This window comes from Contarinia nasturtii, unplaced genomic scaffold, assembly GCF_009176525.2.
Source record: "Contarinia nasturtii isolate CC-2019 unplaced genomic scaffold, AAFC_CNas_1.1 Cnas_scaffold_1240, whole genome shotgun sequence".
Taxonomy (NCBI): domain Eukaryota; kingdom Metazoa; phylum Arthropoda; class Insecta; order Diptera; family Cecidomyiidae; genus Contarinia; species Contarinia nasturtii.
The window spans coordinates 3,447,790-3,516,283 of record NW_022198581.1 but is presented as its reverse complement, the minus strand read 5'-3'; the positions used below and the strand labels follow the sequence as shown (position 1 = coordinate 3,516,283).

Sequence of the window (68,494 nt, the reverse complement as noted above, 5' to 3'; positions counted from 1 at the left end):
TGTCATTGATAACGCTCAGTCAGCTCCCAAAAACGTTTCCACACACACACAAACACATGAATATTGGTTAAAATGTAAACGTCGGTCAAATTGTACGCACGAGATAGAAATTTTAGCTTTGATTCTCTTTTGTGATTTCGAATTATTTAGAGCACAAACTGGTCGACAACCACATTTAATAACCATCGTCATTCCAATTGTTGTTGTTATCATAGAAAATATTTTGTCATTTCGTTGTCCAAGCACAAAAAAAAAAAGAATTACAGGAAAAAATGGCTCATCATTGGGATCAGAGAAAAAATATTACATATGTATGTATAAATGCGTGTATGCGCGGTCATTTAAATGCGTTTAGCTAACCAAATTGCATGACATACAAATTCAGATATGACATAGTTTCTCTCTTGCTCTTTTTCTTCTCTCATTTTATCTCTTTTACAATAATCATTCACTACCCCATTATTACCAATTGCAAATTGTTGTTTTGTTTTCGCCGTCATTTTTCGGTTCAATAAATCCTAAAATATAACAATTTAGCGAAATCCAATGCGAAAGAGATCCAAAGAACAGTCGGATTGTTGTGTTTTCGCTTTTTCATTAATTTCATTGCCGTGTAAAATCACGGTAGTCGATGGATGTATTTCAATTGATATGTGTTAATTAAATTAAATAGACAAAATGTGAGCACGAAAGTTTTAATTTCGTTTGAAAGAAAATAATTGAAAGAGAAAAAAAAAACAGAAGATTAATCGAAACTAAACCATTGATGCTGATCAAATCCAAATAGCTGCATTCGTTTTCTTCGCTTTTTGTTTCCAATCATAGCTGACTATAATATGCGCGCGAATCTAGATCAATGGATAAGAAAGTGTAAATGCGAAAATAAAAGCGCAATATTAAGCTTACAGCGGCATATAAAAAGCAGCCAATTGTTTCTTTTTCTTTCTTTCATTCATAAAAAATGAATTTTTGTTGTTAACATGGCTCACTCTTGATAGTTAAGCACAAATTACTGTGTATATTTTTTTATAGATTTACATTGAACATACCGAATTGCTTGAACACAATAGTTTTTAACAAATAGGGCCAATCAAATAAACTTGCACAATTTCGGAAATTAATTGATCGACACTGTCTGATAACTTCTTTCGGTACAAATTCAATAATAAAACCATCGTCATGCAAATGAATTTTTTCCGCGGAGAAAATTTCGATTTGGCAAAAACGACTTGAAATCACTCTCTTTTGTGTTAAATCACTATATTAGAGTGTCTAATTTAGAGATGTGTAAAATGAAGCTGAAAGGTCAGACATTTTTTTATGATCTATCTAATGGTAAGATGAATTGTTTTTTAATCATTCACACGAAATGCGTCATTGCGCCTTTGGAATTTTATCTATTGACAGTTAGGTCGTATATTGTGTGCGGTCATAAAAGGTTAAAATTTACCGTAATTTCATTTTTCTCCAAATTCTTTTATTTGAATTTTCCAAATGTTTTCAATAATTAAGAAAACGATATCAAACGTAGTTGTAAATCGGTCGATTAGTTTTTTTTTTGTAAAGAAAATACTCAATTTTTATGGATTAACCAGAAAATTTGTGTCTGGAAACCACAAATGTGAAAATCTAAAGCATTGCGTCTTCACTACCGTAGACTCACAACAGAGCTAGGTAGGCAATAACGTTTTTGCATCACAGAATATTGCTCAAAACAATGATTCGATGTTTTACATTACTTTTTTATATGAAATAATGATGAGCGGCTGAATTTTGTGGAAAAAAAGAACCGACTGAAGCGTTTCCATTATCGAAAAGGTGAATCGGGACAGCTGTATTTTTATCGTTTTCGATTTCGTTGCGTCGTTCGCTTCCGGTTTTAAGCCATTTCATTCCGTTTCATTTTATTTTGAAACCAAAAAAAAAAACTTGAAATGTTGTAAACCACAACCAAGTGCAATACCGTTATGCCATTGAGCATCGATATACACAACGTTTTGTACTGCATTTCAATTTATATTATGTTGACGACGTTTGTATCGTTGTGTTTTTGTTTGGCTCGACTCAACGGTACTCTTCTTTATGATAATGATGATAACGATATTCAAATGATCAATTTTTTTATACTTAATGTGGCTTTTTTTGACACACTTAATGCAATAAATTCCATACGTCTATAATTTCTACATTTATCGATATTATAAATGGCATTTTACTTTCCTCTCGAATATTTAATTTTAATCTTTTCGTGTTAAAAAAAAACTAATTATAAATCTGTGCAAATCTCCAAACGATCACGGAACATACAATTCAATATAAATATTTTATGAAAAAAAGAAGAAACATATATGTATATAGGTTCGACAAGGAAATAAAAGAAAACAAATGAGTGGAAACATCTCGTGTTTTAGCGGAAAAATATGTCAAACAGCATGTATATTCATTTCAAAGCGAAAATCGAAAGTCGAAACATTATTCATTTGTACAATTTCAGCGTCGTTTTTCTCGATATTTTACCTATGTAGTTGCATCATATGTTGAGAGATCACTCCGATGTTTATATCTATAATATAAAACAAAAGTATACACATCGTTTTTTTATCTTATGGATTTGGTCTTAGTATTATTTCGTTGTCGTCATCGTTTACCATCCATTTCAAATTCATTCCGTTTCACAATTATCTTGGTTGTAATCAATGAGATCAAAACTTAAAATTTAAAAAAAAATGTTCGCTCGTTGGTATTTGCATAAATGTATGTGTTATCGACTATAACAATGTGGCCAACAACCAGCGCACAAGCATACTTTGCAATAGTCTGCTAGTCGATAAAAGAAGATTTATAATGGTAGCCAATGCCCGAAACGACCGATTTCAATGGGTTTCGATTTGATGATGAAGAAGAAAATGAAGAAGAAGAAGAAAAACAACAACAACGACAAATGTAACATCGCCCAGTACATTGTGTTTGTATTGAATAGTCTTCGATGCTCTCTTTCAAGTTTCTTTTGTTAACTACTTAGATTTGTAATTTTAATGGCATGTACGAGTATCGCATACGCTAATGCATAAGTTAATTGAGCTCCAGAAATAGCGCTATGTATACGTGTTTGGCTCTATTTGAATCTGATTCAACATTGTCTACCTTAACTAGTTGGTTAAATCTATTCTTTGGATCTTGTTGTGCCTTTTTTTCTTCTTGTTCGTCTATTTATATGTTTGTGGCCAACACAAAATGTTGTGATTCTTTTTTTCTTTTACTACGGTCATTGACATCGGCTCTTGATCTTCGAAGACAGTTGATGAATTTTCCATACAAATCAAGCGACCATTTGTAAGCGGTTTATGCTTTATTTCATCAGAATTTTAATTCTATTGGACAACATCAAATGAGTTAAAATTGTTTCGAACCGTTTTGCTAACACAACTTGAGCTTATGATGTAAGATCTAGTGAGAGTGTATGCTATAGGTGCAAGTGTAAGTAAATAATGAAGAAGAAAAAAACGCACATTATGTGAAATCAGTTGAATTGCATTGTATTATTATCAAAGGCAAGCTTCTGAATGGGAAACATACAATATATATATTGTATATAAAAAAAAGAAACAAGAAAAGAGAACTGATTATCATTTTCTGATATCATTATTTCATTGGAATAAACCATGAGAGATGTCATAATAAGCCAATTATCGTTGTGCACATGTAGAATATCTGAGCGTGGTGACAAAACGCTTATTTCATCAATCACCTGTATATTACATAGAATTAAATTAACATCTAATGAGTTTAATTCATTGAAGTGAAATCAGTTTATTACCACCTCATTTCACTCTTAATGGTAGCAAGCAAACAACAAAAACGATTCTCCTGCATTTAATTTGGATTTTTTTTATTATGCTCATTGTGTTGAATGGTTACAAAAACTCAATTCTGGCTGGAAAAATCTTTCGGTAAGCGCACACGAAATAAACACACAACAAAACAGTGTTTTATACCATATTGAGACTATTAGTAAATTTGAAATACCGTGTGATTCTGTCACATAACAAGCACAAAAATGGCAATATTTCAAAGAATAACAGCACTAGTTTTTGTGCGCATTACTGATAAAAGATGCGTACAAATATGTATCGTCACAGTTACAGTATTGGTCCAGTAAATTAACTGAAACCACTCGGTTATTTAAGAGCCCAAAGAAAGTGTGAAACGTAAAACCCATCCGAATCCATTAGAAAACCACCAAATGAGCCAAATTAATTGAATCACAATTTGTTTGTCTTTTAAATAGATAAATCATGTTAATTTGTTCATTTGGTATGGTATATTATTATACAGTTTGTGCTCTCATTTCAGCATAAATCAAGAAAAATAATTGCTGAATTACCCTGGATGAAAGCATGCATTCAATTATTGTTACATAGACGATTAATCTCTCTCGACTATACATCATGTGGCTCATTTATCGAATTTTCATACCTTTCCAAACACAACAAATTCTGTTGATCATAGATAGATCAATGTTGGACACATTTTTGTTTCTAATATATGTTGATGTAAGTGAACAACTGTGTGTTAAAGTATATTAACATTGAACAGCATTTGCCGCGTCAAAATTGGCCACACTTTCAACTTTTCGAGCATTTGTTAATTTTTTCAAGAAAAAAAAAACGCATGCACACACACCGTGTACCTTTCTTCCGGAGCATTCATTAGGTTTCTCCGGAATGGTATATATGACATAAGACAAAGGCGTATACGAAACAATCACTTCGAACATGATGAGATGAGTGATGCTTAAATGTGTTATGACAGCCAAGATTGAAATTGATATAATGCTTTGCAGCTGTGTGTATCGTGTATGCTGTTGTTGTTTGTTTTTTTTTTTCTTCATCGTCTTGCACTTTCTTATCATATTGTAAAATGTGCAATGAGTACACAATGAACACACAATGCATAAACATCATCCATCATAATAGTAACACCGTGTGCACAAAAAAATATAAATATCGTTACGAAATGTGAGCAATGAACACGCACAGTAGGTGGAAAACTGTGAAGAAGAAGAAGAAAACACATTTTTGAGAGAAAACTTACACAAATATGCATATTATAGTTGTGCCGCTGTTTCAATCCGAAAATTTTGTTTTCAGCATCAATAAAGCGTGAGAGTCTTCAATTTCATAAGCATAACCAAATGATGTGTATGAACACGGCGGGTGGCTTGCACAATTTTTTTTCCTCACATTTGCCTTCATCATAATCATCATCAACGTACTTGTGGTTGTGAAATGTAGATTCATCTAGTACAAATCGTTTTTTTTTTTTATTCGATGGAAAAAATCGTGTCTCAAATGCATTGCGCTTATATCTAAAAACGTTTACGTATTGCAAAACTTAAATAAAAAATTAAATCGAAAAAAAGGTGAAGTAAAATCAAATTAAAATCAATTCTTTTGGATTTAACCACACATTAAAACCAACGAAGTTGAACGATTAAAACACATTTGGAACTAATACAAGTTCAATTCATCGAAAAATAATGATTGATTCAGTGGTGTTCTTTCAAGGGCACAGCGGTTCGACACTCTATTTTGTGTGAGAAACTATTCACAGCTAAGAGACAAAGAGAGATACATAAAAGCGTCACTTATTTGTTTATAAACTAACCGGCCTTAATATGAAATTGGCTTCTTGTTCACATTGTAGATGTTTTATCATGTGTTACACATGTTTAAGCGTTTTCTTCAAAGTTTATTCTCCTTCATTTATTTTAAAATGACCTTGACTTTAAATTGATCGTATTATTGCTTTTTGTCTTCTTGCTTATGTGCAGAAAGAGAAAAATAATCTTCTCGTAAACGATTGTAATTTGTGAAAGAGTATTTTGAAATTATATGAAAACAAACATAAACATCCACCATACAATGTCAGATAATGTATTTAATTGAAATAAAACATCATTCGTTTCATTTTTTTCTTCTCGTAATACACAGGAAAATCAATCTTTTTATGTTTTTCTTTATAAAAAAAATTGTACTTTTTTCACGCGTCAGTAATCTATTAGTGAGAGGAGGAAGAGAGTTGGTTGATTTTAAATAAAAAAAAAATAAATGAAGAAAAAAGAGTATATTCGGCTTAAATTTTCTTATTTCCAATAAAAATTAAAATGTAGTCAGCAATGTTATGTAGCTCGCAAAATTTTAATAACTTCTCTGAAAACATTTATGTGATGTATTTCGCAACTGTAATGCACCGAATGATCTTACTATTTTTTTTGTTCATTTCATACTTCGCTTCCATATTCATCATAGAATTGGTCAACGGGATATTTTGTTCAATGAAATATGTATGATTTGCGTGTTCAATGACCTTACGCAATTTCCGATAAAAATTGCATATTATAAAATACTTTTTGTGTCCAAGTACAAATTTGCATCCGTTCGCTTGAGATGGTGTCAATGTTGTTGTTTTGCTTTGTATCGTTTTGAATTGCGTCGAAAGCAATTTTCGAGAAAACTTTTATGATGGCGATTTCGATTTTAAACCAATAATAATATTCAAATTGAAAAATCATTGCGTTGCGACTTCATCTATCATAATATCCATATTTTTCATGTTATTTTGAATAATTACAAACAAAATAAAACCGGAAATGTTCGGCGTACACTTTGAATTCGATATAAATGTGTGGATGCATATTTTTTTTCTGCATCGCTAACTTAATCATATATTCTTCACTTTAAACAATACAAACAAATTCGTTCTTTGTTGTATAAGTTTCCGCATCTATTCTATCATGACATTAAATAGTAGATCTTCTCGACAATCCATTTGCTCGTTATGCTTGTGAAATTAAACCGATTTTATTCATAATGAAATATTATAATCTTTAGTTGAACATCCGTCAAGGTTTGGATTCATATGTCATCCACTGGAAAATATAATATAATATTAATAAAAAGAACCATTTTTGCATTTGCTCAAGTTGTAAATTAATTAAAATCTCTTCGATGTGAATAAAAAAAAATCAATGTTTTTTTTGTCCCGCAAAACTTTCTTTCTTTTTTTTGGGGCGAAAATGATTTGATATTCCATTAATTTGATTTTGTGTCCACACGATTCTACGATTTGAAAGAGCAAAAAACCAAGCGCTGCCGTTGGATTTGTGTAAATATGAATCATTGATCATTCATTCACTTTTATTTTAACGGTTCTTAATGATTTCGTTGGTGAAAGCATTGGCAAGCTCAAAGAGTCGGACACAAAACCAAATACAATTTATTATTTGGCATAAATGATAGAAAGTAATGTAAATGGAAATGTCAATGTTGACTCAACACAGCGATAAAATTTTCAGATTTATTTTTAAACGTTTTGATATTGAACAACTATATGAGACGATTACAAATGATGTGGAAATAAGTAAAACTGATTACGCTTTAATGTTATGCATACATTTTTGCGCAACCGTATGGTTATCTTCAGGCGAAAAACTGCAAAAATCAAAGATATGTCCAAATAATATTGAAGAATTTCAGCCGATGTCATGATGGGCTGTGCGTCATAATGTCATATCGAAAATATCAACTGTTTTTTTTTTTAATCCGATGGAAATTCACGCAAAGTTGATTGAACTTGTTTTATATGTTCGTTTAAATTGTTGAACATTTCGAAAACAAAAAATTGAGACGCTTACTTCAAAACATATGCCCACGACTTGCTGAAATGCTTCAACAATATTTTTCTTTTTGATCAGAGAAATTCAGTTTCATTGGAAGCCTGGAGATGAGCGTACGATTGCTCGAATGTTAAACAAATAATAAAGTATAATTGTTTTCACAACAGAATAAGAAGTGTCACTCGATGCATATCATTTGGTTTTGTGTTTTTCTTGCAATTCAATGTAATTAGTTGTTGAAAAAATTGTTTTCACAGCGTCGTGTTTCTTTAATTTGAGAGCAAGAGAGACACAACAGAGATGTGAAGTAAAATTTAATGAATACGTAAATGTGATGAATTCATGTTCAGAATAAAACGCAGCCAATAGTAAACCATTAAATATAATCATCACAGCTAACAACTAAATGTAAGCAGTGATTAAACATCAATTACGTTCTGTTTGGTGATTATATGCATTCAGATGACTTGATACGGTGGCTGCGTACATACTTTCGCCTCAATTTACCATCATGTAATCATTTCTATAGACTCTGTAACATTCTATTCTGACAACTACTTTGGAAAAAAAATATGAATGTTGATTTCGCATCATTTTTAATCAAATTCGTACTTGAACGAAATGTTAAAAATATTATATGACAAAAATATGATATTTGAATAATGTATATTTTGTTACACAAGGTCAGTCTTGATTTTACCGGTTTAATGACGGTTTGACATTTCAAATATAATAGTCGAGCATTGTGCCGCCAGACCGCATAGCTAATGTACCCATCATTTTCGTCTTATATTCCTTTGCATTGTGGCCAAAAATCAAAAGCTCAGATTTAAGCCAAATTGAATTCAATAGATTCAATTTATTGATGTAGAGATTTCTTTTTTATCTTTATTACGAGTGAAATGATAATGAACTTAAGTTCCTCGAAAAATGCAAAAAAAAGAACTTGGTTCTGCGCATATTTAGACATAAATGCATCAATCTTGTTTTTGCATTAAATTTAGTGTTTAGTGCTATAGTATTTGGTAAGACCTGTTCACCGTGTATGCTTCGTCATTCTAAGCAAATATGAGCTGGTTGAAACAGGTTTCGCTCATCCACTATATTCTTTGCCACATCAAATGTATTCAATAAAAAAATATTAAATTCCTCTAGCATTCGTTGCATTTCAATACATTCAAAAGCGATTTGAAGCGTCGTCTAATTAATTTTTTGAAGAAGATGTAAGTTTCGCATCAAAAAATGTCTTTTCAAGGAATAGAATATGTGAAATTAAGTTGAGTGTATTATCATGTTTTTGAGGTATAAAAGCAATGCAATCAAATAAAAAAAGACATGACGAAATCACAGTTTAAGTGTTCATGGTATATGGAATGCAAAGATTCAATGAAAAACTTATAATTGGCATGTTGGAGTTGTGTTCATTGAAATGCATGTTATTTGGTTCTTGAGAAAGATTACTTTGATTCCACCTTCACGCATCACTTTTATCTGTTATGCACTTTTCCACACATCGCCAATTTGAAGAAAAAAATCAATAGAATAGCATACGTAAGTGCCGAAGCGAACATGCAACGGTGAAGGTGTGGCTTTTAAATCTAGTAATTCAATCAACTGATGCTATTTAATAATATTGAATCGAAATGTTGTACGAGGCTCGTGACTAATGTCTGATATATTACACATTCTTCAAAATTATGAATAATTTATGAAGCATTTCGGATTCATGTTGTTGTTTACTTTGCAATGGTGGGCTTAATTAGGCGATAATCATTGAGTTTTCTGCTCATAGCTTAAATGTTGATGCCTTTTCATCACACAAGAACGTTTCATTGCGAGCAACAATCGCGTTTCGAAGCATGAAACTGAATGGAATGCAATTTTGCTGGTTTGACGCCAGAGATAAAAAAAAATCAATCAAATGAACTTTACGGGAAACTTGAACAAACAACAACTAAGCGATATAGTGATTTCAATTTGGTAAAGAGACAGTCAATTTTATTTGGAGAAAATATTCATCGGCTTTGAATAGAGCGATCCGTATATGGGTATCTATATTTTCGATGTTTAATTGGCAAAAAAAAATTGTTGCTACATTTTATGTCTCTTGCTTTTGATTGAAAGCCTACTGAATGACTGGGTTGATTATTTATGCACAATATTCATTATTTTTGTTTTATACCAGAAAATGGTGGAATCAAATATTAACAATTTCAATTAATTTTTTTACTTATTTGTTTATTTTCAGACTATTTGTTGTATATTGTTCGGGATATTACACCCACGCTGAATTCTAGAAATAGAATTGAATTCTGCTTGCACTAAGATTACATTGTTTTGTGAATTTAAAAAAAAAGTTACTTCAAAAGTGTGAGAAAAGTCTTCGTCGATCGATTAAATGTGACGGCAAAATTGAAAATGTTTGACAAACTGTAGTCAGAAAAATCAAGCTTTTGGTGTGATCACTTTAAATTCATATGTGAAATAGTTTTATTTTTTCAATTTCAGGAAAGAGATCGACATATCAAAAGAATAATTGGCACATACACACTCGGCACATACAAAACTGTGTTATCAGAGTAAAAAAATCACAATAGTAGGCCAAAGGAGCAATATCAATTTGATAGGAAAATGCTGTTTGAAAAGAATCTATTAAAATTTTGAAACAATTTTTTTTTTCTGCAACTACCATATCACATGACACGATCACAAGATTTGGGTGAATCAACAAAAATTTCATTATTCATAGCGGCATTCATTGCTTGTTCCATAAAGTAACTCGCGAATTCCGAATGTGGTCGATGAAACACTGTTTCGTGTTTATAGCTTTCAACATGCACATTATTCCATAGATTTGACAAACCAAATTTGTGTCCAAGATGCAACATGAAGAGATAAAACAGCATAAATTAAAATCATAAATTCAAATAAACATACATAAATTGTACAAAACATAGAACAACTTTGGATAATAAGCTGGGATAACAAAAAAAAAAACATCATCACACAGAATCGAAGCATCGAATGGATAATTTCTTGAACATATCTTCGTTTAAAACGAAAAATTGGATTCATTCAAACAGGGAAAATAATTCAAACATTCAATTTAGTTTAAAGTTCCGAACACACTGCAATTGCATACACAAATAAAACCGAGCACCATACAATCAAAAAATCAGAATTTAAACAAAAAAAAACACAACTACAAACTAATAGGAAATAAAAGAGGCACTGACAAAGATGGGTTTCTTATGGCGACGCCGATCATCATTGGTCAAAATCGTAATTTTGCTCTCGGCTGTATGGTTTACTATTGCATTTTTAATTTATTCGGAGGATCGAAGAACGTCAACAATGGTCGCATCGGGGCCACAAAGTTTGGAACTGAAATACAACAATGAGTTTGACGATGTTGAAGATAACGAAAATAGCATAGACAATATCAATGAAAATGTCGATACATTTTTTAACAATGAACTGAATTTTAACAAAATTTCGATGCATAACGAACATTCGAAAAATAATTCAGCAAATAATGTGATTTTAAGCAATTTAAATAATAATGACAATGTAAATAGTAATAATGATAACGACGACAGCAATATTTTTGGCAAACCTAAAAGACTTAATGCACGTCAAAGAATAGACATCAAGAAATCGGCTTCGGATGATAATGGTGAGTATGAATCATTGATTGATTTTTTTTTCTTCAAAGTGTCTCGTTCCAAATTGTTGACATCACTCAACAATTCAGTACGCTATAGCGAATGGTTTATTTAGAAATAAAAAATGTACGTTATTGTACATAATTTATAACGATTGGAATTGACAACAATGATAAATCAATTTCTGTAATAGGTTTTATTGTATTGATGTTATGCGGTGATTATCACCCAATTATACAATAGATACATATTTTATTGGCTCACGTTAAAGATTATCACGATATTTGTTATGAGTGAATTTTTTTGGTGAGTTAAAAATCGATGAGAAGTATTTTCAAGTGATGAAAGAACATCAATTATTAGTATTAAATATAAAAGTTGGGCAGTAAAGTTGTTTTAAATGTCATTGCGCTGAATATTTCAATTTCTAAGTACAGCTCATTTTCCGATGGCACCTTCCAATGTTTAGAATTTTGGAATATCTGCATCTAGATTTATAGGAATTCTACTTCAACGCCAACCTTAAAGCCGCTTGGCTTACCACCTGAAATCAATGTAATATTTTTGAAATTGGCATTGAAAATGTGTTGTATTTCATAGAATCCGACCTATTTTTTGCTACTAATTTTTAATAAAATGCAGCGAACCGCCGATTTTTGTTTTACCATTGGCACCATAGTCACTGAAATGTTTTGAATAGCGTGCAGACACATCCAAACGGGTGTTTTCAGTTTTGATTATATTGAAATTTAAAGTGGCGGCCAAATCTGTACCCATGCCTTCTTCATGATCTGCGTCAAGATTAAATTCGACTTCTCGCTTCACGCGTTCTTTCCCAGAAACACTTTTCTCAAACACTTTTGGTATGAGATCATTTGTAAAGTCATTCTTGTTATTCACAACTAAATGATTTGATTTTGAGCGAATATAATTTGTATGGTCAATTGACGTCTTTGTTTCGCATATACACAACAAAAATAAAATCAATGATATCAATTTGTAATGCATATTTAACAATTTGTTTTTAAAGAAAATTTTTGCGCTTAAGATGAAATCGAATCAAACTTTGAATAATTAAATGTCAAATAAGAAATTTTCTTATCAAACAATGCTGTAAACATTAGCATGTATACAATTTCGTCTATCAAGGCAATGACAAGTAATTCCCAATGAACACTTTTTACTTACAATCAAGTCTACATTGATAAGAAGATGTACATGGTGCCGGAAAATTTATGCGTATCTTTTTCTTAAAATTTAGATAAAGGTGTTTTAATACCACCTGCAATGAGTTCACCCGATGCTCCCGGCGAAATGGGTCGGCCCGTAATATTGCCAACCAATATGTCAGCTGAAATGAAAAAGTCCGTTGACGATGGCTGGACTAAAAACGCATTCAATCAATATGCGTCAGACTTAATTTCAATTCATCGAAGTCTTCCCGACCCAAGAGATCCATGGTAAATATCAACTTTAATTCAATTAAATCGTTTGAATTGAACAAAGTGCACAATTAAAAGTAATGAATTTTGGAAATGGGCTTTGAATTTGGATGTCGTTGAGTTTTTGTTGATTCATTTTGGAAATTGATGTAATTTCATGTGTTACAGGTGCAAAGAGAAAGGCCGTTACCTAGACGATCTTCCACCGACTGATATTATAATTTGTTTCCATAATGAGGCGTGGTCGGTACTGTTGCGAACAGTTCATTCAGTACTTGATCGATCACCAGCCCCCTTGATCGGTCACGTTATACTAGTTGATGATTACTCCGATATGCGTAAGTAGCATTGCTAATTCGACACAAGGCCAAAAAGTGTATTAAGATATTTTCAGCCACATGAGATCATCTAGCTTAGATCAACTACTATTGGAGTGAGAGTGAAAGATAGGATTATGATTCATATTTAGAAGGTGAATCAAAGTCATCTTTTTCACTCTTGTACAAATAGCAGCCAACCTCAGCTACATGAGTCAAGTATTTAAGTTAGGCTGAAAATGTTGAAAATTGTCGGCAATTATTTGCCGTTAATAATCAAAAGTCCAATAATAAAATTTCGCGCAAATACAACAAGATTATAATTTCGATAATTTCTTATTTGCGATACCGTCTTGAACGATGGTTATAATAATTATATCATCGTAAATAATTATTGGTTGAAACAATAAAGATTAAAAACAAAACTAGTTGTGTGGTAATTTCAAAACATAAATGTTCCCGATATAATTAAAAGTGATAACGTTTCTTTAAAAAAAACAGTTTTTATTTGAAAATCATAAAATGGTCATCAACTTTCGGAATTGGATTTCTTCAATAAAAAATATCAACAAACCGTAAAAAAAGAAATCTGTTCAAAAGTTTGCGTTGGATGATGAATCATGTCCATAAATAACTGTAGAAATGTCAATTATAAAACCGAAAATCAATTCAAATATTTTGCCTGTGTTGTTTTCTTTTTCTTCTTTTTTTTTGTCTCAATAGCACATACCAAAAAACAATTAGATGACTATTTTGCATCGAACCCAAAGGTTAAGATTATTCGTGCCAAGAAACGCGAAGGTTTAATAAGAGCACGTTTGCTTGGTGCTAAATATGCCACAGCACCTGTGCTAACTTATCTTGATTCGCATTGTGAATGTACTGTGGGTATGTATAATGTCAAATGTTTCTATTTAGAATGGTATTCTTTTATTTTTATTTTTTTTTACCTCGTCGCATTTAAATTTTTATTCGAAATGTCTGCGAAAGATGACTTTTGACGTTTTCCTTTAATAAATATTCGTACAAACAAAAGAATGCTTATGATCTAGGGTTTCTTTTTTTTTGCTTCATTCACGATTATATCTACAAAATTATGATTAACTATGAAGATTTAGGATTTCCGTTTTTAAATGTGAAAAATAATATAGAAATTTGATAATACGATTGTTTTTTTTAAATGGACATTTTCATTTGAATAAAACATTAATATCCTCTAGATAAATTGTTAGCATATTTGCTTCAGAAAAAGTATTTGTATTATTTTATAACTCTCTAATTTGAAAAAAAAAATCATCGACCGAATTTATTTGCGAAAAATGTCAAATGAGTAAAGACGTGTTTAAATTAATTTGTTTTTTTCTTTTTTTTTACCCAAGATATAAAGACAAAAAGTCGTATGCTTTTGAGGTGGCTTTTAATCTTAATCAGATATTTATACATCTATCCAGCATACTTTTTATATGCAAACATTCTTCTCTTTTTTTCTGTTCATTTGGTTGAGTTCAATACAGCTTGAATGCTTTAAATGACAATAAACATCTTCGCCGAGATATATTACATTGTGTTGAACAGCGTTCTTCGTGTGTTTTTGTTTTATTCAACAAATTTTCTGTGCTGTTGCTTTTGTTGGTGTATAGGTTGGCTTGAACCGTTGTTGGATCGTATAGCTAGGAACTCAACAACAGTTGTGTGCCCGGTCATTGATGTTATTGATGATACAACAATGGAATATCACTGGCGTGATTCAGGCGGTGTGAATGTTGGTGGTTTCGATTGGAATTTACAATTTAACTGGCATGCTGTACCTGAACGTGAACGTAAACGGCATAAGGTAACATTTTATTTCATTTCAAACGCGCTCATTTTGCCTCGTAATTGCTTTCGCTTGATGTGATCGGTTTCGTTAAAAAAAAAATTCATTGTTCACATAGCTCGAAGACAACAGCGACCATAGAAAATTAGATTGTGAAAGAAGGTTTTTTTTAAATACTAAATCATTGGAAGTGTTGTTGACGACAGCCATACTATATTTTAATTCGCGTAACCACTTCATCACATTTTGAACGATTTTCAATTCGTTTCCACTGACGGGTCAATAATTTTTTTCGCAAAAAACTGCTTTTTGGAATCGATGACAATACACTTTCTCTCACATGTTCTGAACAATGGAGTTATTTATGTAGATAATTTAGAACTTCGGTCATTGTTTGTTCAGATAATTTAGCGCTTAACCAATCAATTTTATGATACAAGTGCCGTTTTAAGATGCTTCAATAATTTTCCAACTGTCAGTTGGACGTTTTCTTTTTTAAGTTATTTGTATTTTCTCGTTGATTGAGAGTCTCATTTTCATCAGTCATGCACAATGTGCAAAATTACAAAAAAAAAATCCCAAAAAACTGTTCAATTAATACTTTCTTGACAATCAAATTTTTTTAGAGCTCAGCTGAACCTGTTTATTCGCCCACCATGGCCGGGGGACTATTTGCCATTGATCGCAAATTCTTCGAACGTTTGGGATATTATGATCCACATTTTGACATCTGGGGAGGAGAAAATCTTGAGCTTTCATTTAAAAGTTGGATGTGCGGTGGAACGCTGGAGATTGTGCCATGCAGTCATGTTGGTCATATTTTTCGTAAAAGATCCCCATATAAGGTAATAATAAAATAACCAATCAACAACTGAACAGTCTCTGCTAATATTTGATCAAATTAATGTTATTTAGTGGCGTTCTGGCGTTAATGTTTTAAAACGAAACTCGGTTCGATTGGCCGAAGTTTGGTTGGACGATTATGCACAGTATTATTATCAAAGAATTGGCAACGAAAAAGGCGACTTTGGTGACGTATCCGATCGAAGAGAATTACGGTTCGTAAATACTAATAAATTTCCAATTTTATGACAAATTTCAAAAATGTGGCGCATTTGGTTTGGATTTAAAAAATTTACAGAAGCAAATTGGGATGTAAGAGTTTCAAATGGTATTTGGATAATATATATCCGGAATTGTTTATTCCCGGCGAAGCTGTTGCATCAGGAGAGGTAATTTACATATTCAATCAATTTACTCTTTCTATTATTTATTACAGATGACACAAATATACACGAAATAATTTGAATTATGTTTGCAAAAGTGTGGAAAAATGCAAAAAAAAAATTGTTCTTAATAAATCGAAAATCTTTTATAGATAAGAAATTTAGGATTTGGTGGTCGGACATGTTTGGATTCGCCGGCAAGAAAAAAGGATTTGAAAAAAGCGGTTGGATTATATCCTTGTCACAATCAAGGGGGAAATCAGGTTAAAAAAAATGCATTTGGCATTTCTACATACGGCACATTTATGTGTTTGCAACGTGATCTTACCGAAAAATTCAGAAATCAATCCAACATTGGACGACCGACCACACACATACAGATTTTATTTTTATTTTATACATTGTTTTTTTTTTCTTTTGGTTTTGTTTTAAATGAACTTAATTTTCCGAAAGCAAGTCGAAGCAAATATCGACAAATTTAGTAGAAACGGTTCATTTTGCACCTGCATTCATGAAATACATACATTAAGCTCTTCGAATGTTTTATAGATAGGAAATATTTGGTCAGAAATGTGCATTGACAGTGCTGCGAAACCCGAGGACATGCATTTAGAAATCGGTTTGTGGCCGTGTCACAACCAAGGTGGCAATCAGGTAGACAAATTCGTTTTTGGTCACATTAACAAATAACCTTCGTATTTATATAACTCTTTCGCTTACTTGCTTTAACTTATCAAGCTTTTTACAAAATACAACAACAAACAACTATTTTATTACTTTTTCTGGAGTTTAACTATATATATTTTTTCTTAGTTCTGTTCATAAATCTCACGATTTTGCTTAATAAATTTTGCGGTAAAGGGTCTATAAAAAAAATATCAGATCTACGAATTTTCCATGTCTACTACAGTTTAATGCTTATACGTATCTCTTCCTCATATTTCCACCCAAAATCAGGCAACTTTATTTCCAATGGATCCATCGGACATATCTTACGATATATATTTCATTTGCTTTTCTAATCTCGTAATTTGGTTTATCTCGTAATTATTATTACAATTATTAAAATCATTCATTTGTTTATTCATTACTTCCAATTGATCTCCCTCATTTCCCAATATGTTTCAATAAAACAATTGTAATAAAACAAAAACTCATACCTTAAGTGCATGTCCTGCGATTTTGCAATGCGGTTGAAGGATGAAACTATATACTTATAAATAATTTCTAACGATAACAATAACACAATTGATTGATTTCTGGATTCGGCGGTTAAGTACATCATTTTTCATACAGAGTCTAAAATTATAATGATCAACACGATTATGCGATCGTAAAATTCAATATTTAAAAGCTACTAAACTGAGCATTTCTTTTGATAAATTATTTCATTTTTAAACGTTTTTTAAGAGGCGCGTCTTAATTATTTCAAAACCGAACTAACTAGCTGATCATTATAACTTTAAACTTTATGTATTTCTTCTTTATAATTCAAAATGAATGAAAAAAATTGAAGGCAGTTTTCGATTTATATCAAAAATTGCGTCAATAACCATATGAGGAATATAAAAAAATACTAACAAATCGTTCGATTTAATGTTCCATAGTACTGGATGTTGAGCAAATCTGGGGAAATTCGACGAGACGAAGCCTGCCTCGACTACTCTGGAAACGATGTCGTTCTATATCCTTGCCATGGATCAAAGGGCAATCAGGTAATCAAAATAAGTGCCATCATTACTATAAACATGTTCATAATCATTGGGATATATTATTTATATTTTAAAGCTATGGTCATACGATCCACACACCAAACAAATTCGGCACGGTTCATCTGAAAAATGTTTGGCAATAAATGAATCAAAAGACAAAGTCGTTATGGAAGAATGCAGCATTTTAAAAGAGTCACAAAAATGGCGTCTGGAAAACTACGATCCAAGTAAACTGTAAACGATTGCAAGTAAAATTACAGTACAGAATGTGACACAATAATCAATGAAACAACAACAAAAAAAAAGTTATAGAATTTTCGTCAAACCACCTCACACCACATAACATTTCAATTTTAAATTCGTAGATTGAAATGATAAACGTCATGCGAAACAAAACAACCGCGACGAAAATTTATAATAATAAAAAGAGCCAACAAGAATCAATACGAACCTCAATAAGCTCTGACTTTGAACTTAAACGGAAATGTTGAAATAAATCTTTTCTTGAGATATAATTCTATTGTGATATTTCAACATCTCATGGAGATTAATGAGATTCAATGTAAAGGGAGACGTTTTTATCGTGTATTATATTATAAATGCAATAAACAATTAAAAAAAAATCAATTTTCGAATGGTAACTGTACGTTGAAAATTGACTAAATATAACTATCTATTCCTGTTTCCATTGTTTCAACATATTTTTTTTAAATAAATGTAAATAAAAGTCGAATACATTAGGAACGAGGTTTTTAGGTGATTTTCTTTTCAAATGTATTTTTTTTTTCGAATCGATTCATATAAACGTATCGAATAAAAATGTTCTTTTTTCTTCAATAATTAGTATCTTAATTTAAAATGCTTAAAACTAGGGAAAAAAACTCATCTATTAAAAATATTCGCATTGATCAATAGAAAGTTAAGAAAAATGTATGTCATATCAATTGATCCAATTTACATATAATGTTCAACGTAAAAATGGAATTACTCTTTTGAGCTGAATTCAGTTTATATCAATAAAGAAAAAAAAGACAATGTTCATTCTCCATTGATAGAAACTATTATAGGGTCTGTCACTCAGCGTTGTTCGGAAGAAATGTGATTTTCATTGATAAAATACATCATACGTTTGGATTAAGTTTTTCAATCAAATTTTTGAGATAATTTGAACAAAAAGCCCCATAGTTTTCATCGTGTCTAAGTGCACAAGAAAGTCTATACATTCAATACATTGCACTGCATAAAGTCATGAAAAAATAAAAGAAAAAAAAAATAGAAAAAATTCTGAATGGGTCAAATGTGAGAACATAAACCGGTTGGAAATTACAAATGTTTGTAGTACATACATCATTTCAATAATATTATTAATTTGTGCTAGCCATTCCATAAAATGATATAGATAAATGTTTTCCTATACAATATTTTGAATTATTTATGTTAGACGTTCGAACTTAGAACAATCATACAATCACATATATGAAGAATTTTACATACGTTTTCTTTCTTTTTAAATCTAATATTTATAAATGTGTACTTATTCAAACTGCATTCCAAAACAGTGATTATTAAATATGATGGAATAGACAATTCAATGAAATAATTTAGCTCCTACATTTGGATGACGATTATATTATCAAAATGCTGACAAGAACTGATAAGTTTAATTGAATAAAAATGATTAATTTATTTTTTTTGTTCGTTTTATACTTTAATTTTTTCTTTCCCAATTTACAAGTATTAGAGGTGATCTTAAAATTGTGCATGTAGAAAATCAAAAATTCGGTGTTTGTAAATTTAATCTGAAAAGAAATCAAAAATTGGGAAAAATAAATTCTACTTCTACCTAAAAAAGAAATTAATTATTTGAACAACGATTTACATATTATATACATATTTATACAAAAAAAAAAAAAAAACAAAGTAGAACGCAAATATGTACAAACGTACTGAGTTCACTGCTTTTTATATCATATCATCTGAACAAACAAAAAAAAAATTGTACCGATCATATCGATTGTTGATAACTTTTTAATTTAATGAGAAACAAAAACTACCTATTTAAATCTTCTTTAAAGTAAACCACATTTTTAATATCTTTTCAAATGTAAAACCCTCGCGAGAAAAAAAGCATGGCCAAAGCAAAATTTCCACACATCGTTATTTTTCACGTCATCATCATTGATCAGTGAAAAAGAACTGTTGATTGCTGAAGAATGGAAATATATCCAAGTGCCTTTTTTCATGAAAAAAAAAACAATCCACACATCATCTCGTTGTGGCCTCGAAAGCAAATAAAATTCCACACATTTATCATGTACATACATGATCAAGAAGAAAAACGATATTATTCGAAAATATTCACTTAAATGTCGAACTCTTAAAATGCAATTTATGCATAAGTCATTTTAATTAAAAAAAATGTATCGCTTGGCACTATAAATTTAGACTCAACAACATCCATTATCACAAAATACATTCAAAAACGCTCCAAAAAAGAGAAAAATCACAAAGAAGTAGCGCTTCCCAAACATTTTCCAATTCATTTATATCAATTACTAAATTGCTGCACAATATAATATATATATGGATATAGGCATTCAGCAAATGGGCAATGGTTCCACCACCAAATTCCTATAGATTCTAGTAATAAATGTCAAATTTTCATTGTATAACAATTGAATAAATGTCATCTGCATTATGAAAAAGGGCCATTGAATTAAAATCACTTGTTACTGATCTTTTCTTCTTCTATTTTTTGCCGTACTCGACATTGTGATTTCAATTCAATGGCCATTTTTTAATTTAAAATAAACACTTTAAAATACAATCGTTTTAAAACAAAAATATATATAATAAATAAGATATATTTCCCGGTCGTTTTAAATTTAAAAGAAAATTCATCTGTGGGAAATCAATAAAAATTGATGAAAAAATGAGAAAAAATTTAACATCATTTGTTTTATTTGTATGAGTTGGGGCGATGATGTTTTCATCTATCTGGAAATGAAAAGAATGTACTTGTAGATTTTGAAACTTCAAGTCCTCACCGGAGATGTTATAGGCATGGCGGGGGTTTCTTGTAAATGCTGGTCTTTCGGGTGCGTCACTTTAAAAAAAAATTAATGGAATAAGTGCAGGCGCTCACTCATAATGATCAAATGTACAACGACCTGTTCGAGTAATATGTTTTCAGATGTTAAGGAAGAATTTCGAAGAGGATTTTTAAATAAGAAATTCTTGTTAAGAATCGTGTAAGCGCAACGGCAAAAAATGTGCGAATTTCTGTGAAAACACTTAAAAATGTGGAGGAGGGTTCCATATTGTTGTGTACGAATAAATTCTGGCTTGGCTGTTTCGAATTAGTCGGCCACAGAAAATTCCAATTAACATCCCATCGATGGTAAAATTATTGTACGGACAATTCCGTTCTGAGTGCTGTACATAAGCAGCGACTTGAGTTTTGGTTAGATATGTTGACGAAATAGGTTTCTGTTCATAATTTAATTGAATTTATCTGATAAATTCAAAGAGAGCACCCTTCTCTACTTTGCTTTGTTTTTCTCTTACCTGATTTAATTTATTACACAAGGATGATGGAATTTACGTAAAACCTACAACAATTTGTTCATTGAATTCATTGAGCAGGAAAATGCAATTAGAAGAGTGAGTTAACTTGTGCGTTGAATCATATAGTCATATATGTAGTATGGTTTTTGAAATGACTCACCGTCTCGTGTATACGCTGTCTATAAGTACAAACTGTTCATTTCTGTAGGTAATGTGAGAAGATGAAATAAATGTCGTAAGTATTATTATATACAATTTTAAAATGTTGCTCAAAAAGAATTGAAATTCATTAAAAATACAATTTTATTAAATTTTGTTTTGTTATTTTAAAATAAATAAGGTATCAGCTTTCTACAATATTGTTCACATGTAATCCATAAATTCATATAAAAAGCAATCAATCAACAAATGGCTTTCATTTAGCTGCTTAGAAAGTAAAAAAAAACTAAATAAATATTTGTGCACCCATTAATTCAAACGTACAGAAAGGATTTTCACGACATGCGCACATTTATCAACGGCACAGCCATGGAGAGACATTGAAAGAGCTTTTTTGTTCAAACGCAACAAACATCGAGAGTAAATACACCAACGTGCGCATATAAACATATCGATGGCCATGTCTTAGAAGCATGTGTCCGTGTTGTCATATAACGTGTATACGTTTATTTATTTTCTTATTGAAGAGCACATCAAATTTAGACCAAACATTGCGCTAAAGCAATAAAAAAAATGTTTATATATTATCCCAAGAGAAACTAAAAATGTATTCTGCTTGTGCGCGAATATCATCGTGCGAAATATATAAACGCTCTTATTAAAGGACATTTCACACAAGCACACAGCCTCAATTTAAAAATGAACCTTAAACGCCTCGTTTCACATCCAGCATAAACACCGAACTAAAGATCTCAGGGAAAACTGAACCACCACGTATACTCACAATCACATTTGCACATACATTTATGTGTATGGCCACCAAAACACGCATAAATATACATACACACAAACACAAAAACTGATACAAACACACACACAGGACATACGCAAGCATTTGTACACTCTTTTTTTTCTATATGTTCAGAAATAAAAAATAGATGTAACAAGTGAAAACAGCTTCGGATACAGTATAACGAACAATATTTAATTTTCAAAGTGATTTACTTAGCATTACTCTTTCACCCTGATTCGATATCGAGTCATTTTGATTTAAATATGTTCAAAATCGAAAAGTGTGTGTAATAAATGAACGAAGAACTGAGCATTTAACGTAAATAATTGTTGACTTACTCTTTATATAGTGCTGGTATTGAGTTAAGTGTTCGCAAAGTGCCTGACGGATAATAAAAAAAATAAAGACGAAAAAGTAGATGAATAAAACACTGTTGAACTGAGATTATCAGCAACAATTGATTTAAGTTAAACAACAACAAAAAAGTTCAACGATTGATAAAACGCACATTGAAGAGTAAACCACCCAGTACCTTAAATTTGTTCCGAAGATTTGGTTTCGTGAAATTTACCTACAAAATAAAACAACATCAAAATAAAATAGAAAATGATTTAACAGTAATACTGTTCATCATTATCATTATCATCGTAATCATCAAATTTATAGAATAAAAAAAAGCAAAGTTTATTGACTTACTGAGACTGAAACAAAAAAAAATTAGTGAAATCAACCAATCTCATCGAGACTGATCTCATGAAGCACCATCGATTGTCATACTTCCGGATTTATCTACAACATATATAATTAAATTCAATATATATATTTTATGAGTGCTCTAAATCATTTCAAACAAAGAATTGATTCAAGTTTTCAATTGCCTTCGAAGTAAAAATTTCCGACAAAACAGGAATCTTAGTTGAAAAATTAGGTAGGTCCATACAAATAGATACGTATGCATATCATATTCATTGTTTCTCTGGCCTTAAATGCCTATTGTTTGCGAATACAATTGTTATGCCTTCGATTTTCAATTGTTTTAACCAGGGTTTTTAACACAAATATTTAACTCGAGTAAATAATTTCAGCTCAGACAAAAGGAGCATTCAATAACACACTATTACTTTCATACAAACTTTCTATTTACTTGAATTGTCAGTCAACATATAGATTCAAGTTCATTAATTTGGTTACCATTCAATATGTATACATGCATCAAATTGAAATGCGCTAACGAAGTCTCGTTGTTTTGAAACATTTTGACTGAGAAAAAGAAAAGAGTTTAAGCGATTTTGAAAGTCACATTTTGTTAATCAGATAAAAACATTTACAAAAGTCGAATTTGTGTCGAAAAGGATACATTTGGGTGTGACCTTCACTGTATCAAATTTATCGAGACATTTAATAACAAAATATAAGTACTTAATTACATGGACTTGAAATACAGTTGAACAAATTTTTTTTAAAAGAAGTTACCGTACTGCTTCTGACATCACACAAAAACTTTGAAGCAACAAAAGATGCGTCAAGTCTGAAAAAAGTATATTCGATTTCATTTTGTCAATATTTACGAATTAAATGAAATTGCAATTGATTTGAAACAAGCATTCAAGTGTACTTTATTAAAACTTGATAGTCGATAAACTTTAGTAGCATCGATAAAGTTTTCGGATCAGAAAAGACGATTCATCTATGTACAATGTATATTCATGGTCGAAGCAACAGTAGTGATATATGTTCAAATCTGTTTTGACATGAGATAAAAAAAATGTGTGAAATGCAATCATGGAAATGGAATTTACTTCAATTTTTCATTTTTACAAGACATATTCCAATATGTTTTCTGAGAGATAAACTTTTTTTTTTCTCTTTTCGTTCGGAAATCTTTCAGATAGCATTATTTAAAGAATACAGATAGAAAAACTTCTGAGCAAACAAAATGCCTGAAGTGCTTACATTATCTAGTATGGCCGATGCCGAGCCAGATTTGTCAACGTTTGAGAACAAAACTGGATTGGCTGAGGATATGAAATTTTTAGCATCAATGCCAGAGCTGTGTGACGTAACATTCCTTGTTGGTGATACCAGAGAGCCCGTTTGTGCCGTAAAGGTATGTTTAATAGGTTTCATTTTTTATTATCCAATATGATGACTGTATGCTGAACTTTGGATTTTATTGTGTATATCACATAATATAGGCTGTACTAGCGGCTCGATCGCGTGTATTTCAGAAGATGTTATATCAAGCTCCATCGCCACAACGTAAGAAGGAGCCACCACCACGTGAGAATAAACTTCGACTTTTTTTGAAACGTTCATCTGAACCACTTCTGAATTTACAAAATGCAGCGCAACAGGTAATTTGTGTTATTCAAATGTATTCATCTTCAGTCTCGACTATATCGACCGGTTCTTTTTTACGGAGTTTCTCTATCAAAATTATTTAATTTCAACACTGTTTGTAGTTTGATATGAAATAAAAAATTTATCCATAAATTACGACATTTCTCACACAGAATTCGATGTGGGTTTTCAACACAAAAGAAAAACAAGTTATTATTAACTGTGGTAGTGTGTGCAGTATAGCTTGAAAATAAGCTCGACAATATACATGGTCTTATTAATGGAAAACTTAACGTTCTCCAAGCATAACTTAGAATAAACAAAAAAGTTTTCGATAAAATTTCAAATATACTTTTCTATTTAACGTGTGCCCATAATTTATGCAATCGATATTTTTCGCATTAATTCAGGCTTCAAAAATTCCATATCCTCTACTAATGGTGTTGAGACTTTTTGTTTTCTTTTGTTTTATTATTTAATTTTGTTGAAAGCATTTTTAAATTTTTCAATTTATATGAGATCAAATGAGAGAAGAAGAAAAAATAAATGAAGAGAAAGAAACGTTCATAATATTTGTTTCAATAATTTTCTATTAATATCCATAAAATTCCGATGTTTTATTTTTGTACAATGAATATTAAATATGTATTATACTTTGTCCACCCTCATAATGTTTTATATACGTTTTATATATATATATATATATATAATTGTAAATGTTCTCGTTCTTTCATTTATTTGAGTAACATTTAAATGCTCAATACATAACTAAAGTTTAAAAAAAGAAAAGAAAAACAAAATTAACTCAAACAATATCAAATTAAATTTCAAACTGAAAAACAAAATCATGGGTGTACATTTTATGTATGTGCTTTATAGAGAAGTGGGTTCAGCCAACAATTGGCTCCAATACCAGAGGTAAATGAAAACTCTCTTAGCATCTATTAGAAACAGTTAAAATCAATATATAAAGCTCTAGGGGGAAGACACGGTTTTTTTTCGTTCAGTATATAACCAGATAGTTTTCAACCATTTTGCCATAAATTATACAAATGGTCTACGTATTTATGCATTTGTATTACATTAGCCAATGCATTTTTATCATCGTCACCCGAGTTCAAGTCACTCAGTTGTGTGCCGTACGTTGAGAATGTATCAATTAGCATTTATTCATGAACAGCAGTAAACTCATCGCAAGATAGATGTATTGGCAATGTAGAATGAAAGTGGTGTCTACCCCCTGGATAAAGCTACACTTACTGTTTTTTGAGCATTTCATTTTTTCATCTTTAAATTCGATGTATTTAACTTCTATCTCTTTTTGAAAAAACAATCAATTCATATGAGCATCTCTTGGTATTGATTAATATATGACTCTTTTTCTCGTAGATGTATTCTTCTTCTTCTTCTTCTTCTTCGTGATACAAACATTTTCCGCATTAACAACTTCAGAACAAAAGAGATTGTTTTCTCGGCAATATCGTATTTATTCGCTCATTTAAATAATTGCTCATTGTTGACCACAATTGAATTACGCTCTTTGTTCACCAAGTACGCATTGCAATCGCATTGAGGTTTTCAATGGCGCCAACTATTTAATGGATGAATGGAGTAATTTTGCATTTAATAATTCAATTTGAATTTAAATGAATGAAATGAATGCGAAGCTTTTATCCATCAGCGAAAGCATTCGCTCAATTTTATCGTGTATCTGAGTCATCTGGGTCTTATCAGTAATATAGACGATTTCTATGGACACTTTTCAATGACATCATTATTTAAATAGAAATTGTTGATGGCAAAAATATTTTCTGCGGAAATGAAAAATACTTTCGAATTGTTTTGATTCGACATCATCGAACAGTACATCAACTTGTAGAAGCTATTCTCTTTTGATTTGAAGTTGAAAAAAATACTTTTTAAAAAAATACAAGCATTTAGATAAGCAAATATCATAAACTTTTTCAAATGTTATTCCTCTAGTAGTATTGGATCATTTTATCTTTTGCTATTCATCTATTTGTTGTTAATTTGATGTTTTTGATTACTTTGTATCACATAAATATGTGTACTTCTAAGGCAAAATATGAATCTGTGACTAAATATTTTTCTAACTATTTCTGATATATATATGTGCTCACTATGAGCAATTGAACAATGGCTGTTTGAATTTCACAAAATCCTTGTTCTACTGTTGTTTTGTAAATGTTTCTGGCATGATTGTTATTGTCTTTTGTACTGATCTTTCGCACACATAATAATAAGAAAACTTTCGGTCCCAAATTAAAATATTGGATTTGTTTGTGTTTTTTTGTCTGTTTCAAACCACCGACAGCCATCTGGACAAGCACATCAAACGTTAATTATTGAAGAATTTGAACCGGACGTATTTCGTCAATTGATCGAGTACATACATACTGGATGTGTAACATTACAACCACGAACATTGCTTGGTGTCATGAATGCGGCTGATTACTATGGATTGGAAGAATTACGACGGGCATGTGCTGGTTTTGTACAATGTTGCATCAATGTGGACACAGTGTGCGCTTTATTAGCATCGGCTGAACGTTATATTCAATACAAATGTACGAAAAGTTTGGTACAAAAAGTACTTGAGTTTGTTGATGAGCATGGCAATGAAGTTTTAAATTTGGGTAGCTTTACGTTGCTTCCACAACATGTTGTTCGTTTGATTTTGGCCCGTGAAGAGTTACGAGCTGATGAATTCACCAAATTTCAGGCGGCTTTGATGTGGAGCAAAAAATACTGCGACAATAACCCGGTAAGTGAAGGTTTTTTCTTTTCATTTGACAACAATTGGCTTAGGTTAACGAGACACGTGCGCCTTTGGTATATTTAAATAATCAATACAATTTTTAGACTCTTACACAGTAAAATATATACGTATTTATGATTTTACCTATGAGTGTCATTTTATGTTCGTCTTTATGATGTATTTATATATTCTTTTGATATTAACAAACAACGAATAATATTTTGAGTAGTGAGTTGATTTCAGTTTTATTTGCAAACAACTATTTAGACTTTAAGCACTAAAAGTAAACAGTTTTTTTACCAGAATGTGCCGCTGAAGGAAGTGGTTGGGAATTTTCTGGAATATATACAATTTCATAAAATTCCTGCTAATGTTTTGATGCGAGAAATACACCCGCTAGGCTTGGTACCATATTCGATAATTATGAATGCCCTAGCATATCAGGTAAATTAATATTTTCACACACCCACACACACACGTAAACTTTTTTTCTTTAGATGCTTTTCAATACATTCACATTACGCGTTTGATATTATTTTGAATTTTGATAAAGACGAACATATTATTGGTCATAATTATGATTGATATAAAAGATTTCTCTCGTAACCTCATTTAAACAAAAATTCATGATATATTTGCTTTCAATAAAATAAATCAAGTTTTAGATGACAATGTACAAAATATGTTGTGCTTGAAAAATGCACAATTTGATTGTTAGTTTAAAAATAGCGCATGTCTTTTGAATATTTTTTGTTGTGTAAATAAATCAGTTAACTAGAATTTTCGATTACCTGTAAATTAATTCCAACAAAATGAAACATGTAGCGTTTACTCCTTGTAAATATGAATATATTCTCCATTTTATGGTCACCTCATTGAATAGTTTGAATAGATAAGAAGTATGTGCTTCCGTGCACCTCTGACGTTTCTTTTAGAATGATTTAGATATAGAAAATAATTGAACAAGTCTATCAAGACATTAATTTGATAGTAAAATTGATTGAATCAATCATTTGTATATTCAATTCATTTTCAGTAAAAAAGAAGTTGTTTAGAGTGAAAAAAGCATGCCTTAATGTTTGTATAGACAATTCGAAAAATTAATAATTCTTGAATTTTCAATAAATACAGGCCGATCCGGCAAGTATTGATCCTGGTAATTTGTCGCCAAATTCGAGTCGTGTCAGAAGAGCGCGAGCATCACAAGGACGATCAATGTCAGTACAAAGTTCTTTAGATCCATATGGATCAAACACAACACTTAGCTCAAGCGGCAGCGATCCCGCCAGTGGGACGACTCATAGCAACTAACAAAGGCTAAACGGCCCCTCTTCCCATCACCACCACCACTCCAAGCACCTCCCAAAAATCCGCAAAGCCAAATCACAAAGCTTCCGTACCAGACGCTCTCCCTCTGAACGTCGAAGTCCAAACTCTTTTATACCATTTAATCTTGGGTAAGCTTTTACATGCTTTTACAATGAAAACAAAAGAAAAACTATTTTAATTTGATCTGATTTTCATTTTAAGCCCAAACACCACAATCGAACGTAAACGTAGTCCATCACAAAAAAGCCCGAGCATTGTGTCGATGTCTCAGCAAGAAAGTAAAAGTTTTGGTAGTATGTCGTCAAAGAGCCCATTTTCTTTATCGCGTCAAGGTACATTGCGCACATCTCATTCGCGTAAAAATAGTACTGGACATACATTGACCTTGAATACTGGCCGAAGAAGTCCAAGTCAGCAATTGATAAGTCCTGCAAGTGGCCGAAGATCTCCAGTATTCCTAATGTATGATGGTAATCGGACGCCGCTCGATTTACTGGAACACAGAAAAAGTCCAACAACAATGTTTCCGGGAAATAGTAAAAGTCCAACTGGACATCGTAGCCCGCTGGGCTTTGGTCCAGAGTTTGATAGACGCAGTCCAACACCAACGGTACACGTACAAGAAAAAAGTCCCACCGCTGTATTACTAGGTTTCGATGATGGCCGACGTAGCCCAACGATACAAGTACAATCACGTCGATCGCCAATCAATTTTCCACAAGGTACATTTCAATTGCGACGATTTACAAGATTTTTTTTTAAATAATTTTTATTCTAATTTCTTGTGCTTTTTTTGTTATTTTGAAAAGGTTTGAACACATTGCATGTACCACCGATCACAGTATCGAATCCCTCAGAAAGTTGTGGAATTACAGAAAAAATGTATGATGTATCTTCTTCGCCTGAAATACCAACATCAGACACTGGTGCGCAAAACAAACAATCTCCAAAAGAGGAGCAACCAGTTGAAGTAAATGAGCCACGGAAAGAGCGTAGTGTGATGAGAGAACTTTTGGCTTTTGTACGAATTCCTTCCAAGAAATCAGCAACACGAACGGGAAAATTTGCGGCCGCATTTTCTCGAGCTGAATCAAATTCAGCAACACCATTAATACGACAAAGTACATTTACTAGTGCACCAAGAGCGTCTAGTGGTGCAGCAAAAACTGCTGTTACAAAACAACTATCCGAGGCCGGACTTGAGTCGAAAATGTCATTGAAATTATTAAATTCGAAAATGTCGTTTCGCTTACGACGCACCGTTGAAAAAGCAAAAGATAAAAAATCAAGCGGCGAGGAAATTAGTGACTTGGAAACTGATCCAAAAGCTCAAACATTCGAATTAGATAGTGTTCGATTTGAAAAGGTCGGCGAATCATATATAAAACATGAGAAAATTCGTGAAGAAACAATCGAAGATGCAACTCCAAGTCCAGTTCAAATAGTCAACATAAATACACTAGATTTTGATAAGCAAAATAAAAAAGTAGTTAGTAATATAAAGTATAATGTGCAGATGCGGAAGGGAGGAGCGAAGCCACAAAATCACGGACAAATGCGAGATGAAAATAGAGAAAGTGTTGATAGCATCAAGGATGATGGAATCACAATCAATGGAAATCTAACGCATGCCACAAGTTTCACTGAGGAGGCGGTTAACACACTCAAGAATGCACTCGAACATTTTGTGTTAAAACCGGAACCAGTGTATGCGAAAAAAGGTGCAAATACGATCAAGGATGTTAGTTGTGGTGAACAAAAAACTGAACTGCAATGTCCCACATTTGAAATAATGCCACCATCACGTCGATCATCATTTGATCCGCCTCGTTCACCGTATTTGGAAAATTTGCGAAGCCCATGTGAAACCGATCCGGAGATAATGAATTTAAATCGCCTGGATTCGGCTGGTGATAGTTTTGAAATGATTGATACAGATCGAAATCATGAATCAAGTTTTGAGAGCCGATATCCATCATCAAGTCACACCAGCTTTGAAATTTCACGTTATCAATCGACTAGCTGCGAAGATCAAACAAGTAGCTTTGAAATTATCGACAACGATGATAAGAATACCGGTTTTGATATTCGAAAATCATCAATTGACATTGTTGATGTGGAAACATTTCAAAAACGCGAAAAAACTACATATACCGGACTGCGTAAATCATCAATTGAAACTCACTTTGATTTTGAATCGCCTTCATCACGTTTTTCCACGCCACGGGCGAAAAAACAAATATCCGAACCAAATAAACATCACTGTTTAAAAAGTCATTATTCGGCATCACATCGTGCTCGTAGTCCATTACTCAATCAGACATCGTCAAATTATAGTTCGCGTGACAGTCATGATTCATACAGTTATTCGTCAAGCAAATGGCATCATCAACAACAGCATCAAAGCATTACATCACCGCAGCGAAGCCCATTTGCCGATCCAACGAAGCAACATTTTCCACATTTCGGTCAATCAACGACTGGTTTTATTTGCACCGATCAACGATGCGCTGCAATATTCGAGCCCAGACCATGTTCAACATCATATCTAAGCAGTCATTTGACATCGAGCTCCGAATTTGATGATTGCTCACCATCGCCACGTCGAGCGGCTAGTGCCTCACCAAAACATACATTCACATTTCGAATTGTGCTGAAAAAAGTCGATAGTTCACCAGATGCATTGTATCCATCGGCCGAAAGAAGACGCAGCAAAGATCGGACTACAGACCGCATTCGACGTCGAGATAGTCGAAAGAAGAGGTTTTGGGAAACGGGAAAGAGCTTTTAATTTCAAAAAAAGAAAGACAAAGATAGAAAGAAGAGCAAAAGAGCAAAACAATGAAGCATAATAAAAATCATTAAATCTTCGATGGAAGTTAATGTATTGAATAAGTGAAAAAAAAAGTCGTATCCAATTTTTGTATTTTCCACTTTTAAAAATCATATACACCTCATCGTATTTTTTATACAAAAACATTTCTCATAAAAAAAAAACTGTTGAATGTGTGGCAAATAAAATGTGTTTATCGTTATAAATTAGATAGGAAGCAGAAACTCAATTAAAATATTTCTGAAATAGAATCATTTCAACAAACTAATTTGAATGCGATCTCTAAATGAATCGAAGAATTCATCGAACATCATATTTCCATTTTAAGCGAGACGACATTCGACAAGATGTTTATTGCTTATGCAATAATGAAATTCTTTTATTAAATAATTTACAATTGAACGATTTAAAAGAAGATACCAAACAAAAAGAGAAACCAGAGCATATACTGAGCATAGATATATATCCGGGATATTTTGTGAGTATCCGATATTTATCGCAGCCAGATATTATAATGGAGTGAAAACAATAGAAGTGATTGTTATAGGTCTAAGTATAAAACCATTTACATTACTACAACCACTATAACAATAACTTCTATTGTTTTTACTCTATTTCAAAGTCTGGCTCCAATGAATATCGGATACTGACAATATATCCAGGATATATATCTATGCGTAGTATATGCTCTGAGAGAAACCATTAAATTTACTTTTCCCTTTGGGTAAACTTCATACAAGGAATCAACAACTATGTCAACCCGTTTTTTTTCTAAATGAACTATATTAACATAACTGCTGACGTTCCAGCAATGTATTAAAAATTATCAAATTAATTCAATACTGGTGTTGAGATGCTTTAGTTATTATTAACATTTAAATTAGGTATAATGAATATTACCTCTTGTTCGTTGTGATACTTTCATTTAAAATAATATTTATTGTGAAGAAATGAGTTCATGTGTTTTATGATTCGTGTGTGTAGACAAATGTATTATTTTTCTTTCTTGAAGAAATTTGTTAATGTATTTGAAATCACCATTGAATTAAATGGGTGCAAAATGTTTTTGTGAAATATTCCCTGAATTTGAGGGGGAGAGGGGACAAGAATGATATTTTAGAATAAAGGATAAGTTGATAGGATCTTTTAAAAGAATAAATGCGACCAGTTGCAAATATCGTGTATATGTATATGTTCATCCTGTTGACGAAATAATAATAATAATAATAATAATAATCGTAAGAGAAATAAAAGAACTTCCTTTTTGTCTCCGTTTTATTTCTCTATTATTAAAAATGTATCTGATTAGAGAAATGAATTTATCCGAAATGTTTTACGATTTTTATTCGAAATCATGACTATCTCTTAAAATGCAATTTAACCAATTAAGCAATGTCAAGTTTAGTCTTAAGGAAACACAAAAAGAATATTGATGAAAAGAAAACGCTCAAGTGAAATCAAACATTATATACATACATCGATGACGATGTTAAAGACATTTTATTGATTGAATTTTGTTCGAATGCATAATGTTCATACATGTATGATAAATCGATTGATTACCATCTGAATCGACCGAAAATAATTTTATTTTTCATCAATATACAAAGAAGATTGTTCTCGTTTATGTGTGGTTAAAAGAAATGTATGGTGGTAAGGGTAATATCTCGCACACTTTGTAATTCATTCTCCCTCAGATCAGTTGAAACAATGAAATGTCGTCTGATGAGAAAAGCAAAGAATGTGATGTTGTATGACCTTACACTCCCGGTGTTTATTACAGCCACCTTTTTACTTGTGTCTTTTATATGCAATCTTCACATATTTTATCTATTTGTTTTCTCATTGCTGAGACTAATGTAATTTTAAATAGTAAACAAATATTTTATCTAATTGGCCATCGTTGAATTAACAAAAATGGCCAATTTTCAAATTCGTACTAACCAAATAAAAAATCAGACTGTCAGCGATTAATAAGAGCGACATTTTGCGAATTGCATTTCTGCCGACAGAGCAAAAACACTGGTAATATATATACATGTATGGTATTTTGTCACTCAAACTAAAAATGAAAACCATTCGAATAAGCAACGTTAAATCAAATGTTTAGAGAAAATAATTATATTTTATTAAATGACAGATAAACTCAAACCAGATTCTAAAATTCAAATGTGTGCAAGAAGTAAACAAAAATACAATCTCGTTAAATGCAACTTATTTATATTGACGCTAACAGTGTAAGATGTAACGAATTTATTTTCTCAATCCTATTCCAAGAGATGTGTTATATCACACGCTTTTCACGATTTTGTGTCATTCCCGAAGTTTATAACTTATAATAAGTGTTGTTGTTCGTGTGACATCAAATAAGAAAATGTTCAAGGTGAATGCAATATTAAAGGAACAGGTGAAGATATAGATATCAAATGGAATATCAAAAAGAAAAAAAAAACTCCTGTTTCGATTTGAAACATTCAAAGACATGTGTTTTAAATATTTTAATTTGATTTTTATTAGCAAATATACGGGTAGGGTAATCATCGGTTTCCGGACGAACAACATTTTTTCTTTAGCTTTCTTACGATAATGTTTTTTTTTCGTCCGGAATCTTATGTCCTTCACCCTATTCGCATATATTCTCAACGACTGAGATTTCACAACAAAATGAACTTATTTTAATTTTTTTAGATAATCGTTTAACATTCATTTAACAAATATATAGAATTTATCGTGTTAAAGTTATAGTGCCAAAACAAAATCATTTTTATCCAATTTGTTCATTATTTTCCGTATAATTGATATTTGCGATCAATTTGAAATTCCTACCGACATTTTTATGTGAAATCTTTGAATTTAAGAAATGATTATAAGATTTAAAAAAAAATGCATTCAAGAATTCATATGTTTATGTGTAACTGAAGAACAATATTTTGAGCACTTTGCAGTCAATGGAAAATTCCATGACACAAACATTTCATTGTATATAATGTGATTTTTGTTGTCGTATATGTTCGTTCATAAATATTTTCATGATCTGTTAGATGTTTGCTTTCCGTTTTTCAAGTTGAAAAGAAAACATCATAAAATATATACTTTCAAGCAAATTGATTTCATATAATTTATCATAAATGTTTTGATTTTTTTCTGGACGAAATGAATAAATGACTTTTTTCTGAATAAATCATTGCTTGTTTCTATCATTATATGTTGAATATTTTCTCATATTCATCGAGTGTGTTGGCAGCTGATGGCAAGCGGAAATCGATCTTCTTAAAGTGAAGTTTGTGGAAGAATTTAAATATAGAATGAACAAGCAAAAGTTTTTCATATGTTTCTTCTTATTGACGTCAAACGCATTACATCTACATATCTGAGTTCATATTTTTCAAAAGATTTTGCTATTCTAAGCATGATTCAGCGTACATTAGATGAATATTGTGGTCAAATGAATGTGTACTGTTTTCCTTTTTTTTTTTTTGTGAACCATAAAAATATATTTATGCTTATAAGCAGAATATGTATCCGTCAATCTGTAGGTCAATAAATATCTCGAACTTTTGCTAAACATCCAAACGCATATGCATTCGTATCCACGGGTAACCAAATCCAAACGTATATTCACAATTTTCGGTTTTTAAGTAAATACAATGAAAAATCAACATCAATTCACATTTGAATTTTTCGTACAATTCAAAGCGCCATCTAGATTTTTTTAATTCTTACAGCGAAAATACAATATTGAATAAATGGATTATTTTAAAATGTGTGCTGAATCCATTAAGATTTTCCGTTATTTAAGATTTTATTTCATCGTCAGCTATTTTTTAAATGCGACATTTCATAATCATGCGTTTAATGCTAATAATTTATCAAATGCAATATTTCATGACTTCACTGCTTGCAATGCATATGAAAATTGATTGTGTTTGGTCCAGATCCATTTTTGTCTCCAAAATTCATATAAAAATCCATTACAAATGACAGTTGAACATCCACCTGGAAGAAAAATATCGATAAGTAAACCCCAATTCCAAAAGACCAATTTCAATGTTTTCATTTTACGTACATTGTTCTAAAAGTTTTTGTGTGTCTCTTGGTGAAATGAATTTATTCCAGTCGTGTGTGCCTTGTGGAATCATATTAAGAATATATTCGGCACATACAATGCCACCCAACCATGCCAACGTAGTTTTATTAAATGTGGTTATGAATATTGATCCTCCAGATCGAAGCGGTGCTGTACATAACTTTAAGAATGTTTCTTTATCATCAACATGCTCGAGCACCTCAGATACAACGACTGCATCATACTTTGTACTTGTTCTAGAATTGTGTTCTTCAATTGTTTCAGAGCGATATTCAATGCGTTTGGATAATTCGTTACTTGGCGGATACCTTTGCAAATGTTTATGGGCGGTTTGAATGAGTACATCACTGGGGTCGATTGCAACAACTTGTGCGTGAATGCGAGCCAATTGCTAAAAAAAAGTTTTTGAATGACATCAGTTGGGTATTGTTAATAAATACTCTTTTGAAAAATATCAACTTCGTACCTCCGTTAAAATGCCAGCTCCACAGCCAATTTCAAGAATTTTTACATTTTCCAAAGGTTTTGCTGAACTTATTTTATCTTTATTTATACCGGCTATTCCAACCAATCCATCTCGAATAAATGGCACACTATGATTATTTAAAAAAATAAAATAGAATATAAGCAATTTAGAATTAAATGATATTTTCGATTCGTACCGAATTTTATTCAATGAATGCAGCGGTGCTACTGGTCCTTGGGGATTCCACCATCCGTCAGCTAGTTTTGAATGATGTTCCACATCATTTGTATCAATCGTTGAATTATGATTAAATCTTTGGACAAAATTAAGAAACCGGGCTACACCATTTGTGCGGTAACAATGTCGAACAGTTGATATGGATTGCATGGTAATTGCTCTTATCGTTCAGCACTCGGTGCTCTTACAAAACAAAAACAACAAATCGCTCAACACCGAATGACAGTTGACATTTCAACGGTGTGCAACCCTAACTCGAATGGTATACAGCCCTGCATTATCGACTCGACTCTTTTGAGTGAAATGTCAATATGTATAAGCAATGAACACACATTGAAAAGCACGTTGTCGTTTTGATAGTTTGGTGCGTTTGAAAGTGAATCGAGTACATCAATCGAATTTTTCAAATTATTCAAAGTGATAAGTTGTGCAAATATATTGAAAAATCACCGTTTATTCAATATTTTTCAATAGAGTTTTTTTTTTATTTTACGATTAATTATGAAAACAAAAAAATTGAATACGAAAAAGGTGGTCGCAAAGCCAAAATGGGCTGAAGAAGACGATGTATCCGATTCGGCTAACAACGAGGTTTTGCCGGAGAAAAAGAAAAAGAAATTGAAAAAAGTAATAAAAACAGCGAAAACGACGAAAGATACTAAAGCTGAAAAAGTAAAAAAGAAGTCCAAAAATCAATCCAACAACAGTTCGGACGATGAAAATTACGGTGCATCGCTGGATAAGCTGAAAGAAATCGATCCGGAATTTTACAAGGTAACATTATTGATAACACAGCCATGTAATTTCATCATTAATTACAACATATTTTTTTTTCGAATAGTTCTTGGAACAAAATGACAAAAAACTTCTAAAATTCAATCCGGATATTGATGAGAGTGCCGAAAAAGATGAGGACAGTCAATCGGAAAAATCGGATGATGATGAAAATGAGAATGAGGAGAACAGCGATGATGATGACGAAGAAAAGGTGCACAAACCATTGGCTGAATTGGATGTGGCAAGCGATGAGAGTGATTTCGAAGACGAGAATAATACAACGCGAAAAGAAAATTCGATAACATTAAAACTGTTGAAGCAATGGCAAAGTGAATTGGCTCAAGATCGTGTGCCATTGGAAATAATAAAAAATGTCATTTTGGCATTGAATTCAACACTTTTAACATTGGCCGGTGAGACAGATTCGTCGGTGACAGCGTATCAAGTGGAGGGTGCCGCTGCATTCAACGGCGTTGTACAATTATGTGTTTTACATCTTGAGCCGGCCATTCGTCGTTTCTTGGGTTTACATCAAAAGACGGCATTGCAACCACATAAGTGCAAAAAATGGAATAAAATTAAAAGTTCATTGCGTGGCTATTTCACTGATGTTACCAAACTGTTGGAGCAAGTTTCGTCGTCAAACATTTTGGTTGTTTTATTGAAACACATTCATCAGTCGATTCCAATGATAATATCATTTACGTCATTGTTGAAGCCAATTTTAAAGCGTCTCGTCACTATTTGGAGCACTGGTGAGGAGACAGTACGTGTACTTGCCTTTTTATGCATTCTACGTATTACACGAAGTCAACAGATGACCGTTTTGAGTACCGTTTTGAAGGCAATGTATTTATCATATGTACGAAACTCAAAATTTGTCAGTCCAAACACAATGCCAGCAATTAATTTTATGCGACGTTCGCTCAGTGAAATGTTTGCACTCGATTTGAGCGTATCTTATCAGCATGTATTCCTGTACATACGACAATTGGCCATTCATTTGAGAAATGCAATGACACTAAAGAAAAAAGAAAGCTATCAAGCCGTTTATAATTGGCAGTATATCAATTCAATTCGTTTGTGGTCCGAACTATTGGCAACAACTAGCGATAAGGCTCAATTGCAGCCATTAATCTATCCATTGGTGAGCATCATTACCGGAACGATAAAATTGATTCCAACTGCACAATACTTTCCATTGCGGTTCCATTGTATTCGAGCCTTAATTCAATTGTCGAAAGAAACGCGTACATTTATTCCGGTGCTGCCATTCATTCTAGAAGTATTGAAATCGAATTCGTTCAATCAACGCCATTCAAAAGTGTCCATGAAACCATTATCATTTTCATGTATTTTACGTTTGAATCAAAATCAATTACAAGAAAATGGTTTACGCGATGAGGTCATCGAAAATATTGTTGGTTGTACATTGGAATATATGGCACAAGAATCACATACAATTAGCTATCCGGATTTGGCTGTGCCAGCGATAATACAACTCAAACATTACCTAAAACATGGTAAAAATATCAATTCCAACTATCGCAGTAAACTAAAGTTGTTGGTCGATAAAATGATGGAAAATTCAAAATATGTTGTTACCGAGCGTGAAAAGTTTACATTCGAACTACGTGATGTTGCTTCAATTAGTGCATGGGAAGCTCAGCTTCGCAATAAAGGCACACCATTATTGACATATTATGAAAATTGGTTTAATACAAATGTTGCCGTACAAAAACGTCGTGCCACTAAATCAGAGGATATGGATGAATTTGATTTACCCAAAATACTCAAGCGCAAAGCAAACAGTGCTAGTACGGAAAAATCAGATGGTCCAGTGGATCTCTTCCCATCCGACGAAGACGAAGAGGAGCTTGAAGTGGAAAAACAACCAAAAAAGAAAAAGTCCAAGAAACAACCAATTGAACAACCAAAACCAGTTGCAAACACCACCGCAGATGACAGTGACAATGATAGTTTTGCTGATGACGGCGTTGATATCGTAAAAGATTTAGATTTAGATGACTGGTAGAATGTTTTTCTTTTTTTTTTGTAATATTTACTTTTTATCATCGATTTTTTTCTTCTTCTCATTAAAATCTACAATTTGAACAGATAATTTGCGTTTTCTTTAATTCATATCAATATCAATACTTTAATAATTGCAAAAAAGACATGTTAATCAAAATGGAATAATAAGATGGTTTTCTTTAAGAATAACATTTTCACAAACATAACAACTATTCCGCCACATATTTTTATTTGTTTATCCATATGGTTTTGATTTGTTAATCAATTTGTCACTCAAGAACAAGCCATTTTTCAGATTCGTTGACCACTTGTTTCGATAATATTGGATTTCGGACTCGAATTTTTACTTCCAGCTTTCCGCCCACAGTTTTTCGACCGTCCATTAACTGAAACGAAAAGAGAGCGCGGTTAAAGTTTTTGACCATAAAAAAATCTGGGTAGATGCTTACATCAAATGACTCATGAATTTCGCATGATGTTTCCAATGGTTGCAGTTTCACATTTGCCGTTCCAATCAAAGTGTCCGATCGAAGGAATCCACTAAAACAACACAACAGATTTGTGTTACACGTGCATGGCAACAGATGGCTTACAGAACAGCATGAACATCTATCGATGACCACGTTAAATATTTTTGATTTGTGATTCTTATTTTTTTTTTTAATAATGTCAATAATTTAATAAAATGAATAGCAAACGAAAATAATGAAAGCTACAAAATTCTATGTCATATTTTATGGTAAGTAATTTTTTTTGCTACGCACAGATAAAGCATCATATTCGTCGGAAAATTCAATTGCAAATATTAATAGTTGTTAGTTTAAAACATAAGGGTTAACCGTGTCAATGGTATCAATATTGGTGAATAAATACGACAAATAATAAGAAGAGCTTCACTAGCAACTTATAAAAATGAAAACATAAAATGTGTTATGGTGTTTAGTGGCAATGCAAAGAGAATAAATGTAAAATAAACTTTAAAACATAAGATCACCAATCAAAAAGGCCTTAACTAAATTTGCACCAGGAAATATGTAATATTGGTGTGTAGGTGCAATGAAGCGAAATAAGAATACTATAGAACATTCGGTGCAAAAAAAGGCCATGGTCTAGTTTTCATGTTCTCTATCTTGCAGATTCGTTTTTCAGTATACTGTGCCATCAACCATACTTAGTTACTAAGAAATATATACATATACACATTGAAAAATTGAAAAGAAATTACACCCACCCCTTGATGTAGACTTCAAACTTGATGCCATGTCGCTTGAATACTCGTTGGCATAGTCGTACTTTTGGTTGAATTTCGGCTACAAACTTTTCATTATATTCTGGACTATCGGTGTCATAAATGACTGCCGTTTTATTTCGATAGGGCGTTTCCTGATTCACAAAAGAAAAAAAATTAAGTAGATATCGGATATTCCTTTCATAATAATTAATTACCTGTGGATATGGAAATTCCACTTTTACATAAGTATCAACATCTTTTGGTCTCGATACGTTGTAGCTAATGCCTCGCACCACTTGGATTTCAAGTTCGGTTTCGGCCAAATCTGTATTGCATTTGACGATGTTGAAACTTTTTTGTTCGAAGCGAAATTTCGGTACTCTGCCACCTTTTCGATGTGCCAATTTTACAATATCCAAATCATGTTGGACAGTTACTGCTAAATTCTCAAATCGATTTGTTCCAGCCACATCACCCAGATTCCGATGATGAACGCTTTCACATGAAAATTTCATTTAAATTGAAATAAATGTTATAAAACTAAGATCCAAAATAAATCAAACCTCCAAGCTTTGCATTTGTCAAATTGTTTCGTCAACTGTTTTTCCAAATGTTCGTACACGCTCTTCAAGTCATCTGATATCGCTGCATTTTCTTCAGTGTCACTCAACATTTCAAATGTATCATTAAGTTTTTCCCGTTGTTTTGGTGAAATCGGTAGCTAAATACAGTATAGAAAAAATGTAATTTTTATGTACCTTTTTTTCAATTCCAAATGTTCTATGCGCAATATGCTAAAATACACTAACCGATGACAGGTCAACGGGTAATCCGCCTCTGGCTACGTTCAATAAGTTTTCGATGCCTTTGAATGTTTTCAAAAGTTCCTTAGCTTGTTCAAGTTCGCCCGCCTTTTTAGCTTCGAGAGCTGCTTCTTTGAAATCCTTTTGACGGTCCAGCAAGATTTCAATCGTTTTGTTCATGACACTTGTGTTTGAATGGTTGCCGCTAGTTCTTGAATCTTGTCGTTTCATTGGAGACCGTTTTGATGACGTATTTTCTGTGCTAGGTTCGCCCGATTGTGGTGCACCGGAAGGAACGGGCGCCGGTGGTTTTGGTGCTGGTCTTGATGGTGGCGCTTGTGTAGTGTTAACCGGTATCGGTGGATATCCTGGTGGTGCTGGTAATTCATCAAATTCAACTGGTTTACCAGCTTTATGCGCTCGAATAGCGTCTTGGTATTGCTTTGCAATTCGTCCATTTTGTCTTGCTTTGCGATCATTTCCTTCGGCCTTTGCATTTGTCTCATTCGCTTGATACTTTTGAAGTCGTTGTGTTAATGCTTCCAGAATTGTTTTGGGTGCTTCAGGTGGTGGCAATTCAACTGCTTTTGGCTTTGGAGCAGCCGGTTCATCTGATTTCTCGTTATCATTTTTCTCGTCGCTTGACTGCTGTACAGTATTTTCTTCTTTTGCTGGTGGAAGTGTTGGAACTTCATCAACCACTTTCAATTGATCAAGAGATAGTTCACTTGGATGCGGAGGCATGTCACTTAAATCTACTTCTTCGCCATTACGAGCAGAAACCAATACTGTATCAAATATTTTGATAATTTTCACATATTGAAGCGCCATTGCTGTGTCTCCCGATCTTTTCGATGCCAGTGCAGCTTTTTTGTATTCACCTTGTCTCTCTAATAGAGCATTTATTTTCGATTCATTCACAGTTGACGATTGTGGATTTTGTATTGTTTTTGGTGAATCAGATTCCGTTTTCTGTGGTTCTGATTCTGGTTGTGCTTCTGTGCTTGGCTGTTGGTTTGTATCAACTGGCGCAGATGGTGCATTCGGTGCCTTGATTGACACCACTGGCGGTATATCATCCGGATTTATTGTTTTGCCAGCCAATGCCTGTTTTAACATTGATTCCAATGTTTTGATACCACGAGCTCGTGAACGTGCCTTAGTACTGTCACCAGATTCTTTTGAGACTTTTTCCGATAATTTATACATCTCTATTCGGCTTTTCAGCAATTCAACAGTACTTACTGTTGTTGTTGGCAATATCGGTTCGTCCAATTTTGGAGCTGGCTCAATTGGTACAGGCTGAATCGGTGCAGAAGGTTCCGTGGGTGTCGTTTCTGGCTCGATGTCTTCATTGCCCGTTATCTCCGACAGCTCATTCAGCAAATCGGGATCATCATCATCACCTGACAGTTCCTCGTCCGAACCTTAAATAAAAATATACAACGAATTCATTGTAAAATATTTGCCAATGGTCATGCATTTTATATACCAACCTATATCACGTAAGCTTTCTGCAACCATTTTATCCAGATCGCTTTGTGGTATTACTTTTGGTTTTGGTTTCGGTTTAACTTTCTTGTCACCAGCCGTTATGGCAGCCAATTCAGCTTCTAAATCGCTATCACCACCGCTGTCATCGTCATCTGGATTCTCGAGATCGGGCACATCGAAAATTCCAAACTAATCGAGAGAAAAAAAACAAGAGCATAAAAATACAAAATAAGTGTATAATATATGACGTTATTGAACTTGTTTTCTATTACGCTTATAAAATATCATCCATAAAATCTATGACTCATAGCATATATACATTTTTTCTCCGTTGAGATTGGTCACTAACGAAATAGGGTAAATATTTACCTGTGATAAATCATGCTTTCTCTTCGGTTCAGATTGCTTTTTATTTCGATTGAACATTTTGCGTCAATATCCGTTTCGACAAACTATGTTAATGTTTTCGTATTGAAATAAATAAAATATTCAAACAAAGCTTGTATTGTATGAAAGTTTTAAGTTTATTTTGGACTGTTGATTGAGAAATGTCATAATGAATGAAATCATACATCAAACTTCAAACTAATCCATTTCACAAATCTACATTACCGATTTTTTCACAATATGAAATCTACTTTCATTCTTACAATATTTTTACAATGCAATATTTTCATTATTTAGATGAAATTCAAACATAATTTTATGCCGATCAAATTTCATAATTTTTTACATAGAATTTAAAAAAATATTTCTGGAAATAAAATGAAATTTAAATGGTGTGTAGAGTGACAACTTTGGCAGGCACATGTGTATTATTCAACTGTCAAAGCAAACAGTGTGCATTGTTTTTGACGGTACGCATCGCCTCTGTGAATATTGAGATTATTATACCTCGGTTAAATTCATTTTTGAATTAAAACTATCTACGATTCATTTAAAGAGTAGTACGTAAAAAATAATCGGACAAAAACATGGCGTCAGAACGAAATAAAGTGAAATTATCGAAAAGCATATTGGATATGAAGTTCATGAAGCGAACCAAGGAGAAGGTTTTGAAAGAGGAGGACGATGCCCAAAGTCGAGCAATGTATTCCAATGAGATAACCGACAAAATGCGAAAAAGTGAAAGTTATTTCGTAATTGAGCCGAGTTACGTTCCGTGTGAAAACCTAAACGATGGTCGATTTAGTTTTCGCGGAATGAATCCAGAGATTGAACGAATTTTGGAATTAGAACAAAATGCCAAACAGGCGGCCATGGACCAAAACGTTAAAAAAGATGTCACCGATGACGATATGCAATCTGCATACTATGGCAACGTGAAGAAAACAATTGAACGCAAATTCCAGTCTAAGACACACCGACGAAAAATTTCACTTCCCGAACCGAAATTTAAAAAACCAAAAGTCGATGATTGATAATTATAATAGGACAAATTAGGTTAATTGTAATTATAAATTGATTTAATGATGAAACAAAAACAATTCAATTGGCTGAATCGGAATTATGTGAAATAAAAAATTCGAGTGAAGAAAACTGCTGACAACAATAAACTGCAATTAAGTTTAACGAATCAATGTATTTTTTTATTATTTTTAAATTTTAACAGGAATCACGGCTGAACAATACCAAGAGAAATATTAAGGCACATCCCAAATGTAAGCGTTGATACAACTATGCATAAGATAATGAAAAAAACATAACTGCCATGAATTGGCATTCGATAAAGTTTTGCGCTCATACGTAGCGATGAAGCATATAAAAGGATTGAATTGAGCTCTTCTAAAGATGTATTATAGTGTACATATGGCTTGATTCGTACTTGATGACCACATGTTTGTGCTGATTCACACGCATAAGTTAGTGCGGCTGCCTTAGAAAGAAAACAAACGTAGGTAATGTGTATTGAATCGTTTCGAATTGGATCTATTGAACTCATTAGTTGTACTTACTTGGAAAAATGGGTAAAGGCCTAAGATGAGCCATAGTAAAATATTTATAACGGCCATTATGACGATTTTGTTGTTGGTAAATTGATTGTAAATTTTAATAAAGTACACAATTGATGAGAAAGTATATGATAGATTCAATATGGTGAAGAGACAAACAGGCATGGCCACTTTTGTATTCAAATGAGAGAGCAGTTTCCGAAATTCGCTCATTTCCTGAAATATGAAAACAAAACAAAAAATGCCATATGAACAAACGAAACGTATCGTCACGTGAAAATTTCGATATGCACTTACTCGCATCCAGTCCAAAGAATCAATGGTATTCTGTAATAATTTTGCTTGCAATATTGATATGTATCGTCGAAGTAAATAGCATTGTATTGAATAGCTTGTTAAAACAATAACTTGTAGAAGATCCTGAGCGAATGTTGTTACAACTAGCAAAATTTTTGCAATTGTTTGTGTATTTGCGGTTGGTTCACCGAGCCATATAATTTTCATAACGTCAATATTATCAGTTTCCATAACAATTAGATGCGAGGTCATGAGCGTTAACCATAAAATACCGCATGCAATATGTGACCATAACATGTAGATTAATTTATTGGGAAAATTGTGTAAAATGAAAACGCGTTCAACCAGATTTTGAAGTTGTTCATTGTCAGCAATCCGGAATACATATGTCGATGCTAAAAATCCACAAAAGTGTAAAATGCTCGATACACCATATACAAATATTGTCTCTCCATAGTATGCGGTCACTTGTTTTGGTGAGGAAAATTGGAGTGGTGGCTCGATCGGTGGATACGTTGTATTCGTAAATCCTCGATCGCGGCTGAAACGAAACGATTATTTAATTGAACATAATACATCAGCACCACAGAAAACCGAACCACTTACCGAAAGTACGAAAAATATTGTATGAAATATCCTGTGGTTAAAATAACAACAACGAATACCGTTTGAATGTGACCCAAATATGCGACCAAATCAGATGTATCAATCGTAATGGGACGTAAACCCACCAAACTTAATATGTAGACATACGGCAGCAAAAACTATTCAAATAAATGAAATTCGTTTACTTGATTGATTTCTCAAATTCTTTGCTCTCACCTTGCGTTGACAAAAACTCAGTATGGCGGATGTTGGTTCAGAATCAATTAAATAATCAATCTAGAAAATAATATAATTTTTTGTATACTTTTTTGGGCCTCAATACACAAATTCATTACAATTCAATCAAAACAATTATTTCTATGGAACGCTGACACATTGGAGTTCATTTTTCAAGTGTGATCAATACGAGATCAGTTTTATGTAAATTCAAAAAAACCATGCAGGTAAAATTACATGAGCTTCCAAATGTATTCTCGTCAATAGTGTTGACACGCCTTTCTGCCAATGCTACAACTAAAATATTCAAATTGAATTTAAAAAAAATTTACTCACTACAATATCATCAAGATTTTCATTATCCAATCGAACCAAGTCTGAATTAGAGCCTTCCGGTTGGCTTCCACTGCTTCCTTGTACATCGATTAATGATTCTTCCGAACTAGTTGTGATCATTTTCCATTACTAAAACAAATCGAATAACTTGGAATGAAATATTGAATATAGACATCAAACCAACAAGAAATATCGAACGTAAAACATTTGAAAATATAAACAATTACACACTTAAAGACGCAAAAAAATGTCTACTGAGACGTGCTGATGATGTTTTTAGCTTTCTTTTTAAATATTCAATTCTCTAACACGATACATATTCAATCAAATAAATGTTGCGCTGACAAACATCACTCTCCGCCACATTCATTCATTGAATTGATAGTGTTAGAACTTCTATCTGTTTCAATGTTAATGTCAGATAATCAAAATTCTTTATTAAAAAAAGTAACAACACATTCACATCGAAGAAGATAAGCGGTCTACTTTTTTTCACATTTGTCTTTTGGTATTTTTCCTTCGATATTCACAAAATTTTATTTAAAAAAAGGTGAAAATCAAACATTGATACGATAACAATAATAACAAATACGAACAAGGTTTGACACAGGAGCACGTGCAATTTTGTAATGAAAACAATCAATGTAATTCACTCAAGTGTAAAATGTCATACTCACAATGTAACTGCTGTGTGTTGTTTGTGCTCACAGAGATGTTTAACAAAATCAAATCTCTTCTTACGCCGATAATTCCCGTTAGAAGCGATAACATTTCAAGCATAAATTAAACACCATAACACTTATCACTATAGAGAGGTCCGATTTCATTCTATGTTAATTGACTCTGAAATGCACCAACAATTATGAATAAAACCAACAATTTTCAAGAATACGAATTTCAAAGACATTCTCACTTGTTTGCTTTTCATCTTGTATTTGTAGATCTTAGAAAATTCACTGTAACGACCAAAGATGTCAATCGCTCGAATCTTATAGTATCCTATTTGTTATTCATTATTGCCATTAATAAAAAAAATAATAATGTCTCATTATTAGTTGATTTGCATACCCGCGAAATGTTCATTTGGAGTTGAGATTTGATGACAGTATGACAGAAATGGAATGTGTTTATTCGATGTTATCAATTGCCACTGCAACATTTGATGATCAGTGTTTTCGGGCATTGCCACGGCTGCGTAATATATTTCATAAGTTCGTATGCAACGTTCGTTGTTCGAGTATTCATAATCGTTCCATAAAATTAAAATTTTATTTTTATCAATTGAACGGATTCGCACATTTTTTACTTTTTGTGGTTTTGATATTGATGCCGCACAAATTCGCACCAAAACAATCCAAGGATGATTAAATGTTATGGCCAATTTGATGAATGACTGATTTTCAACTATTTTCGGATTTTGTAAAACGTGTGGACCCTATTCAAACAACGAAATTATTTTCATTAATTTTTTTTTTTTTGGTTTTTTTCAATTCTGGAAATATTTTAAAGAAAGTAGAAAATACTGTGAAATAGCTTACTTGTGCATGCATCATTTCAGCGAAAACCGTTTCGTTGGGGTATGGTGGATTTTTATAATAGGTCCATATAGAATGCGGATTTGTGCGTGTTTGATCTAAAAATTCTGCGAAATATCCAAATGTTGCATTTGGCGACTTTGTCCAATAATTTAAATCTAATTTGATGTCAATGTGATCGTCCAGTGTATTTTTGTTGCTGAATAATAAGGCAGCTGCATATTGTTCGCCGATCGAGAGAACATAGCTCACATTTCTATTCGTTTCCATTTTGTTTGCAGTATGTGCTAAGGCGCTGAGCATCCCCAATGCAGCGTATACCGGCTTTTGAATAAAGTGTACTGTTTTTGGCTCTGTGTTATTCATAACAAATCTAGCGAGCATAGTTCGCTGCAAAAATTCAAACGGATGAAATGAAAGAAATGAATTATCATGACTTATGGATTCGAGTCGATTCAATGAGCCATCCAAAATTGCATTCCAATGTTGTAAAACAATTGATACAATTGTATGAGCATAGTTCACATCGGCATATAATGTTACATTCTTTGACCAGCCACTCGAAGGATCGGCCTCTGAATTTGCGTACGGTAAATCGAGATTGGGATATTTTTCGCGTAAAATGTCCAAAAGTTCGATCGATTCCATTAATATAGCGGTTGAACTGTTGTCTCCTTTTCTATGAAATGTCAAAACGTCTATTGGACACGAGGAGACATTATAATTACAGGCCATTAACAGCCCATAGCAGAGTTTATGTCTTTCAATTGATTTAAATAGACCAGCCGGACCTCGCAGCGGAATATTTGCCATCGAATTCATTCGTCTTGCACCCGCTTTCAATCCACTTGCAACTCCGTATGCATATTCCAAGTAATCTTTTAAAAATAACATTTAAAAATGATTTTTTTTTCGGATTTCTTCGGTGCATGTCTACTAGAAGAATTTTACCAGTTAATGAGTAGTTGAGGATGTTATAGCTTAAGACATCTGGTTCATTCCATAATTCAAATCGAAAATTTAATACAGTTCGTTGGCCATATCTTGCTAAAATTGTATAATTTATTTAATTTTTGTTATATTTTTTTTTTGTTGTAGGAAAATACATACTCAAATAATGTGAAACGAGTTGAAATGAAAAATCTTTCCACATAAAATATATGCCGTGAATATTATCTTTCACTGGAAAAATGTCGCCCATGAGTTCAATTACAGGAAACACTTGAATTTCCATCAAATGATCAAGAAATGTGTCCAATGCGGTGAAATCATACTTCGGTACTTGGTTGATATCAAAACCACTTGACAAGAACATCAAATTTAAAATGAATATTTTGTGTGGTTTGCCTATTTTCGCTAAATGGATTTACCTGAATTTTATTAACGATAAAAGCCAATGTATGCGTATATGTTTGATTCCTGAGTTCGGCAATGCTGATATATACTCCATATTTCGATGCATATGCTCAGTCAATAATTGGAGTGCAACATCGGTTCGATTGAATGGCAATGGGGCTGATGGTGATAAGCCACTATTTGTCCAAAACCTTGGCAATCGTTTATATAACTGAACATTTGGGTCAAAGTTCAAAATGATATTTGCATCACAACAAAACAAAAAAAATAATAAAGTAAAAAATTTCATTTTCACAACACTCCGTGACCGATTTATTTTTCTGTATTCTTTCCACATACAAACACTCAACTATGATAGTTCAACAGAAGTTCTTTCTTATTTGTTATATATTGTCAAAAAAATTGATTTACAACTGAAAATGATTAATTTTGAATATGTGAAAAATCAATAGATTCTCTGAAGTTTTTCTTCTTTTTCTAAATAAAACAAAATGACTCTTAACGTATTCTTTAAAAAAATTCAATGATAAATTTCAATCAATTTATTAGCCATCTAATATTTAAGTTTAGTTGTTATTTATGTTGTTTTTATTTTCAAATTTATTTGGTTCACATAGTATTGAATGCAGTGCATCAATGATATGACACGAACTGTCAAAAGCCGGCAAATGCAATCTGTTGAAACCCCTCTTGTGTAATTGTATTGGGGTATAATAAGAGACAAAATAACTCTTTATTTATTTTGTCTCATAATGCACAGATAAGATAAGAGTCTCAATGGCAGTAGGGTGACATGCTGTTTTCATGTTACATGTGGTAATTTTTGGGATGTATAATTAAATGTCCGGTCATGTGAAATTCGAAACAGGTATAAAAATCAGAAGGAAAACCATTCAAATTACATTAATTGAAGCACATAATTAATTTAACGAAACGAATTATACGTGACCTTGTTTATTCCAGGGATATCTTTTGTCAAGGAAGAGTATGTTATCGTTGCTATCCTATTTATTCTTTCCATTATTTGCATTACATATTGATTAATTTCCATTATGGTCATTCTTTTCTATGTGATTTTATCCTAGGTATGATCGTTATCAATCTGTCCTTGAACCGTTTGATCAAATTTACTATGAGGAACAATTGAGAAAAAACAAAAAAACGGACAAAAAAGATTTGGCAAAACTGGATGGCATTGTGAAAGAGTGGTCGAAACGAATTGAAAACTCCTTTCCACTACCAAAGGAAATGATAGAAATGGTGAAAGATCAAATGATAACTTTGGCAACTGCCGAATTAAGTGATCTTCCTGTAATCAAAAGGTTCCTTAATCGTTGGAAAACTGATGGACCATATTTGAAAGGATTGATTTCAAGGTGTGAACGAGTATCGAAAAGATTCGAATGCGAATTTTCAGAACTTAAAGAGATTCCTGAAGCACCATCTTCAAGTCAGTTTTTGACCGCTCTTAAGAATGAATTTGGACCTCTTAAGTGCAAGAATTGTTTCTGCTTGTGAATGAATGAATTCTAACAATTATTTAAAGCAACCGGCTAAGCCTATGAAGAGACAAAATGCGAATTCCCCTCATCTGTGCCATCTTGTATTCCATAGTTGAACTCAATTTAGTTACAATGAATTGAATCGAAAAAGAGAAAAAAAACAACAACAGTAACATGGCTACATAGATCTGTTGACCAGTGAGATACGTATAGCAATGGAATGAAAGAATGAAGAAAGCGTATATGTGTATGTATGCATCAGCACGCATAGATGTACAGCTCTGTGTGGCCGTGCTATTGTTGTTGTTTTTTCACTTTTTCATTTCAATGCTACAGAATTAAATTCAGTTTTTGCATCTAATTCACACTAAAATCAGATGGCGCTCATTAGCGAGATTCGCAAAAAAAAGTCTCCAATCTCATACAAATATACACCGGCTGATTTAAAGTAAATCCAATTGTGAATTTAAATATATGTATTCAAATTGGTGTGCCAACACTAGACATTTGGAACGATGACTAATAAACTTCAACATAATATCATATCACGTCATTTAGTATTTGTCATTTGTTCTCCATATATTTTTTGTACGGGAAGGTAGACTCAATTTTAACAGGTTATTGATCCCTTCGTTGTAATTTATCCCCTCTTTTCTTCTTTTGTGTAGTATATCTGCATCAGTGATAAGAAGATCTGATCCTTTGTCTTTTAATGGTTAAAATTTTGTATAAATTCTATTAATATTCGCTGGAATATAACAAAATTCTATAAATTTAAGTCTGACGTAATATGTATACGCTATATCGTTGATCATTATCACAAAAAATATTTTGTGTTCGAACAACGTGGATTTGATGCATGTTTTGAGATAAGAAATGCGATCGATTCTCATCACAAAGTATTTGCTATTGGTTTTTAAAAAAGAAATTATCGATAAAATAAAACTCAATATATGGTTTAACATTATTTCAACACAATTATTTTAATACCATTAGATTGCTTTACTGTTATATTTTACAATTGCTCATATTGACGCACACACCTTTGTTTCATTCTAATTGACTAGCATCATTTCTGCCGTAATTGTGTTTTCTATAAATTGTTAAAGTTGATAAATGTTATCATGTTATGTAGATATTACGATGTTAAGTTTCATTCCAATCACAGCGATGTGTCTTTCTTGTAAGTTGGTGGTAACACTTTTTTTGCTCCGTTATTCCATGGTCCATGGTGGATAATTTATAAGTTCAGGTGGTGTAAATGTTAGATTAATTGGTAACTTAATGATAGCTCTATCTAAACCATATCGATCCAATGTACTAATAATCATTCGTCCATTTCTACCTAATAAATATCCAGCCGGTATATTCGTATTGCGCGATGTGTTATCGTGAACCATCTCAATGAAAACGTCTTCATTGAAATTACTTCGTGTATCGGTAATAATTGCTCCAATCGCTCCCGCTTCTTCTGCCATAATGGTTTTCCTTACAAATGTACATTCACCACGTTCGATCAATGCAATATTACCGGACAGCTCATGTGGATTTTCAAGTGCTGTGCACGCTTCACGTGGCTCGGCAAACACCAAAAGATTACGTGACCTTTGTTTGAAGGTGTCGTCCGTAAATGTTCCGCCAAAATCTTTGGCTGGCTTCAACCTATAGGTGTATTCCAAATCTTCTGGTTGCAGAATTTCGAAGAAAATATCGTGCGATCTAATGTTATCATATGTGTGTAAGTTATTTACTGCAAAACAAAAAAAAAAAAGATATTATTATATTATATGCATTACAATTATACAAAGTATAAAAATACCACTTACTGCCAGCGAAGATCAATTTTGAAAATAACAACAAGATTGCTACTAAATTAATTAACATTGTTTGCATTCTATTCGTACACTGCAAACACAAAAATTTCGATAGAAACTCAAATCAATTGTGAGTTCATAAAAATAAAATCAAAAAGTATATTTATACACTAATCAGTCACAATCAAATGATATTTTATCATTTCTTAATTTATTTGTTCGAATTTCGATCAAAAAATCACTGTGAATTTTAAGAAATACGATGGATGTATACAAAATTTATTCAGTCATATTGTCAATTCAATGTTTGACATATCATACATTTGTCATATGACAGCTGCAAAAGGAGAATACAACGTGTGAAGTGAAATAATAATAGATTGGAGAAGCGGCAAAATTTCATTTTGATAAAATGAAAAACAGTTTGTATTCTGTTGGCAGCACTGATGCCATATCGTTTGAATTAAAAGATATTTATATTATATATTCGAATTTTGTGTTATGTTCATCATTGAAACTGATTTTTATACCAATTATATAACCTTAGCTTCACTTTTAATCTCTTTTTGGGTGTCACTGCAACTTGTTCAAGACATTGTGCTCAATTCTAATCATGTTCAAAAAGAAAATAGATTTTTGTACGAAAAAAAAAAAATTCAAAAAGTCCTTTACTGCATACTTTTTTATTGATTTTCTTTTTGCTAAACAAACCTACAAGTAACAATAATCGAATTTAACAATAAAAATTAAAGAATTACAAGTAAAATCATACAAGAATCTGTCCATTTGGCAAACAAAGTATGACTCAACGATGTGATGATGACTATATGTGTCACAAACACACAATTGAAAAGTACTGTTCACATGTTTGTTTGCACGCTCAGTGTGTCAAATGGACGGAATATCTTCTCATTTAAAATTAAGTTTAATTAGCGATGTTGAATTCATTTCTCTTTGGGACAATATTGTGGATAGTTGTCTGTGATACTTAGTATTTTATTGAAGTGTTATCTTTTATTTCTTCAATATATTTTTTTTGTTTTTAGTTTATTAGAATAAATCAGAAAATTGATTCATACATTTATCCGTCCATCGTATATCTAATGGGGAATTCGTATTTTCACTACATGAGAGAATTTAGTACTCTTTATCGAGAAAATCTTACTTATTTGTTTTTTTTTATGTCTTTGCATATCGCAAGCAAAAGAGAGATGTCATATATTTATACAAAAAAAATCGATTTAATAATAAAGCTGATCGAAGCGACAGTTTTTAATACGATAGTTACAACTATAGAAACTGATCCCATTTTAAACAAGGAGGGGGGCGGGTCATGGTTTCATGCGAATTTTGGTAATTTTAATATTGATTATACAGAAAATTGAAAGTAAAAACAATTCCCCATTTTGATCAGTCATTCACCGAGAACTCACTTCTCTTTAAAGCATAATAAATATAAATAAATATATTTTATTTTATTTTTGTTTGTTTGTTTCGTTTCCTAACAGTACAGGAAGTTCCAATAGCTTTTCTCACTTTCTGTTTTTTTTTCTCTCTCTCAATGTTTCTCTTAAGCAAATTAAATTTGATTACATTTACTTCATCTTACATAATTATTATTTTTTATCGCAAATAACTATACAACAGTTTTTGGTGATACAATTAATGTGTATATGTATGTGTATGTGTGAGAATTTTCAATGTGTTTTATGTGTTTACGTTATTTTGTTTCTTTTTTAAACACATATACTTGCATTAAGACTTAATTTCACCGTTCATCTATATTTTTTTTTTGTTTTTGTATTTAACCTATGTGCTAATTTCATGATGCATACATTCGATTAATATCGTGCTGATAGCGATCCTGAATATCTTTCCGTTTTAATTTGAATGCGGCGGTTACAAGGCCCATATCAGGACTCCAGACTTCTTTGCATAGCGTAACAGCGGCTGGTACTTCAAACTTTTGTAGTTTACCTACAATTTTGAAAACAGCAACAAAAATGTTAATTGGTTAAACAGTTTGGGTATTGTGTCTAAATTGATCTTACATTTGCGAGCATGTTCAGCTAATTCTTTTATCACTGCTTTTTCCATGACAGGTGATGAGCATAACTGTTCAAATTCAGCGTCTGGGACGCCTTGTTTGATCGCAAGCTCTTTCAAATGTTTTGGATTTGGTACGACTAATGCAACGGTGAACTGCTTTGATGGATCTCCGTACACGCAAATATTTTCGACAACCGCACATGTTTTCAATTCAGCTTCAACTTTGCCCAGCGACACATATTCACCAGCTTGTAATTTTACCAAATCCTTTTTACGATCTAAAATCAAATGAAATTCGGTTGTAATGCAGACGCTCATCACAGGACATGTGATCTGATTTAAGACTCACCAATAATTTTAAGTACTCCATCGGGATGAACTTCACCAATATCACCAGTTTTGAACCATCTTCGTCCGTCCTCTTCGAAAAAGTCTTCTGCAGTTTTTTTCTCCAATTTGTAATACCCTTGTGACACGCTATCGCCGCCAATAATAATTTCACCTTGTGGATGTGGTTTGTTTGTGACACGATAACCACCTTCATCCCATGTGCATAAGCGAATATCACACATTGTGGTCGGACCACCAACGCGTCCTGAAATCATATCCTTGGCTGCATAAGACAATGAGAGTCGTGATTAGTTTTGATTTTCTTACAAAATGTTACTAAATATATTTGTACATAAGAAAAGTCTTACCATCCATAACTGTGGCTCCACTGGTTGTTTCAGTTAATCCGTAGCCTTGAACGACATCTGTACATAAACATAATTTAATTTGTTCGTGTGTGTCTGGCGATAATGGAGCGCCACCGGCCAACATCACTCTAACTTTACCGCCCATCAACTTTGAGATTTTCTTGAAGATCAATCTATTGCAATCAATAAAATATGGAATTTATTCATATTTTTTTATTCGATCGAAATATTTCACATTTGAATTCTTACTTGTCCAAAATTGGTGTTTCATAGCCTCTTTGTGTCCAGATCTTTTTGTAGTCATATGCAAACTTGAAAATTGCCTTTTGCAATGGTGCCTGGCCATTGACTTTATCGTTTATTCCCTTTGATATTCTATCTAAGATGAGCTGTATATAAAGGACATATTCAAATTAGAAGTGCACTTGTGAATAACACAAAATTGATTTCGAAAATGCAAAAAAAAGAAGTTATCTTACCGGTACGGTAGTCATGCAGGTTGGTTTTAGCACTGATGCATCGCCTCTGCAGCCGCGCTTAATTTTGCTGCTAGTATCAATAAGAGTTGTGGGCGTTGAATATCCAATTGGTACACCAGTCAATAGACATACACTTTCAGCGAGTAGTTCAAAAACGTGGGCCAAAGGTAAGAATCTGTAAAATGTAAAGATTAGTAAATAGCCAAGTTATTGATTGAAACTAGCTACACACTAAGCGAATGCAACCTACCCAATGAGAACATCTTCGGGATACACTTTGATTACATCGGAGAATGCTTTAAGAGTTGCAATGCAATTTTTATGCGATAGTAATACACCTTTTGGAGTACCTGTACTACCCGATGTGTACATAATTATGGCTATATCTTCGGCGCTTGGTGGAGCTGCAACAGTTTTGCTTGCGTTGCCCATGCGAATCACTTGATTGAATGGCAATACACGTACGTCATCTTTAAAGCCGTCAGTTTCAGTTTTATTCAATTGATCTTCCATATAAATTAAAGTTTGTACTTTCGGAAGTTTAGCCAGCAATGTTTTGAATTTTGGCATCAGCTCATGACTTGTGATAACAATGCTTGCCTCAGTTTCGTTAATTCCTATAGTTTGAATAATTCACACACAATAAATTAATCACCGTCAAGCGAACGGTTTTATTATGGTTGGCATTTGTGTTGTTAACTTACCATGGATAACACCGTCATCACCGAGAGTTGCATAAATGGTCACGATTGGAATATTTTGCTTGAAACATCCGTGTGCAGCGATCATCCATTCAGCTCGAGTTTCGGCGAATATAACAATGTTTTTATATGCAGCCTGGCCCAGTTCACGTAATCCACGACCAAAGTTTGTTGCTGAGTTTTCGACATCGGTAAAAGTACGCCATTTGTATTCACCCATATTATACTTTTTGAACAAACGACCATTGGGCTGGATTTCATCTTCTTCGCTCAGAATTTCTCTGGTTCCCAAACATTTCTTGGTCGTGTGTATTTTGGCCACATATGTTAACATCTAATTTAGAAACAAAACCGTATTTGATTTAGTACATTTAGCACATTTGCTATAATTGTTATCGATACTTACTTTTTCCAATGTATCGATATTCGCTTGCACCATTTTGACGTGAATCTCACGTGGCGGTTCCACCGAACGATATGTTACTTGTTTGTCATCAGCCGAAATGGGTTTGGCCTGAAGTTCAAATGAAAAATTAAAAATTTGTTAAATATTTTGTTGAACATTTGATGAGTGATGAGTTTTTTTCATTCACATGTTTGAAGTGAAATTAAAACAAATATTTAATAGTATTAGTAATTAATCGACTGCCACATTTCAGTAACAATTTTTGTATTGATTTGAAAGAAATTACAGATAAAAATCGTACTCTGTACAGTCTCAAGGGGAAATTGTAAAAATTGGCGCTAAAACTGGTCGAACTTTGTACCCAAAAGTTTTACGTATGTAAACACCATAAAAAGTTTATTGATAGGTTTGTCATTTTTATTTTAATATCAAAACAGGAACATAAGGAGGCATTTTTCTATTCCGTTATTTTTTTTTTTTTTTTTTTTTTTTGATTAAAAAAAGTCTTGAATTACTTACTTTGATCCGTTTGGATTGTTGTCGTCGTTTCCAAGGTTGTTGCAAGACTAAATATACAGGAAACGTAATCACATCGCAAACGAATGCAATAACGCGAATCGCACTGATCGCCGTCTGCACCCAAATGCTCTCCATACTAAAAAAAATCACATAAAAATTAGTTATTACTTTGTAAATAAAATTTCATTTAAAAACGGAATCAGTATGAAGAAAGTTAAAATAAATGAAAAAAAAAACTCTTTACTTCAATTTTTCCCGATTTGCTATTATACCGTTCACGCTCAATTCGGTGCGGTGACACTTATAGACTGATAGATTTTCTAAAAGGAAAATTTTAAAATGCCGTGTGTGTCTATCTGTCAGTCGATATGTAAAGGCAAAGAAAAAACAAAAACACAAGTACAAAACTCGTTACTCGATGCACAATATGTTGTAACGTACCACTGTAAACTTAAAAGAGACTGAAACAAACACAAACGGCCAGCTACTCAATAATACAGTAATGAAACATAGCTGATTTAGAATTATGCACACATACACACCAACAGAGCTAACGTTCACGGTATGTTTCCAATGACGTTAAACGTTTAACGCAAATTGTTTTCTTTTTGAAAAAGTTTTCCCTTGCCACTTGTTTCGAACTAAAACTAAATAGCATATTTTGTCGTTTGATTTAATGTGTCGAGCATAATATATTGCACAACAACTTCGACATGCAATTGTCTGCGTTCATTTTTTGTTTATGGCTTTAAAGAAAAATTATATGAGTTAGCGCCATACAGGTGAGTCAACTGTGTGGGAAACCATAAAAATCCTTCTAGATTGCAAATCACATGTAATTCCTTGTGATGTATGGATACGCTAATGTGAATGAAGGATCTGTATAAATGACGCGTATAAATTTCGAAATTGAATTCAGATTTATCAACAGATAAAATTCCATCGATTTTTAAGCCAGATTTTTTAAGGAAGTTTTTCAACATTTTTTCATTTCATTTTTTCATTTCATTATGAATACCGTTTTGATAAACATTTAAAAAAGAAAATCTTGAAAAAAAATTGATAAGAAAAACTTACTGTTCGTCATCCTCAATGAACATCTTTAAATGTTTTATAGGCTTATTCCACAAGAAAATGTCGATAATTGTTTCACGTGATTTCTTAACAAGTTGAATAAATGGCGTGGATTTAATTTCAATGCGTAGAAGTTTGGCGCATATACTATGTGTATTTCTTAGATTCTCTATTTAAAAATGTCGCTCCAATCATGCGATGAATATCTGAAATTGGAAAGAAAATTGAAGTCCAATAAATAATATAAATAATTGAGGTAAACTTAATAAGAGTTTCATGACAAAAATGATAAAACAATTTGAGTTCTTTAAAAACAATTGATTATTTTTGCAACAGATTAAATTTGCATTTTTGCATACTTGTAAATCAAGGACCACCGCTTAATTCATAATCGTTTATTAAAATAAATAATTTTTGAATTGTTTTCATCAAAAATTAATTTAAAAAAATCGGTAGCCAGTGGCTACTAGCCACTTATAAAATTATCATTTTAATATTGTACAATTTGAAGTGAAATCAATTTAGTTAAACGTTTTGAACCGGCAAATAATTGCATAATTAACATTTTTAAAAATAATGTATTCCCAATTTTTATGACTGAAAACTTCCTCGAACATGTCATCAAAAAAGTCATTCTTCAACCAGAGAAACAAAAAATTGTTGTTGACTTAAAAGTAAATAAAATAACGATTTGATTTCAATCGTACGTCACATAACTTATCTAATCAAAATAAAATGGTAGTGACATGAGAGAGAGAAAAAAATAGCAAACGATTACTAGTTAATTGACAAACAAAGCATAAGGTGGAAGCTTATATCATAAAATGGACTTTAGTCCATGCGATTCAATTCATTGCGCTTTTTGTATTAACTTATACATGTCATGAAATCCATCCAATCTAATGAACATGACGAAGTCAAGGTGGTGAAAGAAGTTAATTGATAAAATGTTCAGCAATGTTTTATTGGTAAGTTATAGCGTTAGATTGAAAAAAAACAGAGAAGTGAAATAATGCTTTCTTTTATAAAGTTGACAATGAATGTTCAGTTACCAATCTATTTGTAATCAACTATATATGTTATAATCGTTTCAGTTAAATATGTTGACTGATATTGGTTGAGCGTTTGGCATTTAATGCAGCTAAACGTAATCACAATGCAGATAAACATCCTGAAAAGAAAATCGCAAACCGCCAACAATTTTCTCAAGATGTAGTTTGAACGAAACATTAATTGTCAACATATTTCAAGGAATCGAAGTATTTTTCACAGTTAACGGTTGCGAAATTTCTTTATATTTATAATATTTGTTTAAGAGAATCCAGTGTATAAATGTGTGTGCGAAATGTATTTTCGAATAAATTCCAATTATTCTATATTTATGATTCATTTTTTTCAAAAAGCTTTTCAAAAAGCGTTCATGGAATGCTTCACAATTGTGTGATCAAATTAGATGGTTTCGTTCACAAGATGGATTTTATGTGGTACCTATAAACTAACGTTGAAAAATTTTATTTTTTAAATATTCTTGAACTTCTCTTCAAAATGCTTTTAAATTTAAAAAAATCTGGAAAAAGACAAACACATCAATTTTACACCAAAAATCAGTATTACGTTTCACGGAAAACGTATGAAAATCCAATTCAGGCTAATTTTCAACCTACTTATTTTTGTACAAATTAAAATTAAACTTATTTTATACTCACTTATAAAATCAATAGGTCATATGATAAGCACCAACAATAATTAATCAGTTTAATCATACAATTTATTTGTCTCTATTTTCGTTTTATTCGAACAATAATTATATTAAAGTAAATTGATTAAGATTTAAAATCCACGTACGTCATACACTTTCTATACCGAATAAAGTAAAAATAAAACAATAAAAATAGGAATGTTCTAGCATCAAATTGAGCAAAGATTTTTTTTAACACATGCCTAAGTCAAGCCCGAAATGAATGGCAAATGCAAGTGTAGAAATTTTTAATAATTGACTCAAACAGAGCCTTGAATAAAACAAATATTTTTATCAACTGGATGGTAAGAATGAAAGGCGCGATTCAATTGCGTTACTTTTCTTTCGAAACTTTAATCGAAATTGGGATAATAATGTACAATACAGTACGAAGAGGTTGACATTTTCACGCTACCGATGCGGTGTTTTGACTGTTGTGTGTACTCATTTTGTTTACTTGAACCCATATTATTACGAATATATTGGTCATGATGAAGTTCAATCATTCCATATTTCTCATACACATTCTTACATTTCTGTATTAGTGTGTTGCTTGATTAACGAAAATATCGTACGATAAAATAGCACAGCCGAAGATGATGGTCTGATTTTTAGTTGCATATGGAATATAAGAGAAAAAACTTCCCCCATTTAGGGTGTATAAGATTCATCCTGGAAAATTGTTGCGCCAATGTCATATAAACACTTACGGAATCGTTAAGTTTTCACAAGCCACCCTATTTTCCTGTTATTTTTCTGTATGAATAGTATTAAATACTCGCGCATGTCAAATACATATTTTCGAATCGTACGATGTTTTGCACTCAATATGTTTTGATATGCTATAACTATGCAGTCGACACACACACACAACACACACCAGTTGGAAATTGCGATCTTCTTCTTCTTTTGTTCTCTTTTTGTACTTCTAGCATATTCTTCTTTCATTTCATTTAAAGGGTGTTCCAACAGAAATGGCACAAGTTCATATAAAAACCAAAAAAAAAAACCATTTAATTCATCTCGAAATTCAAATCAATAAAGTATAGAGAAATTATGGTAAGCATTGGTATTGATGGAAATTCAACGGCAACAACAAAAAGTTCAACGTTTTTGGCGCAATTTATAAGCGACCACATGAAAATTTGCGAAATAATTGAAATTCGCACTTAAATTGCAAAGAAATTTGCATATTCTCTGGCGTGAAAACCGTTTTTTTTTTTTGTTGCAAATACATTTTTCTAAATCATCGCATCATTTTTGCTTTAGTTCAGATATCGTTCATATTTTTGATTTGTACATTTTGATACAAGTCATGAGTCATAACTTATGATTTGGTCACAAAACCATATCTGTTTTGAAAAGCAAGTATAACATGATTTCAAAATATATTAAATCATTTTATATCAAAGGCTACTTGTGTAGTTTTCTTCTCTTGTATCAAAGGATTCTCGATATGGGATGCACTTGGCATCATGCCAGTATAAAATAAATTAAAATCGTTTTCTTTTCGTTGAGCACTTTATATATAATGGTAATCATCAGTACCAAAAAGAGTGACACGTAACAAGAAAGATCTCTATTGGGTCGGTTTATTTCCATAATTGAATTCTAAAAAGAAGCATTTCCAAATATGTTTTAGTTTCGATGCCACCATCACCACCATTGCTTGTTTAATTGTTACTAATTTATTCTGGCAAAACAACCATGAGAACTATTTTTGGTAATGTACAATACACAAAACCAAACCGTAAAATTGCTGACGAAAAATAATTAAATCTATGTACGTATATATATGATTCATATTCAAAAAAAAGCATTTCCTCTTTCCTGTCGTCTATAGCTAAGAGAAGTAAGACACTCACTATGTCCGTTTTTTATCTAATTTAATCTTTTTTATTCGGCAAAATATAACAGACGACAAATGCAAATCAAACAACTTGATTGCTCATCGATGTTTTGCCAAAAAAAAAAGTTCAACTGACCTACCACTTTCCGGCACACAGTTAATAATCGAAAAACAACATGATTTAGACTGAATGGTCTTTCAATACAGACATAATAGTTGTTGCTACAACTGATCAATGAATCACAGACTGTGATCAACTCTATAAATATAAAAAAAAATCTACAACCAGAAAGTTGTGGAATGTAAATAGACATTTTGATTGTAGATGTTGATTGTTATGTAAAAAAAATGTTGTCTGAAATCATTCAATAAATTCGAATAATTCACTATCCAAATGAGAATTTCACATAAATCACAAATGTGTCATAAGAAGAGGCGAATAGTGTGGTTACATTTCCGAAAATTATAACGTTTTAACCAAGTGATATCGATGAGTCGCATTTGAAACCCACATAAAAAAGGTCTATATCACTTAAATATATAATCGAATAAATTAAAAGAGCACGCTGTCTGTACGTATGTATTGAGTAAATATTTTTCCGTTAGATATGAAATGACAAACAGTTAAGCCACGCGGTTTTTTTCTCTCGCTCACTATTATACTACTTATCCTCGTTCTCTTACACACACACGCACACACACACAACCATTCGCTTATGTGTATGCTATAATGAAAATAATAAAGAAATAAAAAGCGAACACGCGATTTGCTCCAAAGTACAATGTTCACAAGAGAATCGTACGACTGTTCTCATTATACAAGCACACGTAATGCAATTGTGTATATAAATGATAGAGGTCTAGGGGTTATACACCAACGTAAATAATAATGAATCATTTGAAATCGAACATCATTACTGATGAATAACGTTACAACCGATCTGTTCGAAGATCATAGTGAACATTTTTGTTCCTATCTTTGACGGATCTTAAATCCGATGTTTACCCCCATGAGAGAGGTCAATTTCGTTGTGTGCGTGTAGTTGTTTGAACAATATTATTATCGAGCATGTGAGCTGAATGAATAAAAGCATCTAGTTGATAAGAATTATTATTTCAAAAGCAAAAAAAAGAAGAAATTAAATTGATCTTTGAGCCACTGAGAGGATATATTCAAAATCAAAAACATTTTCTAATCATAAAACTATATCCAAACAAGTTAAAAATATCGTGATTCTGTCCGTAATGTATAAATAAATATAAAGGCCGCCGCATAAATCAAAGAAGAATAAGAAAAAACATAGAAAACTTTTGACAAAAACAATGGAATACGGTGCGATGTGTCAGTATGCAATGCACACGTATATGTACAATGTTGAGTCAGACGGGTTTGTTGATGTACGTGTGTAATTGTTATTCGAACCAATCAGAACATATCGCGTAACATTTTCGACGGTGTGGCGTGATGCGCTACGTCATGTTGTTTGGCATGGCGCACTAGTAAACAGGGATCAATAGACTTCTAAATTCTTCTTTCCCCTCTCATACTCTCATGCTCTACACATTATGTATGTTACACACGCACACATTGATACAGCGCTCAAAAGCAGACAGTCAACACGAACGTATCACTATTGAATGTTTCATTGTATTAAAATCGTACGATTATTTTCTGTTGTATTGTATACATTGAGAGATAGAGAGAAAAAATGAAAATAAACACACTCACAACGGTCAAAATTGTCACACGCTACTTTCTGAAGCTACACATGGTTTTATGTGAGGGATAATGCTAGTTCTTTGATGTTTGAACACATTTAATAAACAATGAATTTTATTTATTTAAATCAAAATGAATCACTTTTATAAATTATTAAAAAAAAAAAAAAAAATTGAATCTTCCAAATCAATAAATATTGACCTTAAATCTTTATACAAATAGTTTCTGAATCACAATGTTTGACGATGTTTCACGCGAATTTTATGTAATCACACTTTGAAATATTTTTTATTTCTTTCACCTCGAACCATGGTTTGCAATTTTTTGAAAGTACACTATCGCCTCTTGGCCTTTGAATAGTCTAAATTTTAGATTCTATTAACCTAGGTCTCAGATGCCATAATTCGTTACTTCAATTTCAAATCCAATTAATAAAAGTCCGACACACAATAAAATTAATATTTATCGATAAAAAAGAATGTATGCGTCACGTTGTAGAATATTTACTTGACAGAATGTCATCATCACATAGCAAAAACAAAATAAAATGCGATGCCTAGTTCTGATGAAATGGTGCGACGTGTTTCCATCGATAGAAATGATCAATTTCAAAGCGATACGAAGTGTGCATGGAATATTCTAATAAGTGATTCTCATTTGATCATTATTGCGCACAAACAATTGAATAAATCACTTTTGTTATTAGACTGTATTCAAGAGTTGGCTTGAGGCTGACATAGACTCACCTTGACCAGATATCGGCTTCTCTCTCGCTCGCTCGTTCCTATTCTAAGGTCCTGATTGTTCAAGTTTTAAATACGATTTGAAACACTTCCACCGAAACAAAGGTCTTCTTTTTTCGTAAATAAAAAATTAGCAACTTCTTTGTTAATGTGTCTTTGTCCTCACAAGAATTACACTGTCGTCTCTGTTTGTTGTTTTTGAACAGTCATACACGTTTTGTGCAATAAGATAAAAAAAAATGGTGCGTTATATATTCTCGAAACAATGAACACAAATTATTGTACCACACTCAACTAGACAAATTATGATGGTTTTTTTTTTGCTATTTCTTAGCTCTATGAAGCATAAAGTACAAGTAATTGTTGACGAATTTCCAGTTCACTTCTTTTTTTTATGAGTTTTGTAAGCACTTTTTTGTTTTATTTTCTCTCATTGAGCATATGTGTATATAAATTTATATATCTTTGGTTCTGTTGAACGCACGGTCCAAGACTGAATCACACTGTACGAACACTCCACAAAACTTGAATGTATGTTAGGATGAGTATCGGTTGAATATCATGCGATGCAGCGCTTACTCTTCTCTATTGACGTAATTGTCAAACTGAAAATATAGGAGGTAAGAAATTATACTTTAAAAGGATATTTGATTGATTTGATCATGATGTGTTTCACTTTATTGAGGTGTGACACTTTGTTTCTCATTCGAAAATGAGATATTTAAATAAAACCAACAAACTTCAGGCACAACAATATTTCTGACAAAGCACTTTTTATCATATTTCATGTGACAAAAAAAATGAAAGGTAAGCATCACATTCAAAATCAACAAAAAACAATTCTTATCAATCACTTTGCTATATACTTACTCGAAGAAAGTGTTCGAAAATCTCAATTATTTTGAATGAAATTTTGAACGTAATCCGATATTGTTAATGATTTCAATAACGTGATTAAATTAATGTCAATTTAGACACACAGAAAATAGAAACTACCACAAGACAAAAATGAAATTAAAACAGTCAATTCCACCGGAATGAACTTTGAATTGTGACGATATTTCTAAAATAGTAGACACATACACGAACGGTACAATACTCAAGCCGCGATCATACAAACAAATTCGTATAGACGTATAGAAATTCACACATACATACACTCACATATACGTTTAGTTCGAATACAAATTCAAATATGTTTGATACGTTGCTGTGGTATTGACCAATTTTTCTCCTCTTGTTTCTCAAAAGTTCCACCGAGAAATAACGTGGCGGAAAAATTGCGCGCACACATACGTAAGCAGATGCAATGAGAGTGAAAAAAAAAACAGTGCACCAGCAAACAGAATGAGCACATAAAAAAGAAAACAGAACAAACAACAAAAGAAAAAGAAAAATGAATGAATAATCTAGCCAAATGCAATATTTTATTTTCTACAAGACTATAAATACATTCTCTCACCGTTCTTTGCAGACGTTGATTAACAAACAAATTTCGGATTGATTGCAATTGGAAATTTTTTAATGGGATGGGGTGATTTCAAGCAACTTTTGTAGAGCGGAAAATGACCGTTAAATTGCACAAGCTACAAATACCATTATTGTTCATTATGTTTACGAATTCGGATAGTTGATCTGTCACATTTCATTGGGGTATGTTCTTTTCGTTCGAAAAATTTCAAATACATTTATAACCTAACCTTCACATATACATACTAACACTTTATAGGAGTTACTGCATTTTAATTTGAATTTGAATAAAAAGATTCCAGTGCCATAGAAGCTCAATTGTTATTCATATTAGATACTTTAATGAGTGGAGACGACAAACTTGATGAAAAACATACATTCAGGCAATTTTACATGATTCAACCGATTTTTTTTCTTCATGGGGCGAATCACGCTAGTGAATACTAGAAAAACTAGTAAATCTAGTGCGAAGAATGACGTCACAGACGAAGCCAACTTCACACCAAAGGCCATATAATTCATATGAAAAACTACTGAGAGCCAACTTCACGCACTAGAATTTTCTAGTTTTCTAGTGAAATCTTATCAAAAACTAGATGCACTAGAATTTCGTGATTGACCCCATGTTTTTCTTCTTTTCAACAGTTTTCAATTGAAAAAAATAATAATTTAATAAATACAATTTACCAATTCCAATACAATCAAATATGAATAGAACGTAGAGTATACACATTAAAGTTTGAGGTTAGTGCACTTCCTTTAAATTTTTTAAAGCAAAATTTTCGTTCCCATGAATGACATGATTGATAACACCGATACTGTTTCAAAAGTTCGGGGCGTGTATATATATCACATTCATTTTTTCACAATGAATTTGCTTTGATAATATAGACCTTCTTGTCAGCGTTTCGCATTGTAGCTTGATTGATCAATGAGATGAGATGATTTAAACAAAATACCATTTAAATGCATATAAAATACTTTTTCACATTTCTTTGCAAACTCCAAAATCAATTGATTTTTGTCCGTTACAACCAATTGAAATTCCAGACACCCATTGTGACACATTTTTATTTAATTTAAATCGTTATTCATAAATTTCATTATTGCAAATAATATCATCATATTTTTAAACGAAAATGTCCGTAGATTTGACGGGTTTATTAAAAAATAAATTCGCGTCGACATCTTTGAAAATTGTTGGGATGTTGCAATTATTGTTTATCAACCGCATGATGGAAATGTAATGTGAAATGTGCGTCGATTTTACTTTGTTGGAAGTTCTTTGTTTGGAGATATGGTAGTCTTCTGAATTGAAATCGGCGCCAAGTCTTACCTACGAATTATTTACAGGAGTTACTTTTTTTGTTTCGAATTATGTCATTCGACAAAAACAGCCATTTGATAAGGTGCGAAAAAATTCTACCGATAATTTTTATCTTGACAACATTTTTAATGAACTAAATTTTTTTCAGACCTTGAATTGAATCAATTCAAAAAAGTTTCCAATCAAATCGGGAAACATATGACGATACACTTATTGATACTTATCACAACGAGTAACTTAATCAACGTTGTTGAACATCATAATTGCCTTTAAGTGGATCAATGAAGGCTATAGGTGTCAACAAATATGTATAGATGGCAACAAATTCACTATTATACACCTTCCTGATTGAACATGATGCAATTCATTTCTTTTGAAAGTTTATTGCATTTCATTGAGTCAACCACTTGAGCAGCATTGTTGTCACTTCAATTACGATCGCCGCCAACTCGGTCAAATTATGTTTTGTTTCGGTAAAAATGAGAAAAAAACAACAACATGCAAACAAATAACAGAACAAAAAACTTACTACTGTAATGAAATGCGGGACCATTAATGATCGTTGTGACAATGCAAGATGATAAGCAATTGAAATGTAATTCTAACTCTGTAATTTGGAAGTTGCATGTAAATGAGCTAAAATAAAAACACGTCGTGATATAAAAATTTTAAAAGTTATTTAATTTCTTCCATTTGACTTTTTTTTCAATGTTTGTGAATCAATTGATGTTTTTCAAATTGGAAGCATTTTTTTTATTTAGCACCGAAAATTAATAATCTTCGCTAATTGTAATGATCTATTGATGCGAAATTTGTGATGGGACCCTTTTATTCTTTTTTATAGAGTAAGTAACCGATTTATTTCTGGTTATCGATATAGATTGATCAATATTTGCGCGGTTGGATAAAGAATCAACAGGCAAGTGAATTGTTTTCAAAGATGCCTTCGATAATGTAAACAATTTCGATTTTACCTAATCAATTGGCACACGCACACACAAAGCAAATGAGAATAATAGATTACGTCAAGCTTCAAACATATTGAAATGAAATGTATTATTTGAATGCATTCTCTATAACTTGTAGTCATAAATTACATAAGTTTCCGTAGTATTGGTTAATAAGAAAGCGTTGTGAAGCGCTACAAATGGTATTCAATATAAGACTATAAATTCTTGAAAGAAAATTGGACTTTTTATCCATCGCCTGTTATTTCCCATTAATGAATTTGCTACGAACAAGGCGATGAGTTCATCGTTAATTGCAATGCAAATAACAGACATTTTTGTTTATCTTTTGTGTTCTATTACCATTATGGCATG

General features: G+C 32.1%; 12 protein-coding genes across 22 annotated transcripts in view; 5 read left to right on the top strand and 7 right to left on the bottom strand.

The window, feature by feature from the left end:
- LOC116344993 (putative polypeptide N-acetylgalactosaminyltransferase 9) overlaps positions 1-19,560 on the top strand; it is a 27,723-nt gene extending 8,163 nt beyond the window's left edge. Inside the window, exons 2-12 of one of the 2 annotated variants that reach the window (XM_031773941.1) lie at positions 10,187-11,354; positions 12,605-12,803; positions 12,954-13,123; positions 13,826-13,990; positions 14,743-14,936; positions 15,545-15,763; positions 15,834-15,976; positions 16,060-16,150; positions 16,694-16,798; positions 17,752-17,859; positions 17,933-19,560. In XM_031773941.1, coding sequence (XP_031629801.1) covers positions 10,919-11,354; positions 12,605-12,803; positions 12,954-13,123; positions 13,826-13,990; positions 14,743-14,936; positions 15,545-15,763; positions 15,834-15,976; positions 16,060-16,150; positions 16,694-16,798; positions 17,752-17,859; positions 17,933-18,094 — 1,992 coding nt within the window. In that variant the 5' untranslated portion in view covers positions 10,187-10,918 and the 3' untranslated portion in view covers positions 18,095-19,560. Of the gene's footprint in view, positions 1-10,186; positions 11,355-12,604; positions 12,804-12,953; positions 13,124-13,825; positions 13,991-14,742; positions 14,937-15,544; positions 15,764-15,833; positions 15,977-16,059; positions 16,151-16,296; positions 16,408-16,693; positions 16,799-17,751; positions 17,860-17,932 lie in introns of both variants that reach the window. The other variant, XM_031773940.1, reaches the window with a different exon arrangement.
- On the bottom strand, positions 11,557-12,402 carry LOC116344994. 2 transcript variants are annotated; one of them, XR_004201475.1, is made up of 2 exons: positions 11,952-12,402; positions 11,557-11,887 (listed from the first exon to the last, which is right to left on the bottom strand). XR_004201475.1 is itself a non-coding variant. In XM_031773942.1 (2 exons), exons 1-2 carry the CDS (start codon positions 12,349-12,351, stop codon positions 11,838-11,840), a joined length of 393 nt encoding a protein of 130 aa, XP_031629802.1. In that variant the 5' UTR covers positions 12,352-12,402; the 3' UTR covers positions 11,557-11,837. The 2 variants fall into 2 exon arrangements, 1 of the variants encoding a protein (XP_031629802.1); XM_031773942.1 differs by having other exon boundaries at positions 12,009-12,402.
- A 2,929-nt stretch (positions 19,561-22,489) lies between the features above and the next one.
- LOC116345375 (serine-enriched protein) lies at positions 22,490-34,814 on the top strand. 2 transcript variants are annotated; one of them, XM_031774674.1, is made up of 9 exons: positions 22,496-23,303; positions 24,264-24,482; positions 24,571-24,729; positions 27,051-27,500; positions 27,798-27,938; positions 28,626-28,685; positions 28,830-28,951; positions 29,025-29,545; positions 29,633-34,814. In XM_031774674.1, exons 2-9 carry the CDS (start codon positions 24,312-24,314, stop codon positions 31,612-31,614), a joined length of 3,606 nt encoding a protein of 1,201 aa, XP_031630534.1. In that variant the 5' UTR covers positions 22,496-23,303; positions 24,264-24,311; the 3' UTR covers positions 31,615-34,814. The 2 variants fall into 2 exon arrangements, with proteins under 2 accessions (XP_031630533.1, XP_031630534.1); XM_031774673.1 differs by lacking the exons at positions 29,025-29,545; positions 29,633-34,814 and adding an exon at positions 25,595-25,633 and having other exon boundaries at positions 22,490-23,303; positions 28,626-28,934.
- Positions 34,815-35,422: 608 nt separating this feature from the next.
- Positions 35,423-36,668, bottom strand: LOC116345376 (ubiquinone biosynthesis O-methyltransferase, mitochondrial). Its single transcript, XM_031774675.1, has 4 exons — positions 36,406-36,668; positions 36,210-36,336; positions 35,723-36,134; positions 35,423-35,652 (listed from the first exon to the last, which is right to left on the bottom strand). The coding sequence occupies exons 1-4, from the start codon at positions 36,594-36,596 to the stop codon at positions 35,540-35,542; spliced, it is 843 nt and encodes a 280-aa protein (XP_031630535.1). The 5' UTR covers positions 36,597-36,668; the 3' UTR covers positions 35,423-35,539.
- A 120-nt stretch (positions 36,669-36,788) lies between these two features.
- On the top strand, positions 36,789-39,342 carry LOC116345374 (nucleolar complex protein 2 homolog). The gene is made up of 2 exons (XM_031774672.1): positions 36,789-37,220; positions 37,288-39,342. Exons 1-2 carry the CDS (start codon positions 36,948-36,950, stop codon positions 39,256-39,258), a joined length of 2,244 nt encoding a protein of 747 aa, XP_031630532.1. The 5' UTR covers positions 36,789-36,947; the 3' UTR covers positions 39,259-39,342.
- Positions 39,333-43,322, bottom strand: LOC116345373 (coiled-coil and C2 domain-containing protein 1-like). Of its 2 annotated transcripts, none has more exons than XM_031774669.1 (8): positions 43,155-43,322; positions 42,788-42,974; positions 41,298-42,718; positions 41,052-41,209; positions 40,704-40,983; positions 40,489-40,640; positions 39,707-39,866; positions 39,333-39,643 (listed from the first exon to the last, which is right to left on the bottom strand). In XM_031774669.1, exons 1-8 carry the CDS (start codon positions 43,209-43,211, stop codon positions 39,527-39,529), a joined length of 2,532 nt encoding a protein of 843 aa, XP_031630529.1. In that variant the 5' UTR covers positions 43,212-43,322; the 3' UTR covers positions 39,333-39,526. The 2 variants fall into 2 exon arrangements, with proteins under 2 accessions (XP_031630529.1, XP_031630531.1); XM_031774671.1 differs by having other exon boundaries at positions 39,707-39,797.
- Positions 43,323-43,600: 278 nt separating this feature from the next.
- Positions 43,601-44,361, top strand: LOC116345335 (M-phase phosphoprotein 6). Its single transcript, XM_031774603.1, has one exon. It carries the CDS (start codon positions 43,760-43,762, stop codon positions 44,204-44,206), a length of 447 nt encoding a protein of 148 aa, XP_031630463.1. The 5' UTR covers positions 43,601-43,759; the 3' UTR covers positions 44,207-44,361.
- LOC116345334 lies at positions 44,348-46,988 on the bottom strand. 4 transcript variants are annotated; one of them, XM_031774599.1, is made up of 7 exons: positions 46,870-46,988; positions 46,193-46,321; positions 45,857-45,916; positions 45,641-45,798; positions 45,035-45,575; positions 44,741-44,953; positions 44,348-44,661 (listed from the first exon to the last, which is right to left on the bottom strand). In XM_031774599.1, the coding sequence occupies exons 2-7, from the start codon at positions 46,310-46,312 to the stop codon at positions 44,401-44,403; spliced, it is 1,353 nt and encodes a 450-aa protein (XP_031630459.1). In that variant the 5' UTR covers positions 46,313-46,321; positions 46,870-46,988; the 3' UTR covers positions 44,348-44,400. The 4 variants fall into 4 exon arrangements, with proteins under 4 accessions (XP_031630459.1, XP_031630460.1, XP_031630458.1 ...); XM_031774600.1 differs by lacking the exon at positions 46,870-46,988 and adding an exon at positions 46,424-46,797 and having other exon boundaries at positions 46,193-46,339; XM_031774598.1 differs by lacking the exon at positions 46,870-46,988 and adding an exon at positions 46,424-46,796.
- On the bottom strand, positions 46,920-49,325 carry LOC116345333 (alpha-L-iduronidase). Its single transcript, XM_031774597.1, has 7 exons — positions 49,098-49,325; positions 48,838-49,028; positions 48,679-48,774; positions 47,731-48,605; positions 47,261-47,627; positions 47,106-47,191; positions 46,920-47,035 (listed from the first exon to the last, which is right to left on the bottom strand). The coding sequence occupies exons 1-7, from the start codon at positions 49,187-49,189 to the stop codon at positions 47,021-47,023; spliced, it is 1,722 nt and encodes a 573-aa protein (XP_031630457.1). The 5' UTR covers positions 49,190-49,325; the 3' UTR covers positions 46,920-47,020.
- A 461-nt stretch (positions 49,326-49,786) lies between these two features.
- On the top strand, positions 49,787-50,601 carry LOC116345074. Its single transcript, XM_031774121.1, has 3 exons — positions 49,787-49,951; positions 50,047-50,068; positions 50,169-50,601. The coding sequence occupies exons 1-3, from the start codon at positions 49,924-49,926 to the stop codon at positions 50,599-50,601; spliced, it is 483 nt and encodes a 160-aa protein (XP_031629981.1). The 5' UTR covers positions 49,787-49,923.
- A 938-nt stretch (positions 50,602-51,539) lies between these two features.
- Positions 51,540-52,691, bottom strand: LOC116344977 (PRADC1-like protein). The gene is made up of 2 exons (XM_031773879.1): positions 52,412-52,691; positions 51,540-52,335 (listed from the first exon to the last, which is right to left on the bottom strand). The coding sequence occupies exons 1-2, from the start codon at positions 52,476-52,478 to the stop codon at positions 51,800-51,802; spliced, it is 603 nt and encodes a 200-aa protein (XP_031629739.1). The 5' UTR covers positions 52,479-52,691; the 3' UTR covers positions 51,540-51,799.
- A 1,112-nt stretch (positions 52,692-53,803) lies between these two features.
- Positions 53,804-65,931, bottom strand: LOC116344976 (long-chain-fatty-acid--CoA ligase 4). 4 transcript variants are annotated; one of them, XM_031773875.1, is made up of 13 exons: positions 65,838-65,931; positions 64,379-64,980; positions 58,329-58,531; positions 57,252-57,387; positions 56,733-56,840; positions 56,330-56,660; positions 55,876-56,242; positions 55,626-55,800; positions 55,396-55,535; positions 55,147-55,319; positions 54,798-55,061; positions 54,451-54,726; positions 53,804-54,376 (listed from the first exon to the last, which is right to left on the bottom strand). In XM_031773875.1, exons 3-13 carry the CDS (start codon positions 58,349-58,351, stop codon positions 54,222-54,224), a joined length of 2,148 nt encoding a protein of 715 aa, XP_031629735.1. In that variant the 5' UTR covers positions 58,352-58,531; positions 64,379-64,980; positions 65,838-65,931; the 3' UTR covers positions 53,804-54,221. The 4 variants fall into 4 exon arrangements, with proteins under 4 accessions (XP_031629735.1, XP_031629734.1, XP_031629736.1 ...); XM_031773874.1 differs by lacking the exon at positions 65,838-65,931 and adding an exon at positions 65,246-65,414; XM_031773876.1 differs by lacking the exons at positions 64,379-64,980; positions 65,838-65,931 and adding an exon at positions 60,032-60,154.
- Positions 65,932-68,494: the final 2,563 nt, after the last annotated feature.

Bases quoted from the DNA above. Each gene is read 5' to 3' on its own strand.
- LOC116344994 (XM_031773942.1), bottom strand. From the start codon at position 12,351: ATGCATTACAAATTGATATCATTGATTTTATTTTTGTTGTGTATATGC. The intron at 11,888-12,008 runs GTAAAACAAAAA...CATTGATTTCAG, and splicing joins CAGTGACTATGGTGCCAATG to GTGGTAAGCCAAGCGGCTTT.
- LOC116345375 (XM_031774674.1), top strand. From the start codon at position 24,312: ATGCCTGAAGTGCTTACATTATCTAGTATGGCCGATGCCGAGCCAGAT. The intron at 24,483-24,570 runs GTATGTTTAATA...CACATAATATAG, and splicing joins AGCCCGTTTGTGCCGTAAAG to GCTGTACTAGCGGCTCGATC. The intron at 27,939-28,625 runs GTAAATTAATAT...CAATAAATACAG, and splicing joins TGAATGCCCTAGCATATCAG to GCCGATCCGGCAAGTATTGA.
- LOC116345376 (XM_031774675.1), bottom strand. From the start codon at position 36,596: ATGCAATCCATATCAACTGTTCGACATTGTTACCGCACAAATGGTGTA. The intron at 36,337-36,405 runs GTACGAATCGAA...AAATAATCATAG, and splicing joins CATTCATTGAATAAAATTCG to TGTGCCATTTATTCGAGATG. The intron at 36,135-36,209 runs GTACGAAGTTGA...ACTTTTTTTTAG, and splicing joins GAGCTGGCATTTTAACGGAG to CAATTGGCTCGCATTCACGC.
- LOC116345374 (XM_031774672.1), top strand. From the start codon at position 36,948: ATGAAAACAAAAAAATTGAATACGAAAAAGGTGGTCGCAAAGCCAAAA. The intron at 37,221-37,287 runs GTAACATTATTG...TTTTTCGAATAG, and splicing joins TCGATCCGGAATTTTACAAG to TTCTTGGAACAAAATGACAA.
- LOC116345373 (XM_031774669.1), bottom strand. From the start codon at position 43,211: ATGTTCAATCGAAATAAAAAGCAATCTGAACCGAAGAGAAAGCATGAT. The intron at 40,984-41,051 runs GTTTGATTTATT...TTCATGTGAAAG, and splicing joins GACAAATGCAAAGCTTGGAG to CGTTCATCATCGGAATCTGG. The intron at 39,644-39,706 runs GTAAGCATCTAC...TTTTCGTTTCAG, and splicing joins AAATTCATGAGTCATTTGAT to TTAATGGACGGTCGAAAAAC.
- LOC116345335 (XM_031774603.1), top strand. From the start codon at position 43,760: ATGGCGTCAGAACGAAATAAAGTGAAATTATCGAAAAGCATATTGGAT.
- LOC116345334 (XM_031774599.1), bottom strand. From the start codon at position 46,312: ATGATCACAACTAGTTCGGAAGAATCATTAATCGATGTACAAGGAAGC. The intron at 45,917-46,192 runs GTGAGTAAATTT...ATTATTTTCTAG, and splicing joins AAAATCTTGATGATATTGTA to ATTGATTATTTAATTGATTC. The intron at 45,576-45,640 runs GTAAGTGGTTCG...GTTTCGTTTCAG, and splicing joins CAATATTTTTCGTACTTTCG to CCGCGATCGAGGATTTACGA.
- LOC116345333 (XM_031774597.1), bottom strand. From the start codon at position 49,189: ATGCATCGAAATATGGAGTATATATCAGCATTGCCGAACTCAGGAATC. The intron at 49,029-49,097 runs GTAAATCCATTT...GTTCTTGTCAAG, and splicing joins TTATCGTTAATAAAATTCAG to TGGTTTTGATATCAACCAAG. The intron at 48,775-48,837 runs GTATGTATTTTC...ATACAATTTTAG, and splicing joins ACTCGTTTCACATTATTTGA to CAAGATATGGCCAACGAACT.
- LOC116345074 (XM_031774121.1), top strand. From the start codon at position 49,924: ATGTCCGGTCATGTGAAATTCGAAACAG. The intron at 49,952-50,046 runs GTATAAAAATCA...TGTTTATTCCAG, and splicing joins TCATGTGAAATTCGAAACAG to GGATATCTTTTGTCAAGGAA. The intron at 50,069-50,168 runs GTATGTTATCGT...ATTTTATCCTAG, and splicing joins ATATCTTTTGTCAAGGAAGA to GTATGATCGTTATCAATCTG.
- LOC116344977 (XM_031773879.1), bottom strand. From the start codon at position 52,478: ATGCAAACAATGTTAATTAATTTAGTAGCAATCTTGTTGTTATTTTCA. The intron at 52,336-52,411 runs GTAAGTGGTATT...TTTGTTTTGCAG, and splicing joins AAAATTGATCTTCGCTGGCA to TAAATAACTTACACACATAT.
- LOC116344976 (XM_031773875.1), bottom strand. From the start codon at position 58,351: ATGTTCATTGAGGATGACGAACA. The intron at 56,661-56,732 runs GTAAGTATCGAT...TTTCTAAATTAG, and splicing joins ATATCGATACATTGGAAAAA to ATGTTAACATATGTGGCCAA. The intron at 54,377-54,450 runs GTAAGATCAATT...TCAAAATTGTAG, and splicing joins AGCTGAACATGCTCGCAAAT to GTAAACTACAAAAGTTTGAA.